Source organism: Eptatretus burgeri, chromosome 17 (genome assembly GCF_056783735.1).
Source record: "Eptatretus burgeri isolate ZD-2024b chromosome 17, Ebu_testis_v1, whole genome shotgun sequence".
Classification (NCBI taxonomy): domain Eukaryota; kingdom Metazoa; phylum Chordata; class Myxini; order Myxiniformes; family Myxinidae; genus Eptatretus; species Eptatretus burgeri.
In genome coordinates this window covers 37,325,669-37,383,047 of record NC_140977.1, presented here as the reverse complement: position 1 = coordinate 37,383,047, position 57,379 = coordinate 37,325,669, and the positions used below count along the sequence as shown (strand labels likewise).

General features: G+C 43.0%; 2 protein-coding genes across 5 annotated transcripts in view; one reads left to right on the top strand and one right to left on the bottom strand.

The window, feature by feature from the left end:
- The window catches only part of ADA (adenosine deaminase), a 60,938-nt gene extending 57,924 nt beyond the window's left edge, over window positions 1-3,014 (bottom strand). For 2 of the 3 annotated variants that reach the window (XM_085860819.1, XM_085860820.1), the window contains exon 1: window positions 2,870-3,014. In XM_085860819.1, coding sequence (XP_085716945.1) covers window positions 2,870-2,917 — 48 coding nt within the window. In that variant the 5' untranslated portion in view covers window positions 2,918-3,014. The remainder of the gene's footprint in view (window positions 1-2,869) is intronic. The other variant, XM_085860821.1, reaches the window with a different exon arrangement.
- Window positions 3,015-13,714: 10,700 nt separating this feature from the next.
- Window positions 13,715-52,900, top strand: LOC147009780 (zinc finger protein 512B-like). Of its 2 annotated transcripts, XM_085860809.1 has the most exons (14): window positions 13,715-13,839; window positions 18,308-18,384; window positions 23,863-23,990; window positions 24,122-24,171; window positions 24,612-24,674; window positions 26,506-26,630; window positions 26,899-26,982; window positions 32,043-32,141; window positions 34,117-34,290; window positions 35,855-36,070; window positions 36,365-36,466; window positions 40,195-40,257; window positions 47,909-48,007; window positions 48,130-52,900. In XM_085860809.1, the coding sequence occupies exons 2-14, from the start codon at window positions 18,310-18,312 to the stop codon at window positions 48,601-48,603; spliced, it is 1,752 nt and encodes a 583-aa protein (XP_085716935.1). In that variant the 5' UTR covers window positions 13,715-13,839; window positions 18,308-18,309; the 3' UTR covers window positions 48,604-52,900. The 2 variants fall into 2 exon arrangements, with proteins under 2 accessions (XP_085716935.1, XP_085716934.1); XM_085860808.1 differs by lacking the exons at window positions 13,715-13,839; window positions 18,308-18,384 and adding an exon at window positions 19,618-19,825 and having other exon boundaries at window positions 35,879-36,070.
- The last annotated feature ends 4,479 nt before the right edge of the window (window positions 52,901-57,379 follow it).

Sequence of the window (57,379 nt, the reverse complement as noted above, 5' to 3'; positions counted from 1 at the left end):
GTTTCATCAAAACGGTATGTTTGGTTCAAGAGATAATGACTGAAGTGTTTACAGACTGACTGACGACTTACTCACTCACCTATGGACACCGCTTCATCGCATAAGCTCACTGGACTGAAGTCCAGGTGAGCTAATAATGTTAATCTCTACAAAAGTACACGTAGTGAGATAATACGACGTCGAGGATGACATGCATATCGCAAGTCTCAATGTGAATTGATTTCAGTGTTCCAAAAGTTTCCAACTACATAGTACATCTCTTTTGGCATTACTCATTGTTCGATGCTGCTCTCTGAAATAACAAATAATGTTTAAGCCATCATCGTCATTATCGTCATCACCATCACCATCACCATCACCATCACCATCACCATCACCATCACCATCACCAAGAGTTGGGAAGGGGTTTGCCAGAGAGTTTGGATAGATTTGTCATTTGTTAAGTGTGTTGGCAATAACTCACCTATTCTTAATGAAAGACACCATGGGATCTTTAACACATCGTCACTCACCTTATTTGAACCGCTGCCAGTTTCCCATCTCTCTCATTTGCTCTGATGAAAGATAAAGCCCTAAACTTTAGCACTTTGTGATCTTTTATGGCAGATAACTTTAACCATTTTATTCTCATAATTTGCCTTGAGACTTGATGGGCCTCATGACCTGCTCTTGCCTCGACGTTTCTTGTAAGAGAAATCAGACCCAGAGACGGATTTCCACAAAGCCACGAAAAACACCATCCAGAAGGGTAATGTGCAAAGGGCACACGGACTTGCAAAAGCTCACAACACCAGATGAAGATAAGTATTAAAAATCCAACAGGATGGTTTATTTGACTTTGAGCTATCTTGTCTGGGTTTGAGTTCCGACCCGACCACAAACTGTCAGACTGCAGGTGCTTCGCAGTCAGGTTCTTGAACGTGCCATTCATCCGGCGGACATCTGCTGCCATGAGTTAGTGGACGCCAAAAGATCCCACATTGCATTCCACAAAGGGAGCAGGTGATCGTTGCTGCCTTCGACTGGCAGCTTTTCCTCCATGGCAGTTTTTGCAGGAGGAAGTTGCACAACCGAGTTTGAGCAATTGGGTAACAATGTTCCTTTTTACTTGCAATTTCTCTTACCCTTGTGGTGTTGTAGGTTCTTTGCGTGAACAATGGCGTCACTCATTAACGATGAGGAACTGCTTGTTATAACCATCTCATTCAGATCAAACACCTGATTTAAAAGGAAATATCTCATGCAGAGAAGCTGTGGTTGTGAAAGAGACAAAGTCACGAGTCGATGATGCTCTGATAGCTGGCTTCAGGTGACATCTGTACAAGTTTCGGGTATTTGTACAAAATGTACAAACAAGCCCTGTCTATGATCATCCCCGATGTTTAAGCTGCAATCTATCAGGTTTTAAAAGAAAACTACTTCATGGTAGTTAGGTTTACTATGGAGTATTACTTTTGGCGGGAGAATATTCTAACAGATGGTATCTCTTCTTGGGGGCGGGGGGAGTCGAGGCGTGGGGGTGTGGAGAGGTCTGCCATTAAGAGAGAATATCTAACAGCAAATATCTATGACAGTTCATCCAGGGAGAAGGTCTTATCACTCCAGGTAATTCCTTCTCCAAGCGAGTCTACCACTCCAGGTAAGTCTACCAAGATCTCCAGGTAATTCTTTCTGGGAGTGGGATGTGGCAAGATCTCACCATTAAGAGAGAATATTTAACATAGCAAATGTATCCATGCAGGGAGAAGGTTTACCATCTGGAAATTGTTCCCTGGGAAATCTTTAAGCAGCAGGAAACAATTCTGCCGTGCACCACTGGTTCCTTGACCAAGTTCCAATTTCCTGCCACAAGTTCAGATTTATAAGATGAGGTGGCAGAATGGTTAAAGTGTCTGTTCTGAGTCTGGGAAGTCAGCTGTTTTAACCCTGGCCAAGTCACAACAAAGACTTTAAAAATGGTACGTGCTGCTTCCTTGCTTGACACTCAGCATTGAGAGGATAGAGCATGGACAAGCAACTATTTGTTGGCAACCACAGTGCAGGTGCTGATGGGTCTAATGGCTACTCATGCATTGAAGTTTGTTTGCAGGGAAGATATATTACAACCCTCATGCTGGTTGCAATTAGGTGGTGACTGTCAAGTCACTCTTTGTGTGCCAGCAGACCGGCACACCTACTGGTCATGTACTACAAGGTCATACACAGCAGTTACACCACTGTTCTCTCAATGGACATTTCCAAACTAGTGGGCTGGAAAATGGCACTCATGGGGACTTATAAAGACAGAAACACAAGTCAGATCAAGTTCCGTTTAAATTTTTTGACATCTGTTCATAATTAACTTGCATTTTGAAACATTCGCGGGCAAAGCGATCGGTTTGTGAAAGACTTGGGTCTTCACGAACCAATTGGCCAGGCGACCTTCTCATGAAGGCGATTTGGGCAGGAATTTGTTCAGGGTGCCGGCGATAAGTTGCCCACTCTACGCGAAGGACACCGTGGGATCTTTTTAAGTCTGTTCGCTAATGCCAGCAGACGGGTCCTCCAGATTAACGTCCATCCAAGAGACGGGATACACATTGATGCCTCCCCTTGCCTGCGGAACACCAAGATGACAGTCTATAGCTGGGTCAAGACTCGTACTCCTACAGGCTAGAGAGTTCTTGAAGGTACGGGCCAAAGACCTCCAGTTGCTATCCTGCCAGCCCTGAAACAAAATGCCTTTCTTGGTTTCTCCATAGAAAATGGAGAAACCAAAAAGATGTTGCATTTCTTCGCAGTTTCCATGTGTTAGGCAATTTTAGTTTTTTTAATTCTCGCTGCTGTAAAAGAAACAGTTGAAAGTGTCAAACAAATCTGGAAAGCATACCCGTGGTTTATTGAAGTCCAACTCCGTGCCATTCAAAAATCGCTTCATTGTGTACACAGCTTGTCTCCGACAGCGAAGGTCTGTGTGTTCATTTGACACTACTTTACACTCCGTACTTGGTTTTATTCTGCTGGAAGGCACGCCCCCATCATTTTTTCCCAAGGGTGTCATGCAAGGCCCCGCCCCGGAGACCTTTGCCATGGTTCCGTTTTATCGAAACATTACTTTTTCCAAACGCAGTTGTCACTTTGTCGGCAATTTCACAGATAGGACCTACAATCCCAGATTCCTTAAAATCTTGGCTCTTTCATTTTGAACGTCAGGCCTGCCCAACCGGTTCGGGAAAGACTTCAGCCAAAAACATTTGGCTGATCCCACAAGAAGATGGGACTAGTTTGGGGCCCCTAAAAGAGGTAGTGGTCGTTTCAGAGGAAACCCATTTTGAGACGGAACAATGTGGCAATTGACACGACAGCCCAATACAACAGTATTGCACCGTTTTCCACTGAAAATGATCCTCTCGAACCCAAACATTGATGTACAAGGGGTTAGCAGAAGACATTATTTGTATGAGGTTTAAATTTGAAAACAATCCTGGTACGCAACGGGCTTACGGAACAACTACCCGTATTGTCCACTTATGCTTTAGCTCATTGCAGGCCTGATATTATTTGGTGAAAGTGATGAAGTCGTTTGACTATATAGCTCACAGATCAAGCACCCTTGCTTCTGAGCGGTCCAGTCTGGATTTGTATCCGCAGAAGGTCGTTCACATGCACATGTGAACCACCTGGTCAATTAGTTTGGTGCACAATCTTCTGCCCAGACAGCAACCACACTCTGAGATAGCAAGCGGTGTAAACTGCGGACTGGTGTCAATGAACCACCAAGAAGGCTAGTCGACCACTTGCTGCCCATTCACAGTCCAAGCAAGAACTTGTAATTGGTTCAGCATTCTAGTATAACTAACCTGTTGGCTGCGAAGGACAATGTGGAATTTTTAACGTCTACCAGGTAATAGTAGAAGATGGGACGCCCAGTTTGAAGTCCTTCCAGTGCACAACACACGCATGGATGCTTATCCCCACCGGTTAAAACACTAGGATGGTAGTTTATAGCTAGGCTGAGTTTCAAACCCAGGTAAGATAGCTTAGAGGCCAGCGTGCATACCCATTGGATATCCTTCTCACCTATATACCTGAGTATATGCAGTATATGTATATATATATATATATATATATATATATATATATATATATATATATATATATATATATATATATATATATATATATATATATATGTTTGCATCTCCACCTTTGATTACAGACCTTTATACTGAGGTCAAGGAAAAGGGGAGAAGAGGCATTCATCACCTTCTTTCAGAAGCTACTTCAGAAAGTGATGTCAGTTACCACAATCCCATAGAGGATCAAACCAAAGACGTCCAAGGGCAGAATTAAATCCATGATAACGATGGTAAAATATTTCTCTGAAAGCAGACAGGAAGTTGTTTGTGAGACGTATCGTCGAACTGGAGGCGTGAGAAAAGTTGACATTCAACATATGCTGCCCATAAACCAGGAACATTGTCAGTGTCACTGCAACTCGCCATGCAACCACAATGGATCTCTTGTTACCAAGAAAGCCAAAGTCGTGCACTTTCTCGACAATTCTCTGAATCTGCCACCAACCAATGAAGAGATCCCAACTGTTTCAACTCGGTGCGGGATGCCATGACGTCCTCACGATGATTCACGGACCGGTGTTTGTGTTTGTTTGTTTGTCGCGCTACTCCTCCTACAGTTCTTGGGTGATTACATCCAGACTTACTACATCGAATAAGGATAACCCCATTTAGTGTATCAGGGTGTTTTTACCTTTGCTGGTGGTCTTGGGGGTTGGGATGTAGACAGAAATTCTTGATGTAAACATGTATCGTGTAGCGCCGCCTCCAGGTGGGGGAAGGGTATTATAAGTCTCCACCATTTACAGTGCAGTATTCCTGTCGTTCTCGAGTTCAGTGAAGTGTTTTGAATTATAAGCAGTAGATATGTTTTTGCTTTGTGCATGTAATCCGGGTTATTGAGGTACCAAGCCTTTCAGGCTGGATAACCTGTTGTTTTTTGGTTCGCGGGCACCAGCAGTGACAACTATTTTCGTTGTGCCTGTGTGTCTGTCTGTCTGTTTGTGACTCTCTCCAGAGCATAGCTCCGTGACGTTTGATGCGATCTTGATGAAACTTGGACACAAGCTAGATATCATGGTCGAGTTGTGTCTTTTTGTATGAGGGGCGTCCCACACCCCTTGTGGGCGGGACCATGCCCACTTGAACTTTTTATTTATTTTTTATCTTTTTTCTCGATTTTTTTTCTCGCAATTTCATTTCCTAGAAGCTGTGCGTAATGTCCATAAGTACAACAAATAAAAAAATCCGATTTGATTTGGTCAATTTTGATGGAAGAGAGGTTTTTACGGTAGGGCTTCCTCAAAAGCTTCCACTAACTCAATTGTACCTATCGTGGCATTGTTCAATAATGCCCTCAAACCATCGTCGCCTCCCGGCTAGTTCCCTTTTAAATTCATTTTCTCCACAACAGCTTATCGGATTGACACAAATTTTTCACCATATGAGCAACTACTCCTGTAGAATGTATAAATGACAATTATGACGTCATGGGTCACGTGGTGTGGCAGCCATGTTAGAAAAAAACGAAAAACTTTTGACCTTGGTATCTCTGAAACCGCTCAACGAAAAAATTGAAACTTGGCACATGGCAAGTACTCCTCATGGGGAATAATTGTAATTGGTTTGATGATGTCAAAGGTGCCTTCATTATGACGTCACAAATACAAATGTCGAACTCGTTATCCGATCAGTATGAAAGTTATATTTTTGTTGTTCAGCAAAAAAAATGTTCAAGAGGAAAAATTGATGACGTCATCGGTCACGTGGTTTGGCAGCCATATTGGATTGAACATAAAAAGGTTTAAAAATCCTCTTCTCCATAACGGCTCATGAGATCGATCCGAAACTACACACAAGATTATCCTTGATGAATATAAGGTGTAAATTTTAACGTCATAGATGACATGGTCTGGCAGTTATTATTTTTTTTTGAAGAATACATCTTTTAAAATCCTCTTCTCAAGAACCTCGTGACAGATTGAGGGGAATCTTCCCACACATGTTCCCCAAGACTTGGGGATACCAGGGCACTCACAAATAATTCATAGGTCACATGGTCTGGCAGCCATATTGGATTGAAAGAAAATCTTTTTAAAAATTCTTTCTCTTGAACTGCTTCATCAATTGACGTGAAACTTCACATTTATGATCTCGTAGACATATTAATAATGTGGTCAAAATATTAAAAGGTTAAAGGTTAAATGGTAGTGTCAAATAAAATCTCACTTTTCATCCGATTGACCTGAAATTTTAAGAATTTGCATGTTGGGCCACTGAATTGGTGCACCAATCAAAAGATAGAAGCCCGATCAGTTATTTTTTTTTATATTTCAACAGGTCAAAGGTCAAGGTTACATGAAATCATCAATTTTCATCCAATTAACCTGAAAACATTTTAAATTTGCATATTGTGTCACTGAATTGGTTCACCAATCAAAAACTCGAAGCAGTTTTTTTTTGGGGGGGGGGGGGGTGGGATGAAAAGGTTACAGATCAAAGTTGCATAAAATCGTCAATTTTTATCCGATTGACCTGACATTGACATTTGAGCAGGGCTTGCATTATGGTCACTGAAGCCGATTGTTTTTAATGTCCGTTTGTTATTTTTAGTTGTTTTTGTCATGTTTAGCAGACAGAAGAGGAAGAAGTCTGAATACAAAACAGATGTGGATGGGCTTTGCATTTTCAGATGCTTTCTAGTTCCTTCTTTGTTCTTTCTAAATTTCTTCCTTCTTGTTCCATTTGATTGCAAAGACAAACTTTCCCAATGCATATCTTCTCAAGGGATAGCAGGATGGCTTAGACCTAGAGGTACACACTTGTCTCTGAGTTGTCGAGCCTGGGTTTGAATCCCAACCCAGATATTAAGTGCCATATCGGTGTTTCACAGGCAGGGTGATTCATTCAGGTTTGTGCCATCCCTCAAATGGACATGAAGCCAGGTGTTCCATCTGCTATCATGAGTTGGTGATTGTTAAAGATCCCACAGTGTCCTTCGACAAGAGTCGGTGAACTGTCACCAGCATCCTGGTTAAATTACAAGTTCCGGCCCTGACAAACTGCTGGGAAGGCAATGGCAAACCACATAGTATCGACTGAGCAAAGCAGCCACGGACCTGCCTTCAGGCAGAGCACGCAAAAAAAAATCGATGAATCAATCTTCCCAAGGTCTTTCTCTTTTTTTCACTCACAGTTGTTATCTTTACTAATTATCTTTCCTCAAGGTAGCGTTCTGGGCCCTGTTCTTTTTCTGGTTTTCATCAATCATCTCTCCGACTCTCTGGAAAATCCTCTATATCTCTTTGCTGATGACTCCACCCTCTGCCGTACCATCTGTCATCCCTCAGACCAGCAAGCAGCAACTTCTTCGCTCTCTGCAGATCTGGATAAAATCACAAACTGGTCCAACACATGGAACATGTCTTTCAATCCTGACAAATCTCACACTATCACTATGTCTCTCTGAAAGGACCGGCTGGAAACCACCCCATCTACTTTCTCAACAATCCTCTGGAAGAAGTCCTTTCATTCAAGCTTCTGGGTCTCACTATCTGCCATGATCTTTCCTGGGAAAGCCACATTTCCAACCTGGCCTCCAAAGCCAGTCACCGTCTGGGCATCCTCAGTTGTGCAAAGTCTTTCCTCGGCCCACCTGAGCTCCTGACCACATACAAAGCTTTCGTCTGCAACCTGATGGAGTACTGCTCTCCCCTTTGAGCCGATGCTCCTGCCTCTCACCTTTTTTGGCTTCATGCTGTGGAAACCAAGGAATTTAGGATAATCGGTATTGCCTGTGGTGAGGCTGAGTCTTTGGGCCTCTCACTCTCTCACCACAGGCAGGTTGGTGGTCTTTCTGACTTCCACACTCTCCTCTCTGGTCTCCGATCTGAAAAGTAAAACTCAAAAGACTGCCCGGACATTATTTGTTTGAGCTCCACAATAGCATTGTTTACGTCCATGTTGTTTTGCTGTGCCGAGCACAATGTTTCGTGTCAGTGCTTGTTCTAGTGCTTTGAATCAAGTGAGCCTCTTGGCAAATGATAGCAAGCTGCTTGCTGATGGAACCCTCACCTCCACTCACTCAATTGTTCCTTTTTTTCCCCTCCTGTGGAACCAACTTCCACGTCTTCTTCAATGTCATTCTTCCCTCCAGGTCTTGAAGACAACTGTTCACCACCATTTCACGTCGTCCCCAATCCAAAACTATGAACTTTTCTGCCCTCAGTATAACCCCCACCAAAATTCCTCCTCCTTCCAAATTTCCAGTTTTCCCTCCTGAGAGTTTCCTTCTGTATCCATCTTGTCCACCCCCATGCAACCTCTCCTGCTCCCCATTCCTCCCCACACCCATTGATTGTCTGCCTCCCTCTGTCTTGGCCTTCAACTCTGTTGTTGATGTTTTCCCCTCTTTCTGCTGTTCGTTTTGTCCTGTTGTGTCCTGATACGTTTAGTGTACAAGTACTAGTTCTTCCATGAGCCTCGACTATGTATACAAAAATAAATAAATAACCACACCCCTGTGATGACATAAAATTATTGCCTTTAAAGTGAAAGTTACTTTTCCTTTAACAACATATGTACAACAAATGTATAGTTCAAGGGCACAACTGAAGTGATAAAAAAAAGCCGAGATGAACTCGTTCGAAAGCAAAAGATAAAAAATATTAATTATTTGCATTTTTAACCAACAAATGTTTTTGAGCAAGAGCAGATACACAAATGCAAATGGCACAAATTCAATGGTTTCAAAGAGGGTAAAATGTCTGTTGTCACTTTTCACAGATTCACACCATGGTAAATTTAAATATTTTGTGTTTCTAAATCCTGTGAATGTGGAAACTTAAACCTTTGAACACTTGTGGCCATTTTACCAGCCGGAGACTCAAACCTCCATACTGTATACCCAAACAGCTAGTTTACCAGCTGCTATTAAAACCTCCATATACTCAAACAGCTGGTTTACCAGCTGTTATTCATACCTCCATATACCTAAACAATTAGTTTACCAGCTGCTATTCATACCTCCATATACCTAAACAACTAGTTTACCAGCTGCTATTCATACCTCCATATACCCAAACAACTAGTTCACCAGCTGCTATTCATACCTCCATATACCCAAACAACTAGTTTACCAGCTGCTATTAAAACCTCCATATACTCAAACAGCTGGTTTACCAGCTGTTATTCATACCTCCATATACCTAAACAACTAGTTTACCAGCTGCTATTCATACCTCCATATACCCAAACAACTAGTTTACCAGCTGCTATTAAAACCTCCATATACTCAAACAGCTGGTTTACCAGCTGTTATTCATACCTCCATATACCTAAACAACTAGTTCACCAGCTGCTATTCATACCTCCATATACCCAAACAACTAGTTTATCAGCTGCTATTCAATCCTCCAAATACTCAAACAGCTGGTTTACCAGCTGTTATTCATACCTCCATATAACCAAACAACTGGTTTACCAGCTGCTATTCATATCTCCATAAACTCAAACAGCTAGTTTACCAGCTGCTATTAAACCTCCATATACTCAAACAGCTGGTTTTCATACCTCCATATACCTAAACAACTAGTTTACCAGCTGCTATTCATACCTCCATATACCCAAACAACTAGTTTACCAGCTGCTATTCATACCTCCATATACCCAAACAACTAGTTTACCGGCCACTATTCATACCTCCATATACTCAAAGAGCTGGTTTACCAGTTGCTATTCATACCTCCATAAAACCAAACAAATAGTTTACCGGCCACTATTCAAACCTCCATATTCCTAAACAGCTAGTTTACCGGCCACTATTCATACCTCCATATTCCTAAACAGCTAGTTTACCGGCCACTATTCATACCTCCATGTCCGGGGCTCGGTGACAATCCGGAAAAGAACCCTCGGAACAAAACTTTGAAAACATGAAACCTTCACAGATTGGTCCATGAATGATGATTCCTTCCCAAAACGGAGGTGGATACTTCATGAATCTGGGAGGACTCCGTTTCACCTTCTGTAACTGGCATATGTCGATAACAACCAACTAGTGTACATAATTCCATATTGAGAAATAAAAGACATTCACCCTTTCTTGGACCACTGTGAGAATCTTATGCCAAATACCTCTGGAAGGTCCTTATTAACTCGAAGCCAAGCCTCCATCATCAAAATCTTTACATTGTTGCTTGTCGGCAGTCTCTGACTACAGAACAACAAGCAATCCTCACTATCGCCATGATTTCCACAACAAACTACAAGAAAATTCACAATTTCAACTCCTATGTTATCAAATGTCAACACAATGATGCAGTCCACATGTAGTTTCACTTTCTTTGCTTGCAATCCAAGATGACGGATCACAGATGTGGTGTGATGTCACATGCACATGGCTCGCTGTCTGTACTGAACCGTCACATAAGTCTTACCCTGAAAATAGCTTGCCATCAGGGTTACTCAATCGGTGTTTTCATGCTGAAAATAAAACTTTATCCAAAGTTTTTTTTTTTGTTTTGTTGTGGTTGTGCTGGGGGTGGGGGTTAGGGTTGTCTCCATCCCTTCACCTCCCTAGTCTCAGGATCGACGCCGTTGTCTGCAAGAACTTGTGGTTAGGGAGAGGTGGAGGACTTGGGAGGGGGTTGAGAACTTGGGAGTGGGTTGAGAACTTGGGTGAGGTGTGGGTGTGAGGGGGGCAGGGGGAGGGTTGAGGACTTGAAGTCACATTTTACATTCATCAGAATTTCCATGGATTCCATTCGGCCTGCTCGTCGTAAATGTTGCTGAAGGGGCTTGACAGGATCTGGGTGTGAATTGTCGAGGAACGTTGATGTTCTTTTGGGCGATAAATGGTTGCAGTTATGAGTTTGTGACATTTTAAAATTTCAATTATTACACATAATAAATGGTTGCTATGGTAATGATATATACATATTTCCATAGCAACGAGTGACGTGAACGCCATTCAGGATTATAGCAAACGCAGTGAGCTTCATACTTAACGCGTGCACGTGAGAGAATAGGAAACAACAACAACAACAACAACAACAACAACAACAACACAATACCCCTGGCTATTTGGAATCCGTGTCGTTAGCTCTGACCTTTTGCTTCCGGTTGTTGTTAAACGCTGTGCGGTGTATAAACACGATTGGGTTTTATTTCTATCTTGTGAATATTACTTAACGCGTGCACATGAGAGAATAGGAAACAACGAAAACAACACAATACCCTGGTAATTGTGAATCCGTGTCGTTGGCTATGACCATTTTGCTTCCGTTTTTTTTTTTTTGCTCCTGTTTTTATCTTGCCAAAACGAAGTTTTTGCAAGATCTGTTACTTGGTAAGTTTTTTTTGTTTGTTTGTCTGTAATCATTGGATTTTTCACATTTATATCACTCTGTAGAGCACAATTCTCATCGGAAACTCTTGTGGGTACACATATCATAGTATTATTATGATAAATGTTATGATATTATGATACTCTGGAAGAAGTCTTTTCTTTCAAGCTTCTAGGTCTCACTATCTGCCATGACCTTTCCTGGGAAAGTCACATTTCCAACCTCGCCTCAAAAGCCAGTCGCCGACTGGGAATCCTCCGTCGTGCTAAGTCCTTCCTCGGCCCTCTTGAGCTCCTGACCACTTACAAAGCTTTTGTCCGTAGCCTGATGGAGTACTGCTCTCCCCTCTGGGCTGGTGCTCCTGCCTCCCACCTTTCTCGGCTTCACGCTGTCGAAACCAGGGCATTTAAGATCATCGGCATCTCCCGCAATGAAGCTGAGTCTTTGGGCCTCTCACTCAATCACCGCAGGTTGGTCGGTGGTCTTTCTGTCTTCTACCGACTCCTCTCCAGCCTTGCCCCCCTGCTCTCTCTGCGATTTGTCCCCACCACATTTCCACAGGGCGCTCAAGGTCCGCCAACAACCCCCTTCTGGTAAAACTACTAAAATCACGAATCACTGCTCATCTTCACTCTTTCATTCCTCTTTTTCCCGCCTTTGGAATAAACTTCCTCACTCTATTCTTTCCCATTCTTCCCTCCAGGCTTTCAAAACAGCTGTTCACCACCACCTCTTATCTTCCCCCATCCAAATCCTCGATCTTTTCTACCCCCGATAATCCACCCAAGCCCACTTCCTTCATTTCTCCTGCTTTCCTTCCTGAAAGTCCCTGAAATGTCCATCTTCTCTTCGCCATGTTCCCCGTCCCATCCCCATCCCTCTCCCTTCCACAGTTCACCTAATGTGTCTGTTCCCCACTGTTTTGTCCCTTCCACTCCCGCCCCTCTTGTCTCATGCCTCCTTGCTGTGAGTTGTGTGTTAGCTCTCATACGAGCCTTGACATTGTATACAAAAAAAAAAAAAATTACAATACCCTTCAGCACACACAAAGGTCAAGGTCAAGATCAAGGTCAAGGTCACTTTGCGGTAAATCATGGAGGTCGACGAAACCCTTATTTTTTTGAGTAATTTTAATTGAATCATCTCAAAACTTTATGGGAATGTAGTATATGGTCTGGCGCTCAGCTGATTAGTTTTTAGTGACGATTGGCCATGACCTTCATGGTTAGCGCCTGAGGTCAAACATATTTGACCCCAAGGTCAAATTTTCAAGTTTTAGGAACCATATCGTGTAGTACCTCAAATTGAACACCTCGATGAGTGCTTTCCAGATTTGTCAAGCTTGAGACATTATGACGTCATTTGGTGATGTTATGAGGCAAATGCATATTTTTCATGGTTACTCTGTAGAACGATTCTCATCGGAATCTCTCGTCGGCAGATATTCCTCAAGGAGTCGCTCCTGGTGGATAGCAGCTCTGTTCACCTCAGTGTGACCTTAAATAAGTCACACGTGGTCACCTTTTGGCAAGATACGGGTCACCCTGTGGGTGACATTGGTTTATTTTTTTGTTTCCGGTTTTTGTCATGGGGAATGATGCATGCCGGGAGATCATGACCGGAAGTGTTTATTTATTTATTCCATCATTTTTTTCCCAAAGTTAATTTTGTACTTCCGAAAGTGATTTTTTTCCATGAGAGGAAGTGTTTATTTAGTATTTAACATTACCGGGAGTGATTTTGAAACTCTTTCCGGAACTTTTAATTTCTTTTATTCTTGACCAGAAGTGATCGGTTATTTATTTATTTATTCGATTATTTTTTTCCCAAAGTTAATTTTAATAAAGATATCTCCCGCATCATCAAAAAATATTTTTTAATCGTGATTTACATTATTTGATCGCTGATCCCGAATCCAGGCCGAAGTAACCGGAAATTGCGTCAAAATCATCAGCTGTGCGGCGCTTACACGTACCACGGTATAGTTGGCAAGTATACAGTTGTGAACAAGTTATATGTAAAGTCAGAAGCGAATGTAAGAAGAATTCTACGTTCGCTTCCAGGCTTTGCCTATTCCATATGAGCAATTACGTTGATGTGCGACCGTTGCTATGGAAAGGGAAGGCCTTAGCAACCAAATTTAACCTTTGTTTTGAGTATTTCTCAGTAGTGCTCGATTTTCACGTTTCTAAAGTACATGTTCAACATATGTAAGAATGTCATCAGCACTTCACAGGCCACGGCCCACGGTCCGAGAGCGAACACGAGAGATCGATATAATAATAGAGAAAGAAAAAAAAAGAAAAGACAAATCACATCTTGTGGAAATATCGCGAGATGGTGACAGCGCTCGAGATTTGCTTACTCCAGGGATAACTCCAGTCAAGAAGGCCGTTCGTGAGCAAGACAACGCCGTATCAACTTTCTTCCTTTTCATAGTACGACCCTCTCGGTGATCTCACAAGAAGCAGCGCTTTCGTTTCTCGCTGAGAGTCGCTGCTCCGGACGCCCTTTCCCGTCGCAATCGCACAGATGTCCGCGTTTGTTGCCGCCGCGCAGTCCGGGCCCTCCCGTCCGCCATTGCTCGGGACGTCGAGCCCGTTGGCATTTTTTTTCCTTTCTAACATCTCCATCACAAGCTCCCGCGGCGCTTTTGTTCTTGTCGTGGCGGTTTTCTTATGCGATGCTTGTTCCTTTGTCTTTGTTCTGAGTTGAATGGCGTCCTTTTCCTTTGCTGTTCCCATCGTGTGCATGTTAATGAGGCGCGTTGAAAGTTCAGACGCGCGGTTGTGTTTCGATCGTCATCGCAGGCGATGCAGTTACATGACGAGCACAGGTTATCATCAACTTCCCCGAGCAGCCTCGTTTTACTCCCTTTCTGGAGAGAACGTCATCGCAGCACCGAGGCTCTCCTTATTAAGGGAAGTTTTGTTTCTCCCCTCCACTCCCCCTCCAAGAGTCGAGACTCTCATGGGAATAAAATCACGATGTGCGATCTGTTCTCAAGCTGGACTTCAAATCCTTAATGGGGTCTTGTGGGCGGACATTTGTTCGGATGTAGTTCCGTGGTTCCAGGTTCAAATCTCACATCGTGTTGATTTGGCTATTCTTTCCTGACTGTGTCGATGCACGTTTATCGATCCGTATCGTTCTGTTTATCGATCCGTATCGTTCTGTTTATGGATCCGTATCGTTCTGTTTATCGATCCGTATCGTTCTGTTTATCGATCCGTATCGTTCTGTTTATCGATCCGTATCGTTCTGTTTATCGATCCGTATCGTTCTGTTTATCGATCCGTATCGTTCTGTTTATCGATCCGTATCGTTCTGTTTATCGATCCGTATCGTTCTGTTTATCGATCCGTATCGTTCTGTTTATCGATCCGTATCGTTCTGTTTATCGATCCGTATCGTTCTGTTTATCGATCCGTATCGTTCTGTTTATCGATCCGTATCGTTCTGTTTATCGATCCGTATCGTTCTGTTTATCGATCCGTATCGTTCTGTTTATCGATCCGTATCGTTCTGTTTATCGATCCGTATCGTTCTGTTTATCGATCCGTATCGTTCTGTTTATCGATCCGTCTCGTTCTGTTTATCGATCCGTATCGTTCCCGTTTATCGATCCGTCAGTCATCGTTCCCGTTTATCGATCCGTCCGTCATCGTTCCCGTTTATCGATCCGTCCGTCATCGTTCCCGTTTATCGATCCGTCCGTCATCGTTCCCGTTTATCGATCCGTCCGTCATCGTTCCCGTTTATCGATCCGTCCGTCATCGTTCCCGTTTATCGATCCGTCCGTCATCGTTCCCGTTTATCGATCCGTCCGTCATCGTTCCCGTTTATCGATCCGTCCGTCATCGTTCCCGTTTATCGATCCGTCCGTCATCGTTCCCGTTTATCGATCCGTCCGTCATCGTTCCCGTTTATCGATCCGTCCGTCATCGTTCCCGTTTATCGATCCGTCCGTCATCGTTCCCGTTTATCGATCCGTCCGTCATCGTTCCCGTTTATCGATCCGTCCGTCATCGTTCCCGTTTATCGATCCGTCCGTCATCGTTCCCGTTTATCGATCCGTCCGTCATCGTTCCCGTTTATCGATCCGTCCGTCATCGTTCCCGTTTATCGATCCGTCCGTCATCGTTCCCGTTTATCGATCCGTCCGTCATCGTTCCCGTTTATCGATCCGTCCGTCGCCGTTCCCGTTTATCGATCCGTCCGTCATCGTTCCCGTTTATCGATCCGTCCGTCATCGTTCCCGTTTATCGATCCGTCCGTCATCGTTCCCGTTTATCGATCCGTCCGTCATCGTTCCCGTTTATCGATCCGTCCGTCATCGTTCCCGTTTATCGATCCGTCCGTCATCGTTCCCGTTTATCGATCCGTCCGTCATCGTTCCCGTTTATCGATCCGTCCGTCATCGTTCCCGTTTATCGATCCGTCCGTCATCGTTCCCGTTTATCGATCCGTCCGTCATCGTTCCCGTTTATCGATCCGTCCGTCATCGTTCCCGTTTATCGATCCGTCCGTCATCGTTCCCGTTTATCGATCCGTCCGTCATCGTTCCCGTTTATCGATCCGTCCGTCATCGTTCCCGTTTATCGATCCGTCCGTCATCGTTCCCGTTTATCGATCCGTCCGTCATCGTTCCCGTTTATCGATCCGTCCGTCATCGTTCCCGTTTATCGATCCGTCCGTCATCGTTCCCGTTTATCGATCCGTCCGTCGCCGTTCCCGTTTATCGATCCGTCCGTCATCGTTCCCGTTTATCGATCCGTCCGTCATCGTTCCCGTTTATCGATCCGTCCGTCGCATCGTTCCCGTTTATCGATCCGTCCGTCATCGTTCCCGTTTATCGATCCGTCCGTCATCGTTCCCGTTTATCGATCCGTCCGTCATCGTTCCCGTTTATCGATCCGTCCGTCATCGTTCCCGTTTATCGATCCGTCCGTCATCGTTCCCGTTTATCGATCCGTCCGTCATCGTTCCCGTTTATCGATCCGTCCGTCATCGTTCCCGTTTATCGATCCGTCCGTCATCGTTCCCGTTTATCGATCCGTCCGTCATCGTTCCCGTTTATCGATCCGTCCGTCATCGTTCCCGTTTATCGATCCGTCCGTCATCGTTCCCGTTTATCGATCCGTCCGTCATCGTTCCCGTTTATCGATCCGTCCGTCATCGTTCCCGTTTATCGATCCGTCCGTCATCGTTCCCGTTTATCGATCCGTCCGTTGTCGTTCCCGTTTATCGATCCGTCCGTCATCGTTCCCGTTTATCGATCCGTCCGTCATCGTTCCCGTTTATCGATCCGTCCGTCATCGTTCCCGTTTATCGATCCGTCCGTCATCGTTCCCGTTTATCGATCCGTCCGTCATCGTTCCCGTTTATCGATCCGTCCGTCATCGTTCCCGTTTATCGATCCGTCCGTCATCGTTCCCGTTTATCGATCCGTCCGTCATCGTTCCCGTTTATCGATCCGTCCGTCATCGTTCCCGTTTATCGATCCGTCCGTCATCGTTCCCGTTTATCGATCCGTCCGTCATCGTTCCCGTTTATCGATCCGTCCGTCATCGTTCCCGTTTATCGATCCGTCCGTCATCGTTCCCGTTTATCGATCCGTCCGTCATCGTTCCCGTTTATCGATCCGTCCGTCATCGTTCCCGTTTATCGATCCGTCCGTCATCGTTCCCGTTTATCGATCCGTCCGTCGCCGTTCCCGTTTATCGATCCGTCCGTCATCGTTCCCGTTTATCGATCCGTCCGTCATCGTTCCCGTTTATCGATCCGTCCGTCATCGTTCCCGTTTATCGATCCGTCCGTCATCGTTCCCGTTTATCGATCCGTCCGTCATCGTTCCCGTTTATCGATCCGTCCGTCATCGTTCCCGTTTATCGATCCGTCCGTCATCGTTCCCGTTTATCGATCCGTCCGTCATCGTTCCCGTTTATCGATCCGTCCGTCGCCGTTCCCGTTTATCGATCCGTCCGTCATCGTTCCCGTTTATCGATCCGTCCGTCATCGTTCCCGTTTATCGATCCGTCCGTCATCGTTCCCGTTTATCGATCCGTCCGTCATCGTTCCCGTTTATCGATCCGTCCGTCGCCGTTCCCGTTTATCGATCCGTCCGTCATCGTTCCCGTTTATCGATCCGTCCGTCATCGTTCCCGTTTATCGATCCGTCCGTCATCGTTCCCGTTTATCGATCCGTCCGTCATCGTTCCCGTTTATCGATCCGTCCGTCATCGTTCCCGTTTATCGATCCGTCCGTCATCGTTCCCGTTTATCGATCCGTCCGTCATCGTTCCCGTTTATCGATCCGTCCGTCATCGTTCCCGTTTATCGATCCGTCCGTCATCGTTCCCGTTTATCGATCCGTCCGTCATCGTTCCCGTTTATCGATCCGTCCGTCATCGTTCCCGTTTATCGATCCGTCCGTCATCGTTCCCGTTTATCGATCCGTCCGTCATCGTTCCCGTTTATCGATCCGTCCGTCATCGTTCCCGTTTATCGATCCGTCCGTCATCGTTCCCGTTTATCGATCCGTCCGTCATCGTTCCCGTTTATCGATCCGTCCGTCATCGTTCTGTTTTTGAATCGGGGTGTCCCGTAAAAAGTTACGCCCTTTTAAATGATTGTCACATTTTGCTTGTATTCGGATTGATGGTCAATGTCTTGGCGAAATGGCAAATAAAAAGTGAAATACTCAAGCAAGTGAACATGGTAGATTTGATCCTTGCGGAGCTTGTTCCATTTCAATTATCACTCATGATGACTTGATACCACCTCAAAACTTCTTGGTTATTCTGACGGATAGTCTTGCTAACAAACTATCTTGAACGGTTGTTGATGTCTCATTTGGAATTTAAAACTTTTACACTCATCCGAATGTTTTCACCCGATTTGTAGAAATGCCATCTGCGAAGATGCGCAAGAGGTGGAAGACGAGACTGGCCAAATCGAGCAAGGAGTTGTGTGACACAACAGTGAGTAACCTTCCGGTGGCCCTGTTTGAATCTGACTCGGACAATCTTTTCATTTTTATCAGATTTGAGAAGCAAGCTTTCTGATTCGGAACTCTGTGACTCAATTCATTAGAGATCTCAGTTGAGTCTATTCTACTCTTTTGTATGCAGCACACTGCACGTGGCTGTGAGTAGTATCATTGCCTGCGGGCCGCTGATGCACCGCCCCCCTACAGGTTAAGCCAAGGTTTTGTTATTGGGCCACGGTGCCGGCGATGACTCACTTACTCTTCGGGAAGGACACCATGGCATCTTTTAGTTTAACAGCCACCAACTAATGTCGGCAGACAGGATGTCCAGTTTCACGCCCATCCGTGGGACTGCACACACTATGATGCCTCACCATACCTGCGAGACACCAGGATGACGATTTGTAGCTGGGCCGAGATTCAAACCCAGGCTAGATGGCTCGGAGGCGAATGTGCTTACCTCTAGTCCATCCTACCAGCCCTTCAGTTGTGTCAATGTTCTAATTGCTTTTCTATTGTTCACCTATAAAAACAGATTTCCATTTGCCATGGTTTTCTGCTTTGTATATTAATCTTGTCACCAGCTGCTACATTTTTCCATCCACTAACTCAACCCGGGTTGAAGATCGTGCTACCTCTGATACCGCATTTCCATGTAACATTGTCACCCAGTTTGGCCTGCCAAAGCGAGCAAGCTTGCATCCTGCCCTGACCCTTTTACAAAGCATACGAGCACACGATGGCATGAATGCCAGCCAGTCGGGTGACGAGCGAGCAGAAACATTTTGAGTCAAACTGAAAGGAAAAGAAGCCATTGTTTGGCCTACAATAATCCTAATGATTCTTTGGTGTCATTTAAGAGCTATGAGTAGGAAGTAGAAAAGGGAGAGGTTTGTCTGTAAATTTCAATCTGAATGGTTGTTTCTTGTTTTGTTTTGTTTTTAAAACTAAAAAATTCCGAATTATTCGCCGAGTCACGCTCTTGTTACCTCATTTGCCGACATCTTTATTTTCAGCACACATTAACGCGATGTACACCTTTCAGCAGGTGTACATAAACCACCATCTGCATTTTAATTTTTATTACTTCTGAAATCTAAAGATTTCGTAAGTATATTGATGACTTCCGTCCTCTGTTTGTGTTTGTGTTTGTTTGTGTGTTTGTTTGTGTTTGTGTGCTTGTTTGTAGGCACGATAACTCGAGAACGGAAGAAGCTACCAATGTCAAATTACACCACGTGATTCAGGAGGGTGATTGCTCGCGCTGATTAGATTTTGGTCAAAATCGGTCAAAGGTCAAGGTCACAGTGAGGTCAAACATTCGATTTTTGATGGTTTGGTACAGAATCATCGTAGAAACTTCTGGTTTGAGTCGCTACCTTCTCGAGAGACAGCTTTTATTAGACAAGGTCAGAGGTCAAGTTGACTATTACGTAAGTACCAGTCTATGACTGCTTGTTTATTTATTTTCATTATTTTTAAACGGAGAACACTGAATTGTCAAATAGATGCACAATGTGTTGTTTGGGACTGGAATTGCGATATCATGATTTGTTTGGATAGGAATGCCCTAAAGGCCATGCCAAATTTGCATTGATGGTCAATGCACTGAAGTACACTCGATAAGAAATGACCTCTTGAAATGACTTGTTATGGAATACATTGAAAAATGCAACTTTAAGCGAATCACATTTGCTCATTAAATAATTGATGTATAAACTGGACTTAGTTTCTTTTTAATATTTGTGTGGTAGAGTTAATTGGACAGCCCAAGCGCTCTCTCGATATCAACTGCTCGTTCTCCGTTATCAACACGCTTTAACGAAACAGAAGACCAAGAAGGAACCCGAATAAGTCAAGAGCAAAGATGGAGTCATCAGGAGGAACCTGGATAGGATTGGGGTTTCAGCTGCTGCTCCACTACCCTCAAACCCATCCAGGTGCAGCCAAGTGAGCCTTACAGAAAAATTTCTTCAAAAATTCACTTTATTCTCTTTCGAGAGATAGATAACAAAAAAGGAATAGAGTAAAAGAGATGAAAAAGCAAGAATTGGAATGAATAAAGAGAATTGTGAAAAAAAAAAATAGAAAGAAATGTGAAAGGAACAAAACAAAGAAGTCGGGAAGAACCCGGACAGATAGATTTCGGCAGTTACTCCCCAGGCTCAAACGCAGCAACACGTACAAGCTACTGTACCTCTAATTTACTTTCTAAAATAATTGCTACCTCTGCCACCGAGAATGGACGGAGGTTATGTTTTCACCCCTGTTTGTCTGTCTGTGAGCATGATATCTCAAAAGTTGTGGATGGATTCAGACATAACTTGGTGGGCAGGTTGGGTGTTTAATAAGGACGAATTGATTCAATTTTGGTGAACATCAGGATCCGGATACGAGAATTATTTTTAAGTGAGTCTTCACCATTGAGAGATGGGGCCAAACACAATATATATATATATATATATATATATATATATATATATATATATATATATATATATATATATATATATATATATATATATATATATATATATATATATATATATATATATATATATATATATATATATATATATATATACAGTGGGGAGAACAAGTATTTAATACACTGTCGATTTTGCAGGTTTTCCCACTTCCAAAGCACGTAGAGGTCTGTAATTTTTATCATAGGTACACTTCAACTGTGAAAGACGGAATCTAAAACAAAAATTCTGAAAATAACATTGTATGATTTTTTTAAATAATTAATTTGCATTTTATTGCATGAAATAAGTATTTGATACATCAGAAAAACAAAACTTAATATTTGGTACAGAAACCTTTGTTTGCAATTACAGAGATCAGACGTTTCCTGTAGTTCTTAACCAGGTTTGCACAGACTGCAGCAGGGATTTTGGCCCACTCCTCCAGACAGATCTTCTCCAGATCCTTCAGGTTTCGGGGCTGTCGCTGGGCAACACAGACTTTCAGCTCCCTCCAAAGATTTTCTATTGGGTTCAGGTCTGGAGACTGGCTCGGCCACTCCAGGACCTTGAGATGCTTCTTACGGAGCCATTCCTGAGTTGCCCTGGCTGTGTGTTTCGGGTCGTTGTCATGCTGGAAGACCCAGCCACGCCCCATCTTCAATGCTCTTGTTGAGGGAAGGAGGTTGTTGGCCAAGATCTCGCGATACATGGCCCCATCCATCCTCCCCTCAATACGGTGCAGTTGTCCTGTCCCCTTTGCAGGAAAGCATCCCCAAAGAATGATGTTTCCACCTCCATGCTTCACGGTTGGGATGGTGTTCTTGGGGTTGTACTCATCCTTCTTCTTCCTCCAAACACGGCGAGTGGAGTTTAAACCAAAAAGCTCTATTTGGTCTCATCAGACCACATGACCTTCTCCCATTCCACCTCTGGATCATTCAGATGGTCATTGGCAAACTTCAGAACGGCCTGGACATGCGCTGGCTTGAGCAGAGGGACCTTTCGTGCGCTGCAGGATTTTAATCCATGACGGCGTAGTGTGTTACTTATGGTTTTCTTTGATATTGTGGTCACAGCTCTCTTCAAGTCATTGACCAGGACCTGCCGTGTAGTTCTGGGCTGATCCCTCACCTTTCTCATGATCATTGAGGCTCCACGAGGTGAGATCTTACATGGAGCCCAAGATCGAGGGAAATTGACTTATCTTGAACTTCTTCCATTTTCTAATAATTGTGCCAACAGTTGTTGCCTTCTCACCAAGCTGCTTGCTTATTGTCCTGTAGCCCATCCCAGCCTTGTGCAAGTCTACAATTTTGTCCCTGATGTCCTTAGACAGCTCTCTGGTCTTGCCCATTGTGGAGAGGTTGGAGTCTGATTGATTGAGTGTGGACAGCTGTCTTTTATGGAGATAACGAGTTCAAACAGGTGCAGTTAATACAAGTAATGAGTGGAGAATGGAAGGGCTTCTTAAAGACAAAACTAACAGGTCTGTGAGAGCCGGAATTCTTACTGGTTGGTCGGTGATCAAATACTTATTTCATGCAATAAAATGCAAATAAATTATTTAAAAATCATACAATGTGATTTTCAGGATTTTGGTTTTAGATTCCGTCTTTCACAGTTGAAGTGTACCTATGATAAAAATCACAGACCTCTACGTGCTTTGTAAGTGGGAAAACCTGCAAAATCGGCAGTGTGTCAAATACTTGTTCTCTCCTATATATATATATATATATATATATATATATATATACATATATACATATATACATATATACATATATACATATATACATATATACATATATACATATATACATATATATACATATATACATATATACATATATACATATATACATATATACATATATACATATATATATATATATATATATATATAATCATGATATTTCAAAAAGGTGTGGAAGGATTTGGACGAAACTTGGTGCATAAGTTGGGTAGATGACGACAAGAACAAGCTGATTAGATTTTGGTTCAGGTACAGATGCAGATCCAGTCTATTTGTGTGATTTTAAAAAAAATGTAAACTGTTCAGCCTGGTGGAGGTATTTGCTCTACCAAGTGCTGGTGTAGTTAACCTCCGCCATCGAAGATGGACGGAGGTTACTGTTTTCACCCCTGTCTGTTTGTTTGTGAACAGTATTACGGAAAAACTCCTCGACGGATTTCGACAAAACTTGGTGTGGGGATTAGGTATGGTCCAAGGATCATGCCTTAGATTTTGGACTTGGTCCAAAGTCCAATATGGCCACTATGGCGGCCATTTTGAAAAAATATTTGAATTTTTGTTTTTGCATTTCTACATGTTTTTAGTGATTTCCAACCAAAAAAAAAAATATTTGTTAGAGAAAAAAAGAAAAAAATTTGCAACTTTTTTTCAAAAAAATTTCGATTTTTTTTTTTTTTTTTTGGGGGCATTTCTACATGCGCGTCGATCTAGTTTAGTTTATTCAATCGTGGTTCAGGAGAGTCTGATCCATTTTGACCTACAATGAATGGGATATCAGGTTCACTTAAGTGACCCAGCAGTATTGGCGGCGGAGGTTTTGCACTCTACCGAGTGCTCTCCCCTTCTAGTTTTTATCCCCCGCCACGTGGCGGAAGGGGGATATTGTTCTTGTTTTCTTACTACTGGACTCATTACTATCACCTATTGATTGTTTTTGACTCTGTTTATGAGGGTTTCATCACACTTTAATCAACATCAAAAGGCGTGATACATACGTCTACATGTCCATGTGACAGTAAGTAGATCACTCACCCACTGGCAAATGATGTAATAGTGAATGTAGCGACGTTCCAAGGATCCATGTTCCCGATTGTATCGGCGACGTAACAAAGCAATGTTAACGAAATCAACGTTAAGTGAGGAATTACTGTGTCGGACCTCTCATGTTTTCATCATCCTGTTGTGCAGTACGTGAACCTTATTGCTCTCCTTCCCTCCTTCCCTCCCCCTTTTCCCTCTTGTTCTTTAGGATGATGTCAGCAACCCTCCACCTAAAAATCTTCCAATTGCTCGTAATTCAAGACGGGTGCTGTCACCATCAGCCGAAAGACAGCCGGATGGTGAGGCCACACTGGGAATGCATCAGTTAGACATGAGGTTTGTTGTCTTTTTATTTACTTATTTATTTTTCTCGATTGTTAAAATTTAACTTTATTTTTCCTGGAGTACTGCAGCAATTTTTCTTTGTTTCATCTCTAAGGAGGTGTATTTTTGTCTGTCTGTTACAGCCAAGTTAAGGAGGAAGAAGAGAACAATAATTGTGAAGTAGTCGTAGAAGGTGCGTGTAGGCTGTCGGAGTGTAGCCATGGTTTGTGAGTACGCTACACATTTCCTCATTCAGCAGGGTTTTCAGACAATAGTTTGGTTTTTTTCACCTGATAAATGTGTGTACCAAACTTCCGGTGTTTCACGGATTTTTTTTCTCTTATTTGCTTCAAAATTGGTCAATTCTTCAATTGAATTAAAAAAAAAAACAAAAAAAAAATGCGTAAAGCCGCAAATTGTAACTGTTCATTGCTTTCGACGTTTGCTGTTCCCTCGATGTAGACAGAAGTTTGGATTGTAAAACAACTGTTAGCTTGGTTAAAATTGTTGTACATCTTTGATCTTATATTGATCTTTTGTATCAGGCCACAGGCTTTTTGATCGTCCCCTTGTACGTTGAAACTGAAGCATGTTTGTTCTCAGCTTTCTAATAGTTCAACTTTCTGGTTCCAGAGAGAATGGCGGAGAATTTGGAAAATCTCTCGGACACTGACAACACCCCGATATACCCTCACGGTTTGTGCTTTTCAGTACAATTAGAGATGATTTATTACTTTCTGGACCAATAGAATGTGTGATGTAAATTTATATATTGAGTGCATCTTTTAAAGGTCATTGATCGTCGCACTGCTGCATGACTTCTTTTTCTTGTGAATGCATGTTAGACCAGTCTGCTGGTTGTATCATTATTTTGGCATGGCTGTGCAAGACATTAGAATTTGGTCAGTGCCAGCACACAACAGCCGGCACCTTGTAAAAGGGACCATGCGTAGGATCTTTAACGCCTTCTAATGAATGCTAGTGGATGTGACAACCAGCTTAATGCCTACTTTGAAAGATGGCATGCTCATTGATAAAACGCCCTGTTTGCAAAGGAACAAGGTCACAGAGTCTGGTTGAGAAACGGCACTGAGCGAGACGGTTCAAAAGCGATTGTGCTACCTCAGGAGCTCTCCTGTCTCTCTCGATTGAGTGCACCCTGTGGCTGCTGGTTGCCTCATTGGTTGGGACGCGGCTTTTGCCGCTGATGCAGTGTCCCCCTTACCAGTGCACTGGTACTCATTTTGCCGACCTCGGAAGGATGACAGGCTGAGTCAACCCCCTGGTGTATTAATTCAGCGGCCAACGGGGCTTGAACTCAGGACCCTAAGATCCCAAGCTGCCACCCTAACCACTGAGCCAACACCAGGCTAGCTCTCCTGTGAACCTCTGCATTGCATTGACATCATATTCATGACTTGCTCCTGTCCTTTCAGGAATGGGCGAGCCTGAAAATACTTGCACACAAACGCTTTGGCTATTAGAGGGATCAGCAAGTGTGGATGCTCACCTCACTCATTCATTCCTCTTTTTTTTCCCCACATGTGGAACCAACTTCCACATCCTCTTCAAAGTCATTCTTCCCTCCAGGTCTTCAAGACAGCTGTTTACCACTATCTCAGATCATTCCCCATCCAAAACCATGATATTTTCTTCCCCCATGTTAACCCCTCCTCTTAGCCCTCCTCATTCCAAATCTCCAGTTTTTCCTTCCTAAGAGTTTGTTTCTAGATCCATCTTTTCCATCCCATGTGTCCTTCCCTACCCCTCATTCTTCCCCACATTCTTTGTTTATTTGTCAACATCAATTTTGTCTCAAACCTGCTGTTGCTGTTTCCACCCCTCCTTTCTCTCTCTCTCTCTCTCTCTCTCTCTCTCTCTCTCTCTCTCTCTCTCTCTCTGTCTGTCTGTCTGTCTGTCTGTCTGTCTGTCTGTCTGTCTGTCTCTCTCTCTGTCTGTGTCTGTCTGTCTGTGTGTCTCTCTCTCTGTCTGTGTGTCTCTCTCTCTGTCTCTCTCTCTCTCTCTCATTTTGTTCTGTTGCATCCTGATACAATCAGTGTTCTGGCTCTTCTATGAACTTCGACAATCACAAATATTTTGTGTTTTAGGATCAGTCCAAATGTAGTTGCACTTGCTGCTGTTAGCGATGTTGTATTTGATCCATTTATGCCAAGCTTGTGTAGTTCGAGCAAGGATAATCGTAGTTTTTTTTAATTTTTTTTATTTTTATTTTTGTGGATATGGACCTGTGACTATGCGTGAGCTTTTTTGGACATTATGGAAAACGTTACAAGTGGACTTTACACGCAAACTCTCCGCAGCTTTCATCTCGTGTCTGCAATGTGGACTACTTAACTTGAGCCAGTGTAGCTTCAATGCGGTGTAATGTTTTGAATTACTCGAATATGTATACCATTAACGTCACTTCAGTCATCTCAATGACCCCTTTGGTGTGAGTTTTGCTGGCTCCGTTGCTGCAATTGCCAGCCACTGAGTCCTTTTCATTCTTGTGAATGTGCTGTTGCAGGAAGCCAGGAAGACTTGTGGCAGAATGAGATTGTGGAGACTGGGAAAGCACTTTGCCAGAAGTGCAAGTGTGTGTCTCGAAAGACGGTCAAAGGGATAATGCATCACTTCCTGAATTGTCAAGGCGTGAGTAAAGTTGGCTGCAGGACTTTGTGATGTATTACTGTTGCTAATCTTGAAGGCATTTCTCTTTGCTACTGGTATTTGCTGTAATTTTTCATTTGAATAATTAATTCTCATAAGGGCCACTTTTTCAATGTTCTCGTTTTATTGCACGTATCATCCTTTCAAAGGGTATGTCTATTTCCGACATTGCTGAGATGTTACCGATGCGTGTGTGCTCATATGCAGGTTTGGTTGCCGCACACCCAAACGCCTAACGTGTTTCCTGCAGGGCATTTTGGAATGTCCAAAGTGTATGAAAATCTTCAGGTCCAAGGCTGGTTTGAACTACCATGAGATGGTCGCTCACACCCAGGTATCTTCGCTGGGCATATGTGTGCACAACGCCATCCCATCCCTCTGTTCGTCTGCATGTGCACCTCAAGGAAAATTATCTTTGGTTGCAGCAAACTTCCTCATATGTGCTTTGCACTGATAGGTTTCAGTAGGAAATGTACATTTGTTGCAATTATGACCATTGCATTTAAGTGTCTGTACTCATTCTGGCAAGCTACAAGGATTTGCGAGTGGAAAAGTAGAACAGCACGCAGTACAACACATACCTCTGCCAGGCAGAACAGTTTACATTTTGTATCCCACTGACAGGTTGGATCTGCATCCTGACCTTAACCCAAATCTAATCTGCTTGTTCTTGTCACCTAACCAACTCATCTACCAAGTTTCGTCATAACCTGTCCACAACATTTTGAGATATCCTGCTATACATTAAACCCTCAAATATCGCCAGGGTTAGGTTCCTGGAAAATGCTGCGATAGTTAAAACCACAATAGTGGAAACCAAGGGCCAATGGGAAAAGGGGGATTCAGTTCCTGCGCTTCGGGGAAATATCGGGGAAGGTGGGCGGCAGCTAAAATAACATATCACAATTGAAATAAACATGTAAAATATGTCAAAAGTTTGTTAACAATGAAAAAGACATGTAAATATAATAAATACAATATAAAATAAACAAATACAAGACTTTTACCTTTTAAATTTATTACAAAACAGCAAGGTGGGTGAGGGTAAACATATTATGTTCCTACTGTCTTTTGCCTTAAATAGAAAACAAGACTTAGCTTGGGATGATCATTGTGGAGGGTGTTGGTTAGAAAGATGTGGATGTAGAAGTTGTAATGGCTGTTCGATCATCAGGAGCAAAATCAAGTCACCTGCTGCACTGTGGCATAGAAGAAGGATAAAATGATCCTTAGCCACCTTGACCTGAGGCAAATATTTCCTACTTGGAGAGGAAGGTATCAAATGGCATCCTCTTCCAAAATAGTTCCGTCTCTTCGGTGTCTGCCATGGTTGAACTGGAGCCTTCAACCCCGGGTGCCTTGTGGAAATGTTGGTAAACGCAATGATGTCTCCCGTATCATCGGTCCACTCAAATGGGTAAATCCACAATGGTTTCTCCCATGTTACCGCATTTGGCTCACGTTCAAAGCACAGTCGATTCATTGATCTCGTAATGGCGGCCCACAGATGCTGTACTTTGACCTCTTGCCAACCTACATAACTCGATTTTTTTTTTCACAATCTCATGACCTTTCTCTGCCTTTTGGCACCACTTATTTTGTCCATCGTTTTACATTTGGGTCGCATTATTAACTGTTGTGTCTACTAGATCTTGTAGATCTAGTATTACTCTATCTCCATATGTCATTTCTTATTCGATGACTTTTCATTATTTAACATAGCTTTGTTCCCGTATGCTGGGCTGATTACTGCAATCAGCGGTGCGAGAGAAACAACAAAAGGCTCATAATGGGAGGTAATCCTACACTCGGACGCAAACAATCACTTATCTCAGCTAAAAAAAACAAACAAACACGATTGGTTGAAATGAAATACCGCGACAACAAAATTTGAACACTATAGGTTGTTGTCATTGGTTGAAACCCATGATATCTGAGGGTTTACTGTCTATCGTTTTTACCCCTAATCTTTCAGTTATGAAGAGTCACTTTAAAAATTATCGGATCCGGATCTTCACCGAAATCGAATCAATTTGTCCTTGTCACACACTCAACCTGCCCACCAAGTTTTGGCCGAATTTGTCCATAACTTTTTGATGCATGATCCTGCTCACAGTCAAACAGGGATGAAAACATAACCTCATTCCACCTTTGGTGGTGGAGGTAACTATAAATCATCCCAAATGCACAGCCCATCCATGTCTGCTTTGTACCTACTCTTGACAAAAAAACAACAGCTTAAAAAAAATAGCGATTGCAGACCCTCGCCACAACTTGTTTTGTGTACTGGTACATTACGTAATTCATAAGAGACATAACTAGCGCTGCCACTTTATAACTGATGGCAGTGATGACCGGGTACCAAGACGTCCCACTTTGATCAAACACCTGACCCTGACCCCTGACGTTTTTTTTATTATTATTCAATTGAATTCAGAATGGGATTAAAATCAATTCAATTCAAATCAAATGGAAGACCAAATAGGTCCAGTCCTGCATTGTAGGCCTCAGAAGGAACCCAAACAAGCAAAAAGCAAAGATGGCATCATCAGGCGGAACCTGGATAGGATTCACATTTCAGCTACTACTCCTCTACCCTCAAACACATCCAGGCACAGCCAAGTGAACCTTTAAAAAAAATAAAATAATAAATAAAACAATAAGAACCCAGATCTAAAATTTAAATACTTCTGGCTGCCAGACAATGTGACCAATCAAGTTAAAATTTATAACATATGTTCCCCATCACTACTAGATCATAATTGTGAAGTTTCACTTCGATTGATGAAGTGTTTCCAGAGAAAACGTTATTTCATATTTTCTTCAATCCAATATGGCTTTGAAATCATGTGACCTATCAATTATTCATGAACAACAAACTTGTACACCCATGGCTTGGGGAACATTTGTGTGAAGTTTCCCCTCCATCTGTCCAGCCATTATTGAGAAGAAATTTTTTTATAGGTGTTAGGGTAAATCCGATATGGCCACCAAACCATGTGACCTATGATGTCATGTGTGAACGTTTTGTTCCTCGCGGATAGGCGGTTGTACCTGTAAAGCTTCTCCTTGATCTTTTCAGCCATTTCAGAGAAGATTAAAAATGTTTTTGTTTTTTTTTTTAAACAATATGGCTGTCGAATCACATGAACGATGATGTGATCTTTTTCTCTTTTTTTTTTTTTTGTGCATCAGTTTATCCCTGGATGACTCAAAAATTTCATACTTATCAGATGTAGCGTTCTACATATGCAGTTAGGCACCTATGACATAAAAAAAAATCGCACTCATTCCCCATGAGGAGTCTTTGCTTTGTGCCAAGTTTCAATTTTTTTCTTGCTGTGGTTTCAGAGATACAGAGGTCCAAAGTATCAGGAGGGAGGGAGGGAACAGGCTCTTTCATGCCTGGTGTTGCCTGGTGTTGACTTAATGGTTTTTCCAACATGCCTCTCCACACCACGTGACCTATGATGTCATAATTATCATTAAAACATTCTACATGAGTAGTTGCTCCGATGGTGAAATTTTCTCTCAATCCGACAAACGGTTGCGGAGAAAAACACCAAAGTTATGTTCGGACAATTAGACAGACAGACAGTTAAGCCAATCTTTATTTTTAATCAAAGGCATGCCCGATGCTCTCCCTGATATGATTGCAATGACCATTAATCAATTTACTCATTGACTGCATTCATCTGTTCTATCAGCACCCCAAATATTGAATTGCATTTGAGGCCAAAATAGTTGTTTTTTTTGCAGTTCATTGTTGCACTGCGTGTTACGTACGTCCTCTTGCAAGGTGAGGATAGCACGGTGAAAAACTTGATAGTGATTAATAGAAACACTCAATTATTCTAAAATCCCCAAATGATAAAAGTACAAATGTCACAGATATCAATGCAGTTATGAGTTAACTCATGACTTTTGGGGTGGAAACTTATCTCAGGTAACCAGTTTGTCAAAGTATACTTCAGCGGGTTACAACTGGTTGGAGAGTCGGCTGAGAACATATTCAAACAATCTTGTCCAGCTGGTGAGTACAGGTTGAAATCTGACCGGCTATTCAGTCGCGTTGCAAGTCCTCAAGGTGAGCTTGGTATCACCAAAGCAAGCAGACGAATCCCAATCCACAGATCAAGCTGAGTGACGTTGAATTTGGAACTGCATGCCTTTGAGAACCAAAATGCGTACCGGCAGCTGAAGTATGAGGAGGGAGGAAGGGAACAGGCTCTTTGCCGTCTCTGCGACCAGAGAGGAGATTCCTGCTTGGATTTCGTCTCCGAGTCATCAGCAAGGCAGTAGATTCGTCGAGTACTGACCAGCAGGTACGAGCAACCAGCTTTACGGTGTGAAGCTGGTTCTTGTCAAGGCTTTGGAGTCCCAGAACCATTCTTGGATCGCATGCAGCACTCCATTCCCTCTTTGCTGGATGAGCCTGTTTTAAGAATCAATCTGCCACAGGATATGCAGCACAGCCGATGCTCCTCACAGTTCACATTGTTTTCTCCTGCTAAAACTGCAAGGCGAGCTGTCCATTATTTATGATCTTAGATTAAAGGTCAGTCTGGGATTTGGCATCAAACAGGTCCAGATGTTTTCATTCCAAGATCCATTTCAGAGATCTGTGGCATTGGTTCAGTTTGGTATGCTCCGAAGGAATTTTAAAACCATACATAATAATTATTTTACCCCATACATAAATTATTTTATGTGGGAGTGCAGTTATCAAGCCATTTGGACGCAGCCTTGGCAAGGTTCGGTGCAGCCTGACCGCAACTTTCTTCAAAGCGCATTCAAATTCCTTTCTTCATTGCCCAGCCCCACATTATGAGTGACTGCCTTTCAACACAGCACAGTGGGACTGATCTGAACAATTAACTTTAACCTGCTTTTAAACCACATTTCAAGTAAATTGTATCTCCGGCTCAAGTGTATGTTATCTTGATAAGTAACACACTATCGTGTCTTAATTCGAGGAAGAAATTGTCATGTCTTCTCTTCTCTCATTTCCCTCCAGAAGAGGTTTGGATAAAGGTCATTCATATGGATAAGAAGATATCCCATACGCATGAATTCGGAACTGCACGCCTTTGAGAACTAAAATGTGCACCCGTCCAGGATTGTGCCCAATAGCCAAGGAGACTGCTTAGGCAGCACCAACGCTCTGCACAGAGTCTAGTCTCAATCTCCTCCTCATACGCATGGCCTTTATCCAAACCTCTTCAGGAGGGAAGTGAAAGTCTGGATGAACGCAAGTTCGGGTGATACACCAGTGTGCTGTGCTGTGCTGTTCACTGATAACGGGTTTAATGATTTATGTAGTTATTTAGGTGCAGGACCACAAACAGTAAAAACAGCTGGAGTAAACCTCCCTTTGTGCTTTCTTTGCTTCAGCCTCTGGAAACGAAACCAGGGGAAAGAGGAGAAGGTGAAGATCGACAACATCTTGCTGGCCTGCTTCGTCATCTGGGAAAGCTTCGCTGTCGAAATGAGGTGCCTTTAGTATACATGCTAAAATCACTTTTAAAAGTGGCCTCAAAATTGTGACGTGCGTTACAACATTAGGCGAGGGCAGGGATGTTAAATTGCGATGGCCTCGCCGATCACGTGACCAGAAGTGTGTCAAAATGGCGGACTGTAAATTTTGGGCAAAATCTCATAAATTCCTTCATAAATCTTCCTCTCCAGACCCATCAGTCAGAATGCTACCACATTTGGGTTACAACATTAGGATAGGGTCTTGATGTTTAATTGCTGAGGCCATGCTGATCATGTGACCGGAAGTGTGTCAAAATGGTGGTCACACAAATTCTTTCCAAAATCTTCTTTTCTCGACCCACCTGTCAGAATGCGAACAAATTTGGGTTGCAACATTATGGAAGGGTAGGGATGTTAATTATATTGTGGAAGTCATGTTGATCACGTGACCAGAAGTGTGTCAAAATGGCCCGACTTGGTCAACTTTTGGGAAAATCGCATTCATGCCTTTAAAAATCTTCTTCTCCAGACCCACCCATCAGAATGCTCCCAAATTTGGGTTGCAACATTAGGACAGGGTCATGATGTTAAATTGCAGAGGTAATGTTGATCACATGACCAGAAATGTGTCAAAATGGCAGACTTAGTAGAATTTTTAGAAAATCACGTAAATTTCTTCAAAAATCTCCAGACTCACCAGTCAGAATGCTATCAAATTTGGGTTACCACATTAGGCCAGGGCAGCGATGTTAAATTGCAAAGGTCATGCCGTTCACGTGACCAGAAGTGTGTCAAAATGGCCAACTCATTTTTTGGGAAAATCGTGTAAAATCCTTCACAAATCTTCTTCTCCAGACCCACCAGTCATAATGCTACCAAATTTGGGTTACAACATTAGGATAGGGTCCTGATGTTGAATTGCTGAGGCGATGCCGATCACATAACCGGAAGTGTGTCAAAATGGCGGTTCTGCAAATTCCTTCCAAAATCTTAGTCTCTTGATCCACCTGTCAGAATGCGAACAAATTTGTGTTGCAACATTATGGTAAGGTAGGGATGGATGTTAATTATATTGTGGAAGTCATGCCGATCACATGACCGGAAATGTGTCAAAATGGCGGATGTCGTGAAATATTTGGAAAAAATCGCATAAATTCCTTCAAAAATCTTCCTCAGAAGACCAAATTTTCCCCAAAATTGACCAAGTCGACCATTTTGACACACTTCTGGTCACGTGATCAACATGACTTCCACAATATAATTAACAGTCAGGATTATACCAAATTTGGGTGATAGCATGAGGCCAGGGCCAAGATAAGCTGCAAGTCCAGTGGTCCTATTTTTCTTTTTTTTTGTAAATCCCCTTGTACAAGACTGGAGAAGACCATTGAACTGAAATTTTCTGTATCATCCTTGATATATTACCATCCTGATTTACAGTTTTTGCACTATGACATTCACTGTCAAATGAATCCATGTGCCTTTTCCACAACTGAAGATATCTGTTCGTTTGAAGCGTGTCTGCATCGCGATTCTTGTGCACCTGATTTCCACACAAAATTACTCCAATACAATAGTTATTGTGCAACGTTGTACAAACAGGCCGCCGCTGAAAAATGAGCGCAAATGAGGCATCCACTCCAGTCACGTGGCTGGTGACTGGAATTCTGCTGCGCTCGAGGATGCTGCGCACATTCGGGATATGGTTCTCACAGTCCAACTTGCGTGCTGTAAATTTAACGGCTCGATGAGAACACAGCCTCTTGATACGTTTTCGTTGCACTCCCCATTTTGGGGCCATCACTGGCAAAATATTATTTCGGTCCGTGTAAACAGCACCCCACCTAATTCAAAAGTTGAGCATGCGAGCATTTCTTTTCTTTTTACCCTGTGATGGAGAGAGTGTTGATTTCTATATTTGTTTTTAGCGAAGGGGATGTGATGTCATGCCACATGTGATTTAAGTTATTTTCATTTTCTGCCCCATCAGGGCTGTGGAGCCCGCTTTCTCAGCATTTCGGGTTACCGCTACCATGCTGCTCGCTGTCAGCTTTCGTCAGAGCCCCTCAAAGTGCAGCCCCGGAGCACGCTCTGCCCTTCGTGTGGGAAGGAGTACCGTTCGTACGCAGGATACAAATACCATGCTCGCAAAGCACATGGGGAGGTGACTATAATATGATATTGTTATTAACGTCTGCCTATTGAATGTTTTAGAATCTCAAAGTATCGTGATGTGTTCAAGTTGCATGTTCTGTTTGCCTAAGCAGTTAGTGGCATCACTTGATGTCATTGCACATAGTTTGAACTGATTGTGGCAACATGTCAGTTTCCTGCGCACGTCATTTTGTGGACCGCCTTATCCCAGATGCTGCCACAGTAATGGGAGCCAACTGCCTATTTGCCAGAGTTGATACAAGAAATGCCGTATTTTTTGCCATACAAGTCAATGCTTTTTTTTTTTTGTTGTTAATGTAAATAAATTGTATAATTGTTAATGTAAAACACGTTATGGAAATCACTGCCCGGAACATTTGCCGATGGGGTGATCAATGAAATGTTAATCTACTCACTGACGCATGCGAACTTATCCAATCAATAACGAGCATCCACTTACCAATTACGTTTGATCTGTCCCTTTGGCTCGCCGGTCTGTCGATCAGAGTGACGGGACTCGAACCTCGTGGACCTCGAGCATAAAGCCATACGAGGTGTGCTCGAGATCTTTTGTGAACTGATTTGACACAATCGAGGCTTTTGAACGTACCTTGTTGTTCCCTTACTGTGGTAATACAACCAGTACCTCACTTCATCAATGGTTTTCCGAGCAGATCCATGCTGCATCATTGGTTAGGGGTGTGGCTATGCCGCTGATGCAGTGCCCCTATTACCAGTACACTGGTGCTCATTTCGCCGACCTCGGAAAGATGATGGGCTGAGTCAACCCCTTGGTGTTAATTCAGCGGAAAACGGCGCTCAAACTCAGGACCCTAGGATCCCAAGCCACCACCCTAACCGCTAAGCCAGCGCCAGGCTTTATAGTTGGGTAAGTGACAAGATCAAACTGATTAGATTTGGGTGTGTGACAAGGACGAATGGTCCAGATTCAGATATGGCCTATTGGAGTGATACAAAATGTATACTGTTCAGCCTGGCAGAGGTATGTGCTCTACCGAGTGCCGTTCTGCTTTTTATCATGCAGTACTTTGGTACCTTTAACACCCATACCCAAGTGCAGATGAGATGGAACTGAAACTCCCACATGAAACATCCATGGGAATAGAACACATACTGTACAAATCAAGTACAGTTGCAAGTGTAACTATTGAAACACTAAACTGCTCACTCGGCCAAGAGGGCTGCTATCTGTTACTTCCAGAGGCTTAGCGTCCAGTCGTGAAGGCGTCGGGGTGCCGTGTTCTAACTGGGACATTTGAACGTATCAAATGAAGAGTACCGAATTGGAAATTGTTTCTGAGGTTTTATTTTTATTATTATTATTTTTTTTGTTGATAATTTTTTTTTTTTTTCTTCTTCACTGGGTTCATGTTTCATGAGTCAGTCATAAATGTCATGTTTTAGTCAAGTCACCTGAAAAGGTAATACTTAATAATGATGTTGATAATGACTGGTCATGGGATAAATGTGGTGGCGATTTAATCGGTGTGCACAATATAACTGTGGGCATCCCTGGATGTAGGTTATTACTGTTGTTGTTCCCCCCCGTGCTGTTACTTCTATCATCCCTGCGCCAGGGCTCCAATGAGGAGATGGGACCTGAAAGAGAAGCTGAGAGTTTGGGAGTGCCGGGTCGTTTGGGAGGGCCCGATCGCCGTCAGTCGGCCAGTGTGGCGCGCCTTCTGCTCAGAGAACTCGCCACAGATATGATCAAGGGGGGTCAGAAAAACCGCAATGCCAGGGACGATCTCGTTCCAGCTAAAAAACTGGTCAGTTTTGACTCTTCTGCTTGCTTCCTAAATCTGATTGTCTTCCTTGTGGGATGCGTGGCTGTTTTGGTTGTCAACTTGAGTTATTGGTGGTCTGTAGACTTCTCAGATTAACCATCATAGTTCTTGCTGTTCCACTGCAGGCTTAAATGTCTCTTGTGGAGTTGTTTAAGGAAAGATTGTTTTGATCTTGAAGACCTACCAGTCTATAAACATTTGTGACAAATATGAACGAGTGTGATTCTTCCTTGTTTCTTTTGGATATTGTGAGTTTGCCGAACTTCCTCTGCCTAGCTCCAGTACAAATGTCCTCCACGTCCTGCATTTGGAGACAAAGCCCTCGCTACTTGGCGGAATATAGTGCGGCGCTACGGGGTTGTCAACTGTCCCAATGCGGTCGGTACACATTCAGTTGCTTGCTTTGTTCATTATTACAAATACAAATTGTCATATTTGTGCTGCATGTTCGTTTAACCAAACACGAGGAACCTTTACTTGGGTCATTCCATGTCAAATCATCAAAGAATCTGCCGTCATCTCTCAGATTTTTGTAAAACTTTGGGAACCAATTGGGACCCATGAAAAACGGCAAGAACTCAAATATTTTTGCTCACAGCCTCTTAAGTAGTGAAATACAGACTAACGAACTTTGGACTAATTAGCACGACGTCGCAAATTCAAATGGCCATATCTCTAAAAGTATAACACCTAGAGAGCTGGTTTTGGTGTCATTTTAAAGGTATTTTCATGCCCTATGAATTTGTCTGGGCAACATTTTCCTACCTCCAACCACAAAAAAGTTATCACAAAATATAAACTTAAATCGTGAATCCCCAAAAAATGTATCCTTCAAATTTCCTCAAATTCATCCCAGAGGTACTTATGATGTCAAGAAGCTTCCACATAAGTTTTGTGATGGGCACTCCAATAGTTTCTGAGTTATGAGCAATAATGTACATGTACGTATGGCATATAGGTTCGAAAATCAGCATTTGTAATATATTATACAATCATTCTAACCAAGCCATGACAGGGAACACAGGGAACGACCATCAATTGCTTTGAAGTATCATATACTTTCATTTTCAACTGGGCCTGAGGGGAAGAAACAAGTGTTGCTGTTGCTGTATTGAAGAGGAAATTGAAAGCCTAAGTCAGGTTAGTGAACACTGTGTACTTGAACTCACTTATTGATTGTATAATACATTACAAATGCTGATTTTCGAACCTATATGCCATACGTACATGTACATTATTGCTCATATCTCAGAAACTATTGGAGTGCCCATCACAAAACTTATGTGGAAGCTTCTTGACATCATAAGGTACCTCTGGGATGAATTTGAGGAAATTTGAAGGATACATTTTTTGGGGATTCACGATTGAAGTTTATATTTTGTGATAACTTTTTTGTGGTTGGAGGTAGGAAAATGTTGCCCAGACAAATTCATAGGGCATGAAAATACCTTTAAAATGACAGCAAAACCAGCTCTCTCGGTGTTATACTTTTAGAGATATGGCCATTTGAATTCCCGACGTCGTGCTAATTAGTCCAAAGTTCGTTGGTCTGTATCTCACTAATTAAGAGGCTGTTAGCAAAAATATTTGAGTTCTTGCCGTTTTTCATGCGTCCCAATTGGTTCCCAAAGTTTTACAAAAATCTGAGAGATGACGGCAGATTCTTTGATGATTTGACATGGAATGACCCACTTTTCAAATGGCCGAATATATATATATAGGTGTACCCGTCTCCATGGTGGTTCGAAGGTTCATCGTGATTTATGTTCATTTTTATTTTTGCATACAATGTCGAGGCCCGTATAAGAGCTAACACACAGAACATATAACAAAGGGAGCAGGACACGAGCAGTGAGGGAGGGAAGCACAAAACAGTGGGGAACAGAGACATTAGGAGATCTGTGGAAGGAGGAGGGATGGGGCGGGGTAAACAATATTGACATTACATGGACTTTCAGGAACTAAAGCGGGGAATTCAATTGAAATTGAAGGGAAAGCAGGGATTTGAAGGAGGTGGGTTTTGGGGTGGATTAACGGGGATGGAGAAGATCATGGTTTTGGATGGAGGAAGATAAGAAATGGTGGTGAACAGCTGTTTTGAAGACCTTGAGGGAAGATTGGGATTGAAGAGAGTGTGGGAGTTTGTTCCAGAGGTGGGAAAAAAAGAGGAATGAAAAATTGAAGGTGAGCAGTGATTCTTTATTTTGGTAGTTTCACCAGAAGGGAGTTGCTGCTGGCCGAAAAAGGTGTGAGGTTGGAGCACCAGCCCAAGGGGGAGAACAGTACTGCATCAGACTGTGGATGAAAGCTTTGTATGTGGTCAGGAGCTCAGGTGAGCCGATGAAGGACTTTGCACGACGTTGGATGCCCAGTCGGCGATTGGCTTTGGAGGCCAGCTTGTAAATGTGGCTTTCCCAGGAAAGATCATGGCAGATAGTGAGACCCAGAAGCTTGAATGACAGGACTTCTTCAAGAGGATTGTTGAGAAAGTAGGTGGGGGGGTTCCAGACGGTCCTTTTGGAGAGACAAAGTGAAAGTGTGAGATTTGTGAGGATTGAAAGACTTGTTCCAAGCGTTGGACCAGCTTGTGATTTTATCCAGATCTGCAGAGAGTGAAGAGGCTGCTGCTTGCTGATCTGAGGGATGACATGATACTGCAGATGGTGGAGTCATCAGCACAGAGATAAAGGGGATTTTCCAAAGTCAGAAAGATACTTTATGAAGATCAAAAATCGGACTGGATCAAGAATACTGCCTTGGTTCACTCCAGTCTTGACAGGGAAAGGAGATGATAGGATTCCGTTGAGAACGGCTTGTTGGCTACGAGAGTAGAGAAAGTCAGTAACCCATGAGTGGAGACTGCCTTCGATGCCATCGGCAGAGTTTGGAGAGCAACGCCACACTGTACCAGGGCGGAGGGGGAACTTACACCAGAAGCAGACTTAACCAGATGCCAACATTATTTGGAGAAGGGAGACAGGTTTGAGAGTTCAGACTTGAGATTAGAAAAATGTTGTTTCCTGGCTCTCCTGAGGGAAGACACACTTGTTCCGAGCTTTTCTGGAAGGAACTGAGATTGCCTTCGGATGGAATTGCCTTCCATGAAGTGAAGGCAAGTTGTTTGAGGACAACTGCCTCGCCACAAGCCTCTGTGTACCAAGGGCGGGAGGAAGGGTGTGACAACTGAAGACGAAATGAGATAAATCCGTGCATGAGAGAGAACAAGTTTCTTTGAAAGAATTCCCAGGATGAGTTGATGTCGGAGACAGTAGAAATGATAGACCAGTCTAAAAGTTTGATGGCTGCTTGGAGACCCTGCTAGTCGGCCTGAGTGAAATTCCAATCTTGATGGTGCTGAGGTGGTTCTCAAATAGCAGCCAGAAAGATTGAAGTCGATGGAGACTTGATGTCTTTCAAGTGAAATGTATGAACCTTAACCTGCGATATTTTTGTCACATTTCAAATGTATGAACCTCATCACATTTCTTTCGATGCGGGTGAGGCCATTATTGAGCGAATGAGAACAAAGAGCTGATACTCGAGGCCTCCCGCCCTTTGGGTGGTATGAGGAATAGATTTGTGTCGTGTGAAAGCTAAATCTTGAACGGTTTTTGAAATACCAGGTACATAAGCCAAGTTACCGAGATGGTTGCCATGGTAACATAATTCAGCCAATCGCAGCCATGATCGAATCAGGTTGAGATAATGCCTTGAGGAATATATATCTGCAATATAAAAGCTAAATGTTTCACGATTTTTGAAATATCACGTACACAAAAATTCATGGACAGACGTTAGCAGGCGGTTGTTGGTCGGAGGGGTGAGGGACAAAAATATGGCACACTCACCTCTAAATGTTATTCTTTCTGACCTTGCGACCCCAAAATGAACTGCTGTAGCGTCATTTTGATGTGTACCGTTTTGTCGTTTCGTTGTCGTCATATCATTCTCTTTGGATGCTGCCCGATAGTTAAAATCTATTTTTTTTCAAGAAATAATGAGTGCGAAGTGGTAATAATTGTTCCGTTTAATACACATGTTGGTAAGTGAAGAGAGAAACCCGTATTAAGTGAGTGAATACTTAATGAATGTTGTTTCACTCTCAGGGCTGTAGTGCAACATACACAAGTGTATCAGGACTCAAGGCCCACTTGGGATCGTGTGACAAGGTATTGCTTTTACGCTACCCATATCGACATGACGTTGGTCAATGCAAAACCTATCATGATTTTACCCATCTTGTTTTTCATTTAGATTTTTTTTTTGTATTAAAAATGTGGGCTCGTTGAAGAGCGATAGTATATAACAGAAAGAACACATTGGAATGTGAAATAAACACACCAGCAGCGCCAGCAGAGGAAGACAACAGAGTGGCACAGAGGATGAATGGGTGAGGGGAAGATTGAGAGCATGGTGAGGGGGTAGAGGGGAGAGGACATGGGGTGAGCATTCTCTATACAAGTTCAAACTTCCTTTTCTCAAGCGGCCTCATCTCGCATCATAAATTCAGATTCAGATGACCTTTGATGGGCTGCTTCCTCTTTCCCAACAATGGACGGAGACCTCGATATCAGACACTAGATCAGGGCCATCTCTCCAGACATATGTCGAGTATTCAATACAGTCTGGCCTTGCTCTCCAAACTCTCTGTCTTGTCTATGGCATTGAAGGCAAACTCCACTCAAAGGTTACTTACTTCCTTTACTCTCGTAGCCAACATGCCGCTTTCAACAGAATCCTTTCATCTCCTCTCCCTACCAAGACTGGAGTGCCCTGATGTGGATTTTTTAAACCCACCTTGTTTTGATCGTTGTCCTCCTGAAGGATTCTAACTGGCCGATTGTGGAATCCTATTTGACTTCAGACAGAGTTTAACGTTTGTCCGATTTGATTATAAAATCCTACAAAAACCCTATCTACACTGATAAAACTGATGTCCACACAAGTCCTTCCTTGTGAAACAATTTATTTCCTAATTATACACCATACACTTCTCACCCTTGTACAATGAACTTAAGAATCCCCATTTGATTGCAATGTTATTTGGTTCTATTTCATTTATTCTTACTTTAGTTAACAGTTAGACCAACCCGATTCAATTCACTTCTACATTACATCAGAGAGTTTTATTCTAACTTGGTACTTGGTCAGTTCCAAGGAGTACAAGCCACTGAGAAACTATACTTCCTCATGTGCTTGCACTGAACAATTTCAGATTTCAAAGCATTTTATACTTTCGTGAGAGAGAGGTTGGGGGATATTCACCCAGACTGTAGACGTGTCCTTTAGACAAAAGCCACTTCGTACATTTCTAAGCAAAGGTTCATTTATCAGCGCGGTCACTCTGCTCCAGAACAACACATTTCTTATCATTTCGGGCAAAAGTCTTTTGGCCAGAAATGACAGCCAATTCAACTTGCAGCATAAAAGTTACATTTCTGAAACTCCATTTGTTGCAATTTAAAATACATTAATATAAATTTTTCCCCCACACTCCCCCGTTTTTTTTTTTTAAGGAAAATTTGAATAATTTTTCTTACACATGATTACCATGTCCCATTCCTGAAGGTGAAAAGATTTCCATTATTCAAGTTCAATCAACAATGGCAGCGTGTGCTCATATCAGAAAATGAGTGAGTTTCCATTTAATTTATGGCCTGTTCATCAGCATGTGTCACACATTGAAAACATGCTACCCGAAGTCAGACGATAAACAGGTCAGGGTGTGGATAGAGCGGCACCCAACGGGAAGCACAATCGAAGCACTCCTTGAGCTGAGGAGAAGGTAGATGTGGGCAAGTACAAGTTTGGGCCGGACACTGGGTTGCAGGAGCGCAGTCTGGAACTCCAGGCCTGTCGTACATTGAAGCAACCACAGCAAGTTCATGATATATTTGCAGAGCGGCAATCGAGAGTGTGGCTGAGAACATTCCTCCACGCAGGCACCACACAACGCTGGCGTTAAGACTTTGCTCAACTTTCTCCTCAGTGGGTTTTTTCCTTCTTTTCCCACATTACTCCATCTTATCTCCTCATGAAGGGGCATGATCATGTGTTGAATGCTCAATCACCCAAATCTGGGTTCTCCCATCGTCCAATCTTTGTGTGGAATTTCTTTCCAAACTTCATTTAGATGAAATCGTACATTGCTTCAAAGACTGCTTTCAACACTCCGAAACAAACAAAGCATCAATCAAACACCAATCAATAAACGTCATGGGCACATGTAGTTCTACAAGTCTAACAAAGATTCTTATGGAAGCATTTAACTTGCATTATATGTCATATCAATATTTTAATCGCTTTCCTTGTTATTTTCCCAAAACAACATGCTAAAATATACAGAAATCCCAGTTGTACGTATATTCAAAACATCCATCTCATTTGCTATAACCATCGACATTTTAAATCTCTGACATTTCTACATCTGTCCACTTCTCTCTCACCAAAACAGCAAACATGCTGCCATTTTTCCAACTCGCATACACAAACCATCTATCACTTCCTCTGACCTTCTCAATTACGAATCCATTTTCCTTTATCAAAACAAATAAATCATTTTAAACAGTTGTTCAAAAATTGTCAAATCACTTGTCAAATCTGTTATCAGGCGAATATCATTTAAATTGCAGCTCAAACACTCTGTCTACACATGCAGCTTCACCCTCCACAATCTTTATCCCAGTCTTAGAAAAGCATCTTAAACTTCAGACTAATAAACATCCAAACTCTCTTAAACAACTTTTTGGTCAAAACCATAAAATATTTCCTTTTAAAATCCATAAATGAAAAATTTAATCTTCAGCATCTATCCAATTAAATCTTGAATTTATCTTGACTGAATCGATCAAAGGGTTACACTGGGTTGTTTGCCATTGCCTTCCCAGCACAAGTTCAGCTAACCTCAACATTCGCAGACGAATAAAACAATATTTCAACGTCCATCCGAGGGAATCATCTATTATCTGTGAATTGCCCCACGTGCTAAACATCATCAAATCATTAAAATCATTCCAAATCACATTTCTACATTTAAATCACATACAGTATATCCACATTCACAATTGTTATTTCACAATTTATTCAAAATCCCGATGGTTGTAAAATAAAACTTCAACACTTTTTCCTAAATGGACTTCACTTTAAACAGATTCAGTCAAGAGGGTGTGCCACAAACACCAAGGAACAAGGAATAGGAAGTTCTCTCCACATCCGGTGGGAAGAAAAAGGAAAAAACTCTGACAGGCAAAACCCACAGTTTGCATTACTCTGTCATGGCTTCAACACATACACTAAGCAGCATTGCATCTCATAGACTCGCGTGTGATCACGTGACAAATACCAATCACATTTCGATCTCATCCTCTTGAATCTGCATATGAATCGAATTTCACACCTAAAGCAAAGGCTCAAACAAAGACTCGGTGTAAAGATAGGCCACCCCCCACAGATCGAGTGGAGGGGGGTCTCACACCGTGTGGTTTGTGACCTTCGCGTGGAAATACAACGCCAAGAATGTATAACATGCCATTTCAAACAGACCCACAGCTCAACTCAGCACGAGTTAAAATATCGTCAAAATCCCAACAGAACACGTTTCATTGCAGTGAATATTGGACTCGCACAAGTTTCATTTTTTACTCTCAGTAACACATGCATCTCAATGCAAATCACCAACCACGCTCCCAGCCAGTTAATTGTCTCCTGCACTCTACAAAACGTTTCGTGCAAATCATTGCATTTACAAATCCATAAAACCTCCACACAATATAATATAACAACCTCACTGCCAACAAACTTCCAGTGAGTTCAATGAACAAAAAGTAACTCTTATAACTCTTACAAACAAGCAACTTATAATGTTTATCTATTTTAACCCTATCTCGGCATCTCAGCCGTGTCCTCGGCCATCTCTCTCATAGCCGGTCCGTATCAATGCAAACATGTGGCATGTCGCTTCATCATGCCCATTTAATTACGCATCTGGCTCCTTCTCAAGCCTCTTCTTGTCATCTGACTCCTCTTGTTCTCCAGCACTTTTCGAAAACAACTACAGTATTTATCGTTTACTTTAAAACGGACTCCCTCCGCCGGATCCTCTTCTTTTCTCTCAATAAAATTATCTGACAATGAACTTTTCTTTGTTCGAAATGCGTTACCTACTGAGAGCGCTCTCCCTTACCTTTGCTCAAGCACTTGCCGTTCCTCCAGGCACTGCCTCCGGCAGATTAAGCACCTCTGGTCACGAGCACCGCACCAACGTCTGTTCGAATCCGAGTCTCGGCGCCAACTGATGTGGATTTTTTAAACCCACCTTGTTGTGATCGTTGTCCTCCTGAAGGATTCTAACTGGCCGATTGTGGAATCCTATTCGACTTCAGACAGAGTTTAACGTTTGTCCGATTTGATTACAAAAACCCTATCGACACTGATAAAACTGATGTCCACACAAGTCCTTCCTTGTGAAACAATTTATTTCCTAATTATACACCATACACTTCTCACCCTTGTACAATGAACTTAAGAATCCCCATTTGATTGCAATATTATTTGGTTCTATTTCATTTATTCTTACTTTAGTTAACAGTTAGACCAACCCGATTCAATTCACTTCTACATTACATCAGAGAGTTTTATTCTAACTTGGTACTTGGTCAGTTCCAAGGAGTACAAGCCACTGAGAAACTATACTTCCTCACGTGCTTGCACTGAAAACAATTTTAGATTTCAAAGCATTTTATACTTTCGTGAGAGAGAGGTTGGGGGATATTCACCCAGACTGTAGACGTGTCCTTTAGACGAAAAGCCACTTCGTACATTTCTAAGCAAAGGTTCATTTATCAGCTCGGTCACTCTGCTCCAGAACAACACATTTCTTATAATTTCGGGCAAAAGTCTTTTGGCCAGAAATGACAGCCAATTCAACTTGCAGCATAAAAGTTACATTTCTGAAACTCCATTTGTTGCAATTTAAAATACATTAATATAAATTTTTCCCCCAATGATATGAGATATGAGTCCCCCAATCCAACCTGATATGAGTTTTTCCCCCAATTAATTTCCCACAGAGGATGAATGGGTGAGGGGAAGATTGAGAGCATGGTGAGGGGGTAGAGGGTAGAGGACATGGGGTGAGCATTCTCTATACAAGTTCAAACTTCCTTTTCTCAAGCGGCCTCATCTCGTGTCATAAATTCGGATTCAGACGACCTTTGATGGGCTGCTTCCTCTTTCCCAACAATGGACGGAGACCTCGATTTCAGACACGAGATCATGGCCATCTCTCCAGACATATCTCGAGTATTCAATACAGTCTGGCCTTGCTCTCCAAACTCTCTGTCTTGTCTATGGCATCGAAGGCAAACTCCACTCATTGGTTACTTACTTCCTTTACTCTCGTAGCCAACATGCCGCTTTCAACAGAATCCTTTCATCTCCTCTCCCTGCCAAGACTGGAGTGCCCCAAGGCAGTGTTCTTTTCCCAGTCCTATTCTTGATCTTCATAAATGTTCTCTCTCTGACTGGAAAATCCCCTTTATGTATTTGCTGATGACTCCACCATATGCTGTGACATCCCTCACCCTTCAGAAAGGCAGGCTGCAGCCTCTTCCCTCTCCTCAGACCTTGCCAAAATCACAAGATGGTGAAATACTTGGAAATACTCCTGACAAATCTCACACTCTCACCGAAAGGACTGTCCTGCAAACTCTCCCATGTACTTTCATAATAAACCTCTTTAAGAAGTTCAGTCATTCAAACTCCTGGGTCTCACTATGTGCCATCCCTCACCCTTCAGATAGGCAGGCTGTAGCCTCTTCCCTCTATCCAATCATTCAAACTCCTGGATCTCGCTATGCGCCATGATCTTTCTTGGGAAAACCATGTTTTTATGTTTGCCACCAAAGCCAGACCGGGCATTTTTTTTAAAACGAATAAGCCCTGAAAAACTGAAACCGGTGCCCACTTCTACCAGAAAATGGTACAAAAGTGTTTGAGGCAGAATCAGACTGCGGCAAGGAACATGTCTTCTACGGCTTCAACGACAGTGTACCCACCCACTTCCCCACTGGTGTAGTTCTGTAGTTGCCTTTGTCTAATATTAGCTCATCTGCCCTTTGATGGCATTTGCTCCATTGAGGGTTCCACTACCCCTCTCAGTATACCTGAGTTGCTGTGAACTGGTCCAACCAGATATGAGTTTTTTTTTTTTTTTAGTTGACACCATCTTCTTACTTGAATGGTTGTTGGCTCCCGAAGGGAGCTCATCTGCCCTTTGTCAGGTGTTGTTTTTAGTCCTGCCGGGTGTCGGTTACCCTCGCCAATGACAAACCAGTGAGGGGTGTCTGTTTAGTCGCTGACAATCCGACCATGCGGTAGGTAACACTGGGTTACATACTACCATTGGCAGTTCAAAGACTAACCTGACGAAAAGTATCTGTTGTACAAAGTCCTTCGTTGGCACACCTGAACTCTTTTCCACCTACAAGGCCTTCATCCACAGCTTGATGCAATACTGCTCTCCCCTTTGGGTTGAGGCAACTGCCTCACACCTTGCTCAGCTTGATGCCATGGAAACCAAGGCCTCTTCTAGATCATTGGAATCTCTTGCAATGAAACTGAGTCTGGGCCGATAATTTTCCATTTTCCCATCACAAACAGGTCAGTGGTCTCTGTCTTCCACCGCCTCCTTTCTAGTCTTGCACCCTCTTCTCTTTCTGTGCTTTGTCGTCCGTGCACCCTCCCCCCCCCCCACCAGGTTTCTGCAGGGCACACACGGTCCACCATCAACCCCATTCTGGTGAAACTCTCAAAATCCTAGATCCTTAGACTGTCACTGGTAACAAGGAGAGTAGGAGATTGGGACCATACTCTGTGCAGAGTGTTGGTGCTGCTTAAGCAGTCTCCTTGGCTATTGTGCACAATCCTGGACAGGTCGCCACTCCGGCACAGTATAACAGCATGCTGGCATTTATTTTGCCGACCTCGGAAGGATGACAGGCCGAATTAACCCTACCTCGTATTAATTCAACACCTGAGTGGGATTTGAACTCAGGGCCATAGGATCCCAAGCCTGCCACACTAACCATTAAGCCATTTTTTAAGTTAAGCCATTAAGCCATTCATCCTCTGTGGGAAACCATTAAGTTTTTTTCCTTCCTGAGAGTTTGCTTCTGTATCCATCTTATCAAACCCATGCATCCTCCCCCATTCCTCATTCCTCCCAACATCCATTATTTGTCCAAATCTCCCTCTATTTTATCCTTCAACCCTGCTGTTGGTGTGTTTCCCACTTCTCTCGCTGCTGTTCCTTTTGTTCTGTTGCATCCTGATCCATTCAGTGTTCCAGCTCTTCCACGAGCCTTGACTCTATACAATTTTTACGATTGATTGTAAGCACATTGTTTACGATTTCATGATTTTAATTTCCTGCAGGCATGTCCGTTTTCATGTTGCCTGCTAATCTCAATGAGCATAGCCTTTTTGCTCATCGGAGGTCTTCGTTATATGGTTGGCTCCATCGTATCTTGTGTACCAGCATTGGACGTGTGATCAACTACGATTGTAATTGAAGTTTGAGTCCCTGTTCTGTTTGTTTAATTTTGTTATTCTTCTATTGTGATCTCTGGCTCATGTTGGTACTTAAATATACATCAATCGCATGCAGGCCGACATTTGGAAGCATCATTGTACTTTTAATGAATGACGCAGATGTGAGGAGATATCTTACCTGCATTTGCTGGACATTAATGCTCTATGTTAGGCGGTGTATATCCGTCCACGTTTGTTTTTGTATTTGATTAGTTGTACCTGTTGCCTCAGGGAAAATATGCTGGCAGCAAGTACACGTGCCTGCTGTGTAATAAGCAGTTTGGATCTGAGAGTGGGGTGAAGTACCACATTACACACACCCATGGGCAGGTGAGCATGGCAACTAACTATGCACGCTAATAATGAATCATTAGTTTGAATACGTTCATCCCTAGCTCCATTATTATTATTATTATTATTATCATTCATTTATTTATTTATTTTGGACACAGAACTGGTTCAAAGAGATGACAAACAAGCCCAAGAAGAGTACTGAGCGAGCAGCACCCTCCCAACCCGTCCTGACCAGAAAGGACGGACGTCTGCGACAGCTCGCCCCACTCCCTTACGACGATTCTGAAGAGGTGGATTTTGCTACCAGTGCCCTCACTGAGACTGCTTCTGTGCCAGAGGAAGGTGAAATTATTGATGTCCAAGGCCACAGTCTCGTAGAGAGGGAAGTGATCCTTGGTGGGGACGGCGAAATTATTAAAACGGATGACTGTGAAGTGGGGGCTATCGGAAACGTGACGCTCGTGACCCTTGGGGTAATCGATGATGGTTCCGATGAACTCAATCCCGTGGAACTAAATGCCGAAGAGGTAGTGCTCCGGGTGGAGGAGGCGGTCGAGATCAAGTCTGAGATCGTTCATGAAACCAGAGATCCAATTGCAATCAAGAAGCGGAGTCACTGGCGCCAGGTGTGAGGATGCTTCAAGGTCTCGAAGAATGCGACCTGCGCTCCATGCATCACGTGTTTTAGTTGTTTTTTTTTTTTCCTCTTCGAGTCATTGGAAAGCCCAGTTTCCAGGGTAGATGTTTCTTTTTTTCTATTTATCTTTTTGACCGTGCATCGAGAGCATGCATTTCCTTTTGCTGCTTTAGTGAAAGGCATTTTAAAAATCTCTTCTGTGACTGAAAAATAAATTCTCCACGTTGAGGCTCAAATAGAAATGCCTTGGTTAGGAGAGAAGATTGTTTCTCGTTAATTCAGAAAGCGAGCTCAATTGTAAGTATCTCCAGCATCATGAACATAATGAGACCCGCTCTGTATCGTTTAAGCGCAAAAGCTTGCATCTCCCTCCCCTCACCACCCCCACCCTCATGGCCAAAGATGCTTTGACGTCGACATCTGTCTTTACCGTTCTTATATGCCAGCCATTTCTCCTTGTTCGCTCAAACAGCTGCCCTCATTGTCTTGAGGACTTATTGTCAGCTGAGAAGTAATATCAAGCAAACCGGTAGAAATAGCGATACAATGATGGCGACTGAAAAATACTGCACCGTTGTCATTTCACCTTTCTGTTACCACCCAACAAGTTACAAGTAAGCATTGCATTTGCGGAAACTCATTGAAGATTGTGGAGCCCCAATAACTCTGTTACATTGTGCAATTTTAAACGCGTAGACTCGTTACAGTCTGACGAAGTACATTTAGATGTGGGACAATGCCTTCAAAACGAAGTCGGTGCTGGATCGACCTCGAACGCTCTATCCTTCGATGTAAATGTCGTAACGGGTTCAATTTTAAACCGCTGTGAACTTTGTGCTTTAAAAAAAATATTTGATGGAAATCCAAATTGTCTTTGACAAGAAGACAAAAATTCAAAGCAGGCCCTCAAAAATTGGGCCAAGTATGATGTTATTGCCAGGTCGACCTGGACAGCATCCCTCTCTGATGATCTGGAGAAAATAAGCAACTGGTCATCGACCTGGAGCATGTCCTTTAGTGCAAAAAACATGTATTCTCATTTTGTTTCTCCATAAGTACCAGCAGGCAAATCAACCAATTAAATTTTGTAGTCACTCTCAGGCGCTTCTTGGGCCTCACTATCAGCTACGACCTGTCACAGTCGATTACCACCTCAGAATTAACCACATGGCCAAATCCTTCCTCTGCCATCCTCAACTTTGCAATGGCCTTCATCCAGTGTCATGGAATATGTATTCCCACTGTGGACCGGTACTGCTGCTTCCCATCTTGTCCCCCTTGAGGCCCTGGAATCTAAGACCTTCGCTGTCATTGAAATTTGCATCAGGAAGCTGAATGTCAGGGTATGCTTCATGCTCACCTGAGGCAGGTTATCTTGCATTTTCTTTTTTTTTACTTCATGCTTTTCTTGGTGCACCTGTGCTTTTACTTCTCTGCCCCAACCCCTGCCCCTCATACATGTTCTGCTAAAAACCCTTATTTTATTACTTTTCCCAAGTCTACACTCATCGCTCATCTCCATTATGTCTTACCCCTCTTTCCTCAGCTGTGGAACTTTTTTCTGAGTTTGTTGTGAGTTCTTCCTCACAGGATTTTTAGTTATTTACCCACTGTCACTTCATGATCTCTCCCATTTCTACCATCTACCATGATCATGAGCTTTGCTTCACCTGCTAAGAACCCATTATCACCGTTCACCTTACATTTGACTGGACCTTGACCTACAAAGAACACCTGTAAAGATGAAAGAGAAGTTCAGGGCACGGGCAAACCTCATCCGGAAACTGGCCGGAACATCGTGGGGATCCGGCGCTAACACCTTACGCACGGCAACTCTCGTCCACATATACTCGACGGCAGAGTATTGCATGCCAGTCTGGTCAGCGAGTGCCTGTATGAAGGTCATCGACGTTCAGTTAAATGCCGTGATGAGAACAGTGTCTGGAACCCTCAAGCCATCAAAGACTTAGTGACTTCCTATCCTCTGCAACATTGCTCCGCCAGCCATCCGTAGGGATGTGTTATCATCCCGAAACTTCAGCCGCATTTGGGCTACCGAAATTCCAGCCCAGCGCTTTCTCCCAGCGCCCAACATCCGCGCTGTCTCCTCAATTCCCGAAAACCACCATGGAACTGCGCCGATCTCCTTTCTGGAGCTCATAAAAGAGAGGCCGATTTGTGGAGGGCCAGCTGGGAGGCTGCCACAGCTCCTTATAAGCATATTGTTCATGATCCAACCGTTGCTCCACCCGATTTCACACTCCCACGTAGGCAATGGACAGCCCTTAATAGGCTCCGCACTGGACTGGGCCGTTGTGGTAGCACCCTCCACCAATGGAGGATGAGGCCGGATGCACTCTCTGACTGCGGAGGAGTTCCGACAATGGAGCACATCACACCACACTGTCCCTTGCAGAAGTTATCGGGAGGACTTTTGGCTCTCCACCAACTCATCCCTGAGGCAGCCACATGGCTGCAGAACCCGGACATTAAACTTTAGCACAATCCATATTGGTCATACACAGGAAGAAGAAGTTGCTCTGCTATCTTGACGAACGTTGCTCCGAGACATGGTGTCGGAATCACGGAACTTCGCACACAGTGGTGGGAAGAACTCATGTGTGGATTGTGCTTTGTTTAATTTGAATATCTTTACCTGTTTTGGAGAAATAGAATAGAAGGTATTACTTTTCAACAACACACCCTCGTACATTTTGGACTCATCGTGCAGTTGTAGAATTCACATTTTCTTACATTGATGCAATATCAATAACTCTATCAAAAGTATATAACGATAGGTCACGCATATTATACTCCTATCAAACTTAGGTTGGACACGCAGTCTCGACAGACGACAGTAAGACGTGCTGCCTTGTCCACCAAAGAACAGCGATAATTAATCGACCGTCTATTACCATGCTTTTCCCAACCCATACGTTTCCTTTACGTTCGCAATGTTTGACCCTGACCTGCAATTTCACACGAATCCAGCTCAGAAAAAGTGACTTGCACATCCAAGTAGCAGGTGCGTCATTCTGCAGTACAAATGTGAGGTCTCGTCAAACCGGCATTCAATCCCACCACCCTCGCTGTGAAATGGTACTCGATTTGTATACGGCCTTGCCCCGTGACCTGTGTCTCAATGCCTCCGCTGTAATCATTCTGTACATCGACGTAATTAGACCCGTTAGTTTGGCCCGCACCCATCTCATCAGGTAGTGAGAACGGTGTATCACTTTGATGGGATAGGCATTCCGTGCTTAGATTGGCCCACTCTCGTGCTCAATCCCGGCCTTTTGCAAAAAGGTTGCGATTATGTGTATATTTTTTGAGGGCCTCAGATGTGGAACTTTTTTGTTCTGAATGATGTTCTTTGAATTTTGATGAATTATGGCACTTTTGAAAAGACACATTTTACAAAATTGATTTGGAGATGGGAAAAATGTTTCTTTGTCACTGATGATTCTTCACCTTCTGCCCATTATATCTTTCTGCAGATAGAATGGTTTTGGTGTTGGTTTAGTTAGAAAAGATGTAGTTTGAGAAACAGACAAAAGTGGGCTTGTGTTTTCTGTAGCTCTCCCCTCCCCTTTCTCTCCCTCCACCCGTTTCTTTCTTTTTGAAACTTGCTGAGAGTTCAGTCGTTCGCTCGCTGTAAGGGGAAAATACATATATATTTTAACAGGGGTGTCGTGTAGATTCGATTGCGTAGCCTTGCAAGTGGTGTGCAAATATGCTCCTTCGTACAAATGAAGCGTAAGAAGATTTGTACGAGAGTGTTCTCTCATGTTATGGTGATGATTTGACCATCAGAAATAGCATTATGTTTCTACTGTTTTTAATTCCTATGTTACACTATTTTTGTATCGACATGTTTTGATCTGACATCTATCTTAAATAGCTTGCCAAAATAGTCATCGTTGGACACACTCCCCCCCCCGCCCCCCATCTCCCGCCACGTTCTTTGATTCCGGTCACTCTTCCCTCTTCCCTTGGCCTATCTATAATTGCTTTTCACCACTTTGAGGAGGGGAAATAATACTTGGTACACGGTGTTATGCTCCGATCAGGAAAGAGGAGGGTTAATCGGTTAGGAAGCTGCATTAATTACATTGTAGGGTGAACCTTCTAAAAGTCAACCGGTGGCTGTGTTGTGTTAGGATTTATCCCATTTCGGAACTGCGTCCAACTCGGCACAAAATAAGCACGGGGTTGAGGATTACCAGAAGGAAGTACAGTATACCATTAATTTCCTGACGTCTGTGTTTTCAATAAAATTGTTTCAACTGTTATTACTTGTTCATTGTTGCTACATGTTATTCCAGTTTCGTGCGTCGAAAATGTTTTTTTTTTTTTAACCTATAAGGGGTAAGGCAGCCGGGTGAACAATGACCCACTGAAAGTGAACAAAGGTGGCATGAGGCATATGTGGGAGACTACGTCTCTGACGTATGAGTGATGTGCGCACACACCACACACATGAAACCGGATGTCATCTTGAAGCTCCACTTTTAAGGACACTAAAAGCCTTATTCCAACTCAAGGGCCTATTTTTCATAACAAAGAGATATGGTCGGTAGGTTGAAACATTGCCCACTTGTGAACTCATCAGTCTGTGCCAGTTGAGTTTTCTTTCCATATATGGCCCATAAGCATCTCTCCTCTTTGTGAACACATCACATCCAAATATCTTAACTGCTTTGGAAAGAGCATGGTTTAAATAGGCCTCACATAGATTTGCTAATTCACATTTTGGTCTCGATTTTCGGTTTGAAGTTCTATTTGACCCAATATGACCCTTTCAACACTTGCTTCCAGTCGTTTTGACAAAGACCAGCATACATATTTGAGTCTTTACAAGGAAAAAAAAATGTCGGTTTATTCTGCATTTCATCCGTCATCAGAAGTGTTGGATTCTGTGTATCTGTTGTAATATGCTTCCCCATGTTTATCAGGACGAGCCAGTTGCCCGTGCTCACACGGGATTCGAAACGGGGTATAGATGGTGGCGGCAAAAATGTAAATGGCGTCTGCTGTCATCGAGCCGGCAAGTTGGGAGCAACAATTCACAATTATTATCACATCTGATGTACTTTAAATGCTCTAATGGTGGCTAGGTGCTCCATTGGAAACTGTTTGGTATATGTAGCTTTTTGATACCTGGGGTCTGTCAAAAAATTGTATTGGCATCAAAGGCAGTGACCAATTGCAAATTACTAGTAGGATGCTCACACGTCGTCCTCTTCTTTGCGAGCACATACTTCAGTGTAAATCATGTCCTCAGCACATGAACTTGGGGGTCACAACTTCCATGAGAGCTTATGGTGCCTGGTGTCGTCATTAGGGGCTGCACGGCCCCACTATATCCCTTCGAGCCACGTCCTATTGGCAATGGAATATCTGGTTGTGGCTCAAGTGCACTTCTCCAGATTCGAGTCGTTGGTAGCTTGCTTGTTGGGTGTGGAGATTCAGACTTTGCTGTTGCTGGGAAGTCTTAATCCTTGCCTTTCCTTTGCAACACAACAAACTGTGTCTGAGTCTATTCACATCATTGCCATGTTATTTCTTGTCATACACTTGGTATATAATTCTGGAGCAGACACTCTGTGCCTCGTCTATCATTAACATTGCAGTTCCACGTTCTTCCATGGCATATTTTGCTAATCCTATTTCCGAGGTTTGACTTTCCTCAAATGATAGGCCACAAATGGAGTTGTATCCTGTAGTCCAAGGAACAGCTCACAAATACCCTGACCAGTCTTCTCTGCAATTCCAGCCTTTGTTCCAGAACCACTTGTAACCTCCTCACATAGTGTATTCACAATGTCGATGTATTGTGAAAAATCACACGTGCTGGTCTCTGCTTTCACCAATATAGTAATCTACCATTCCTGAATCCATCAGCCAATATCAAAACTTGGCCATCTTCAAGCGAATCACACATGAATGATGTCAATACTGCCTTGTTCTGAGAGCTAGTCACGGAGCATTTGGTGTCTTTGGTTAAGGGAGTTTGATGCTGAGCACTGTATCTTCAATGCGTTTGTTGAGTTGTACCTCAACTCAACACAAGATCACAGTTGGTGTTGTAAAGGTTTGATAACCATCTGGAAATATGATGTCACTTAAGTTGTGCAAATGTGGATACCCCTCAAGAAGTAATCACTTGAAGTACAGTCATTTCATTAAAAATCCAGGTTGGTGATCCTATTTCTCAGAGGCTCGTTTGAAATGGACTTGGTTTCTCCAGCTCGGCCAGAAGAGTGCTTAGTTACCTTCTATATAATGTGCGATTTATTTCTTTATTTTTTTTCTGTCTGAAAGCAGCTGGTCAAAGGCTTTGCATTATATTGTGTGGAGCGCATTCCATATACAATACATGAAAACTTGCATGCCCAGGTTCTGACTGGTTCAACAGCTGAACTCTACCCTCATCGACATTTTGACCCATTAAACTTGGTACCTCTCTGGTTTATTCAGCGAGTTTAATTCAGCTGATCCTACCATATCCAGTCAATGACCAAGATGGTAACAGAACGCCAAATATTCTTCCGGAGTAGAGTGACAGTTGTTGCTGATGCAGTGCACCTTGGAGATTGTGGCAAGAATTTAGAACTTGCGCAGACTACCAGCATATAATGTCCTATTTTTTTTTGAAAGAAGATGGGGTCTTCAACATCCACCAGCGAATACTAGCAGATGGACACCCAGCTTAATGTTCCTCCTTATGACGGCATTCTCTTTGATGCAACAACCTGTGTGCAAAACACTCAGATGACAGTTTATAGTCGGGTCGAGAATCTTACTCGGACAACGGCTCAGACGAGTACAGTCTCTCTGAGCTATCTGTTCAGCCCATTCCCTCAATTATTCACCATGCACACCACGCTGTCTTTTATAAACAAAAGACAATGTCACATTTGAAGTCCCTTCAACAACACAGGGTGTTCCAAAAAGACCTGGACAACTTTGGTTGTTAATATATATATATATATATATATATATATATATATATATATATATATATATATATATATATTTAGTACCACAAATGATACAACATACTCTGTTTTATATGATACAGAAACTCATCAAGTTGTCTTTATTTTCAGGTCTGGTGGTTTAATGTAAAAAGAAAATGGTGACTCCAAGGGAGGAAGCTCAGTGCATCAAATGGTTAAGAGACGAGATCCGACCCGCAAGTTCAGCATAATTTCTGTACAAGGTATGGAAGGAATCCACCATTGCGGACTAGTATCGGAGAGTGGAACAAGAGGTTTGAGAAGAGAAGTTGTCAGACACAGAAAAATACCGGTTGACAACACAAGTGTAGCAGACGTTGAACGAGTGAGTGAATCGTTTCAACAAAGTCCCAGAAAATCAATCCAATGCGCATCCAGAGAACTGAGACTACCAACCACCACTGTACACAGGATTTTGCATACACGACTGAAGCTTTATGAATGTAAAGTGCAGATTCTGCAGATACTCAAACTAAATGATGGACCCCAAATGCAAGGCGTTTGCCTTGGAAATGCTCATTCACCTCGTGGATGACAAAGATTACCTGAAAAAGGTCATATTCACAGACGAAGCTTGAATTCATGTATCGGGGAAGGTCAACCAGCACAATGTGAGGATCTGGGACTCTGAAGACCCTCATGTACTCATTGAACACATATGTTAGAGTCCAAAGGTCAATGTGTGGTGTGGCCTTCTCAATGACCACTTGGTGGGTTCGTTTTTCTTTGCGGATGTTACAGTGACCTCAACAATTTACATGAACATGTTGGAAGGATTCACCTTCCCACAGATAGAAGACCTGCAACCTGATATTTTTCAACAGGACAGCACCCCCACCCCTCCCCCCCCAAACCCACTCATTGGACCTTAGTCGTTCGAGCCATCCTGAATGAAAAATTCCCAGGTCGCTGGATTGGCCGAGACGGACCAGCCGCCTGGCCCCCACGATCACCAGACATAACCCCCCTTGATTTTTTTTTTTCTGTGGGGGTTTGTCAAATGTTGTTTGAAACACCAAGGTGGCAAACCTGCAGGGTCTTCATTCTCGGATTGCAGCTGCATGTGCACTGGTGGAAGCAAACGTGATTAGCCGAACATGGCAAGAATTTGTGCCGTCCTGCGGGCCTTGACATCCAGCGCCCGACAAACGGAGCTCACATTGAAGTGCATTGATGGTGTGCAGAAAAATTAATGAGTTTCTGTATAATATAAACCGAAGGATATCATCATTTGTGGTTCTACATATTGTTACGGCCGTGGAAATTCGCAGAACACCATAAAGGTCCTTAGTTCAGTTATATCGCTAAGTGTGTGTTCAGATAGATTTCCCCACCATGGTCTAAAGGGAATTATTCGTGTTATCAAGGCTGTGATCTTTGAGTTAGCCGTTATTCTTTGCTATCGTTATTTTGGACCAACCAAACCACCAACCACCTTTTTTACAAACACCCAACCACACCACCCTCACGACCACCAACCACGCTACCATTACAACAACCACACCACCAATCACCTTCTCCACACCCACGCTACAACCCTCTCCGCATCGAAAACCGTCTCTGCCATGGAGAAAGAAGAAGGCGTTCCGATAACGCACGGATTTTTCCTCTTGCTTTCCCGTGCTTTGGGACAGGGGAGGGGCGAGTGGAGGGAGAATAGAGAAGTGCTACTGGGATGATTGCTTCGAAAAAACCCGACCCATGAGGAAAACGCCCCCCTTCTCGAAGTTTCTCGCAGGAACTGGAAGG

What these genes read in the sequence shown, in the direction of transcription:
- LOC147009780 (XM_085860808.1), top strand. Translation starts at nt 19,724, where the DNA reads ATGGTTTGGTACAGAATCATCGTAGAAACTTCTGGTTTGAGTCGCTAC. An exon ending in AGATGGTCGCTCACACCCAG is followed by an intron (nt 26,983 to 32,042) that starts GTATCTTCGCTG and finishes TCTTTGCTTCAG; the next exon opens with CCTCTGGAAACGAAACCAGG. An exon ending in AGCTTCGCTGTCGAAATGAG is followed by an intron (nt 32,142 to 34,116) that starts GTGCCTTTAGTA and finishes CTGCCCCATCAG; the next exon opens with GGCTGTGGAGCCCGCTTTCT.